The 72,089-nt window shown below is 40.9% G+C and overlaps 1 protein-coding gene and 1 pseudogene across 1 annotated transcript; both read left to right on the top strand.

Annotated features, from left to right (window-relative positions):
- Positions 1-33,408: 33,408 nt before the first annotated feature.
- Positions 33,409-34,363, top strand: LOC132228473 (putative elongation factor 1-alpha-like 3). The gene has a single exon (XM_059684947.1). It carries the CDS (start codon positions 33,475-33,477, stop codon positions 34,339-34,341), a length of 867 nt encoding a protein of 288 aa, XP_059540930.1. The 5' UTR covers positions 33,409-33,474; the 3' UTR covers positions 34,342-34,363.
- Positions 34,364-34,599: 236 nt separating this feature from the next.
- LOC132226761 (elongation factor 1-alpha 1-like) lies at positions 34,600-51,241 on the top strand (annotated as a pseudogene).
- Positions 51,242-72,089: the final 20,848 nt, after the last annotated feature.

The raw sequence follows: 72,089 nt of genomic DNA on the forward strand, positions 1-72,089 counted from the left end.
AAAATCAAACTCATAATCTCATCCATCCTGCATGTGGCTGATACAAAATGTAACTTGAACTCCCAGTTTGTCAGCATGACTACTGTTCAACTGAGTGTATTGATTGGTAAGGAATGGGTTCCTGAAAGCTGGGATGTGTACATGTGGGAAGGCATTGATAAAGCTGGGGACAATGAGCCCCTAATTTTGATGAAATCTCTTTGACAGTGGAAACAGCTTCTGCACCACCCATGGAAGTGACCTCTCAACCCCTTCTGAGGTGTGAACCCTGCATTGGCCAAGGAAACTGGAATAACCCCCCTTGAAGTAGTTGCCATGCAAGATAATGCTGGTTCTTTTCAGGACCCACCCCACCACCCATCTTTGCTTCTAGACTGAAAACTAAATTAATGTCGCCACAAGCCCCTAAAGATGAGGTACAAATGTGACCCATGAAGAGGTGCTCCACATTCCAAAAGAACCACTCAAGTGTTCTAATTTATTCAGAAAGAAATTTGGGGAACATGCATGGGTATGGCTTTTAAATATGTGGACTAATGAAAGGAACACAAAATTGAGTCAGGCCAGATTTATTGGTGGGCTCAGCGCGCAGAGATTCTGTGTTAATGTTGCAGTTCAGGGAGATGAAAAAGACTGACTGGTTGGTTGCTTGGTTGGCTAAAACAGGAATCAAAAGGTGGCCCACAGTGAGTTGAAAATTCCAGATCTGCCTTGGTTTAAAGTAGAAGAAGGGATTAAGATTAAAAGTCTTCGGGAGATTGGAATGTTAGAGTGGATTTGTCATTTGCCATCATCTGTTTCCTCACAATTGAGGAGTCCGGAGACATACCTTTACGATGAGAAATGAATTTGTGAGGAAGGGTCTCATCATCTTTGAGGAGCTCAGCAATCTCTCTTCTCTGTGATCCAGGCCTGACAGTGGGCAATGGTCACTGAACTGGGAAAGTGAAATGTAATGGCAGTAATTGCATCCCAGGGTGGCAGAGGCCAAGTGACAGCACTCCATTGCCAAAGACAAAGTGGGCATAGTTACTCTAACGGGCAGAGTAAAAGCAAAGAGCACAACAGTCTGACTCACACAGACTTATTAATAGTTGATTGTGGTGTTCTTAGAAGTGAAATAGTTAGGAAACCTAGTAAATGTTTGCTTGATCTGAATAAGCAGAAAAGTTCTAGGTCAAATGAACAAAAGTCATGACCCCTCAATCGATGACTAAAGGTGAGCCAGTTTACAGTCAGTCCTAGGACCCCTTGAATGAAGGGGAGACCAGGTTCCCTTGACAGAAGGATCCCAATACCCTACCAAAAATGTAGGCTGTTAATCTTTCTCCTAGCTTTCTTCAAAGGGACAGGTGGACTTTCACCAGAGTAACTGTGCATTAGAGAAAAGGAAGTAATAAAAATTTTTGAGGACTTCTGAACACTGGCTTTGAACTAATACTAATTCCAGAAGACCCAAAATGTAGGGTTCCGTCAGAATAGGGGCTGTGGAGGTCAGATGACCAATAGAGTTTTAGCTCAGGTCTGTTTTACAGTGAGTCCAATGGGTCTCAAAACCCATTTTGTGGTTATTACCCCGTTATTGAATGCATACTTGGAATAGACATAGTAACTGGCAGAACCCCCACATAGACACCCTGATCTGCAAAGTGAGGGTTATTATCATGGCAAAGGCCAAATGGAAGCCAATAGAACTTCCTTTACCTGGTAAAATAGTAAACTAAGGCAATATCACAGTCCTGGAAAGTTTGCTGATATTTGTGCCACCATCAAGAAATTGAAGGCTGTAGATGTGATTCCCACCACATCCCCACTCAGTTCATCTGCTTGGCCTGTGCAGAAGACAGATAGTTCTTAGGAAATTAAAGTAGATTACCATAGGTTTAACCAGGTGGTAACTACAATTACGGCTACTGTACCAATGTGGTTTCATTACGTAAGCTAATGTGCACGTCCCCTGGTGACCAGATCATAGATATAAATAATAAAAATAGCTGTTGCTGCCCTGGCCTGGTGGCTCTCATTTGGTTGTAGCATCATCCCATATCCAAAAGGTCGTGGGTTTTGATTCCCAGTCAGAGCACATGCCTACATTGTGGGTTCGATCCTCAGTGGGGGCATGTAGAGGAGATAAATAACCAATAGGTTTCTCTATCACATAAATGCTTCTCTCTTCTCCCTCTCTCCCTCTCTAAAATCAATTTTAAAAAATCCTCAGGTGAGGATTTAAAAAAATGACTGTTACTTGGTAAACACAACTTTGTACACCACGCTACAGTTTTACCTAAGCTTCAGAATGGTGTGTTATGATAAATGACTTTTTTTTTTTTTTTGCAACTGAATTAGTGAGAAGAGGAGACACTCATATTTTAGATCAAGCCTTCCACTCCAATGTTATTGGGAGTTTTTAAGTATATTTATTCCTTTGTGGTGATGATAAAATTATTTCCACCTTGTAAATATATATTGCTATATTTCTCCATCTAATGGCTTAAAGTAAAATAATCTTTGCAGAAGACTTTAAAATATAGCTCTATGTATATGAGCCTTGTATGTGTGTCATATCGGCTACAGTTACGAACACTACACTATTTACGGTGTTCTATTTTGCTGATTTTGCCCTTAGACCCAGAATAGTTCCTGACTTTGCTGTTTATGCAATGTTCTATTTAAAGAAATACTTCACTATGAGATTTTTAAAAATCATCTTTTTTTTATCACCACTTCCATAAAATGACTGATTAAAATTAGTATTTGGAATACTCCAGTATACTTCAAAATAAAAGTTTAGAGAATAATTACCAAACTCAGATTATTGGTTCCCTATTGATTATTCATAAGACATGGAAGAACAATTATAGCCAAAAGTGCTTCACTAGTCTTTCAATTTATATTTGCATACTTAAACTGTCTCCTACTTCAGAGTATGGAAATAATAATATTATATGTTCCTGCACGTAGCACTCTTGCACCCTTTATAAGCAAATACCAATAAAAAATTACAGGTATTATGAAGTGGGTATTCCCTTTCTTGACTATTACTATATTCCTGCTTGTTATATAAATATTACTTCATTGTTTAAAATTTCTTCTATTTTGTTACTTAAGCAATGCACATGATTCATTTTATACCACATTTATTTCAAACAATTCTAATATTCTGCACATCTACCAATTTTGTAATAAATGTCCTACATTTCTGTTCAACTTAGATATTTTTACAATATAGCACTTGGGAAATACAAGCAAGGAGGGTTGCCCGGCCAGCATGGCTTTAGTGGTTGAGCATAAACCTATGAGCCAGGAGGTCACGGTTCGATTCCCAGTCAAGGCATGTGCCTGGGTTGTGGGCTCAATCCCCAGTGTGGGGCATGCAGGAGGCAGCCCATCAATGATTCTCTATCATCATTGATGTTTCTATCTCTCCCTCTTGGATACCAATAATAATATATATTTTTAAAAAGCATGGAGGTTTGATCTTAAGTGGGACATATAGTATTGATTATATGTTGAAAAAATTTTCTAACTGAAAATTATTTTGTTACATTGCAATTAATTAATATATTAGTTACATTCTGGAATGGTCTAAAATATTGTTGCTTATGGCAGAGGGACATACCGTATTCCTTACTTATCCTTCTAGCTGCAAAAGTGTGGCTATATAAACATTAACATTCAAAAAGATGCATTATGTTCATTTGCAAACAAAATAAGTGTCCTTGACATCATATGTCCTTCATTGTTGTTCAACTCACTTGCTAACTTATCAGATAATTAAATGGAAACATAAGTGCTAACTTATCAGATAATTAAATGGAAACATAAGTACCAAATATTTAAACCAACTTTGTACAATAGATCCATTGAGTATATATAAAATACCAAGTTCATGAAATAAAACATAAACATGTACTTCAAAGAGATGAAGGAGAATATGTGAAACAAAAGGTGCTATCTGCCAAGTAATCTACATTTTGTAGTCAGTTGTCAAATATGATTAATTTGTGAGTTCAGGGGACAGCCAGTACACAGTAGCCTTCGTTAGATCCGGAAGTTTCCTATGCCCTTCACTAATAGCTAGAATGAAACTGCTTACATATTTGACTTCTCCTGCATTGCATATAGATTAAAAATCTCATGCACAGAGATTTAGTTATTTTTCCCCTGGGGAAAAAAAACAGTAAGACTAAGAGCAGAGGTTTGGGAACAACCATTCACATCTCCAATGATCTCAAACTAATTTTCCAAGAGAGATAATTCCGAATTGATTAAACAGTTTAAAAGAATATGCACCATGAAGCACTCTTTCTGGACAAAGAGTTCAATAAAGCAAGCTGCTTCAATGACATGGAGTACAGGTGCTAAAAGAACTAGAAAACTTTCATTGGAAGAAAACCTGAGTCACTAAAGCATAATGCATGTTCTTTATAAGAATACTAGAGGCCTGGTGCACGAATTTGTACACCGATGGGTCCCTCAGGCTGGCCTGCGCCCTCTCACAGTCTGGGAGCCATGGGGGGATGTCCGACTGACGGCTTAGTGGGCCTAAGCCGTCAGTCGGACATCCTTAGCATTGCCACGGAGGCGGGAGAGGCTCCCACCACTGCTGCTGTGCTCGCCAGCTGTGAGCCTGGCTTCTGGCTGAGCGGCGCTCCCCCTGTGGGAGCACACTGACCAGCAGAGGGCAGCTCCTGCGTTGAGTGTCTGCCCCCTGATGGTCAGCGCACAGCATAGTGACCGGTCATTCCACCATTCAGTCATTTACATATTAGCCTTTCATTATATAGGCTACGCTGCAGATGAGGCCCCTTCAAACCATAAGAAATGCAAAAAAATCACTGTTAACTCATTCTGGAATTGTCTCCACCTAAAATCAAATTGCCACCCCCTGCCCCCCCCCCCACCCCCCGCGGGAGGTGTGCTGCACCTTGGCAACCACTGTGCTTGACACTTTTCCTCTCTGAGTTTCATTTCTGCATACGCATATACCATGGGAATTGTAATCTCTTCTCCACCTACCTCACTGGGTTGTCATGCGGAGGTTCTGAGCTAATAAACCTAGAAATGTTTCATCAAGGAAGTGATGTCTAAACGGGAAGGGATTGTTATTTTTAAGCCCAGGGTACCCTCGCAGGTAGCAGGTGCTGATTAGGGGAGGAGGGCATGATTGTTTCCTGGGACTGTAGCTGTGGAAGCTTTGCAGAGGGTTCCACAGGCCTCAGAGGGGCGGGCTCTGGCCAGCAACCCTGTAGCGGTGGTCGTTCCTGGAGGCTCTGGCTAGGGGGAGGGGGGAGTGCTAGGGGGGTACTAGGGGGGTGGCAAGGCTGAAGGGGGAGTAACTGTCAAACCTCCCCACTTGACAACATTCTTTAAATTGTACATGGCCTTTTCGCAGCTGTATGTGCTCAAGACAGGGCTCCAATCTCCTGGAGCAGGGGAGGGACCAGGCCAGGGTGGGGCCAGATGGGCTAGGAGGGCGGGTTTAGCTGCACCCCCGGCAAGGTTCAGTACACTTCTGCTGCAGAGATAGCGCCACTGCTGCCGGGGAGGGGGTGTTGGGGGGGATGAGTCTGACCCTGAGGGGCCACTTAGGCCTGCCTTCACCGGGTCTGGAGTTGTAAGGAGGAGAGGCGTGCCTGGCCCCAGCAGCGGCAGGCCACAGGCCCCGGGTGCCTCAGGGGCACTGACGGGTTGTCGCAGGTGTGTTATTGTTATGGGCGCCCCTGGCAGGGGTGGCAGGGGAAGAGATTGGGAGTCGGAGATACAGGCTGCAGCTACCCCCAAGGCTGGGTCTTCTCCTGTCTGGTCAGCCTCCCCGTTGCCCCGGGGGTATGGGGGCTGCAGTAGGGTGTCCGTGCAGAGGGATTGGAAGAGCTCCCCGTGGCCGCTTCCTCTTCCTTCTTTGCAGCCCGGGCTCCTGTCAAGCACTCTCCTCAGAACCCTGGGAACTTGGCTCTGGCCGCTCTGCGCCTCCATTGCTCCCTGCAGCCCCTGCCCCACTCGGCTCTCCCGGCCGCCCTCCTGTCAGGAGGCTGCCAGGATGCCCTGCTGTCGGGCCACCAGGGAGTATGCGCTGAGCCTTAGCTAAGCCCCGGCCCTGCGCATGGGCTTAGGGCCCCCCTCTTTGCTCTTCGCTCGCCACGCCGGCCTTCGCCTGCTGCTCCAGCCTGGGGCCAGCCAGCTTCGCTCCATCACTTGGCACCTACATATGCGAATTAACCGCCATCTTTGTTGGCGGTTAACCACCATCTTTCTTGGCAGTTCATTTGCATATCGCCCTGATTAGCCCATGGGAAGCATAGCGGAGGTACGGTTAATTACCTTTTTTGTCTTTTATTAGATTAGATACTTTCTCAGTTTCATTATAGTTCAATGTGTATTCTTGGGTATTCTCTAAAATTTTATGCACAGTTCATAGTATCTGCTTTAACACTCTCCTATGATATTTGGAAATTCTCGTTCCTTATTAAAGTAATTTAAACATTATATCTGTGAAATACTGTTGGGCAGTCTATGGGTCTCCTTGTTCATATTTTAATTGGAATAGTAGAGAGATTGTATTTCTGTGCATAGAGGAAGACAGTGTTGCTAATGAGCACATGTGCTGTTTTTCTAGCTATTCCATGTACTATCTGTGTGATTTGAGACAAGTTACTTAAATATTTGAATCTCTCTTGAAAAATTTATGAATAGAACAGTGTCTAAATCATGGGTGGTTGCAGGTATAAATGTAGGGTTGTGTACAGTGGCTAACACACTTCCTAGGAGATCTAAGCTCACAATAAATGCTACTTATATTTTCCAGTGGTAACACTGTTGTTATTATTTTAGTTTCTTCATTCTATTTAGGAAAATTCCAGAGAACATTTCCTTAGATTCTCAATAGCTGTTTCTTTCTTTTCTAATAAAAGTAATGAAAGAGTTCAAGAACAAGGTCAAAAAATATGTTCTTGTTGATACAGGCATGGGCATGTTAGAAGGAATAAATACACAGACCCATCACTAATAACTCCATGATCGACACATTCTGCACATTGGGAGCATGCAGAAATGCCAGAGGGAGAGATGCCAGGCATCTTTCCAGTCTTCTCTACCAGGTATTTAGCAGTCCATCCCAATCAGCAAGTTCCCCGGTCCTCTTGGTTCCAGTTAGAGTCAAGAGACCTGGTAGGAGATCAAATACAGAAGGAAAGTGACATTGGTAGCATATTAATTCTACTATCTCTCAACTTGCAAAGTCACCTTTATGTGCCTTCATCTCTCCAGAGAGGGTCACTACTTTTTTCAAGGTGGCTGACACGATGCAAACTCATTCCCTGTGGGTTCTGGTAATTTCTCTCTTCCCATGCCTTCAGACTCTCATTGCCTCCATAACCTTTGGAGGCACAAGGTTTTTAGTGATGGGTGTGTAGGTATTTTTATCTAGATTCTGTATACATTTCCTATTGCTGCTGCAACAAACTACCATAAATTTAATGGTTTAAACAATACAAAATGTACTTTATATTTCTAGAGGTCAGAAGTCCTAAAATCCAGACATTGGCATTCCTACTGGATGTTCTTGGGGAGAGTCTATTTACTTACCTTTTCCAGCTTCTGGTGCTGCTTGCATTCGTTGGCCCATGGCCCCATATTATTTGGATATTTGCTTCTCTCATCACATCTGCTATTACTCTCTCACCTCCCTCTTTCATTTATAAAGACCCGCCTGATTACATTTAACTCGACGGAAAATCCAAAATAATTTCCCTACTTCATAATTCTTGACTTAATCATATCTACTAAGTCCCTTTTGCCATATAAGGTAACATAGTCACTGGTTCTGTGGATTAAGACAGCCATCTTGCCAAAACCGGTTTGGCTCAGTGGATAGAGCGTCGGCCTGCGGACTGAAAGGTCCCAGGTTCGATTCCGGTCAGGGGCATGTGCCTGGGTTGCGGGCACATCCCCAGTGGGAGATGTGCAGGAGGCAGCTGATGGATGTTTCTTTCTCATCGATGTTTCTAACTCTCTCTATCTCTCTCTCCCTTCCTCTCTGTAAAAAATCAATAAAATATATTTAAAAAAAAAAAAAAAAAGACAGCCATCTTGGTGGGGAACATTATTTTGTCTACCACAAGCTCCTTTGTAAATCTGTTCTCAAATTTTCTAATTTTGAGTGTGATATATCTTCTTGATGAGATCTTCAGTGATACCAGGAGACCAATTTCTCTACTATTTTCTTAGATTCCTTTTTCAGTATTATTCTATGTAAGTAGGAGACCTTGGGAGGGACCAAATAATACCAGTGCTTTTTTTTACCTGTTCTATCACAACATGATTTAAGCTAATATTATTTTATTTTTATTGTTCTATCCTCATATCACCAGTCATACTGCAAATGTCTTAAAAAATAATATTCCCAAAAATAAATGTTTGCTAAAAATAAGCCTAAAATCTGATATCCTTGGCATGATATTCCAAGCCAACTCATTTTTGCGCAACTACTCCAGTAACATATATTAGTACTTTTAATACCAAATTCTAATATTCAGAAATTTGAATATTTTTATTTTTTTGAATAATTATAAGGGTTTCCTATCTCCACAATTTGACTTACTTTTGTTAAAAAATGACATTATTATCTGGTTGCTGTTGCTCAGTGGTTGAGCTTCAACTATGAACCAGGAGATTATGGTCCGATTCCTGGTCAGGGCAAATGCCCATGTTGCAAGCTTGATTCCCAGTGTGGGGCGTGCAGGAGGCAGCCGATCAATGAGTGTCTCTCATCATTGATGTTTCTATCTCTCTCTCCCTCTTCCTTCCTCTCTGAAGTCAATAAAAATATATGTTTAAAAAAAAGACCAGCACCGATTTTTTTTTAATGATATTCTTTCTAAGATTCATTTCAATATCTTCTCAGATCAATTCAGATAAAAGTGGATCCTCCATCTTCTAACCTTCTGTAGGATTTAGGCATTGTTTGTGATATTTATCGCAATTCATAATATACTTTTTTTATTTTTATAATTATACCTATATTTCAAATTACAGAATCTTTGTATAGTGAAATTTGTTATATCCCTTACTATAGAACATAAAAAATACATATGCAGTACTTTATGGTTTTCTTTCTTTTATTTTTTTTTGCCACAGTAACTGATTAATTAAGAGTGCTAAAGTGGGGGGGGGAGGGGAAGAGTGCTAAAGTAGGGACTCTGTGCATGGAACTCCACATCATAGTGAATAAAATATTTTATTGTCTTGGATGTTTTTATATAATGAATTTTCAATATAAGCATTAAATTTGAAGTTATTTTTCTAATTCATCGCCTAAAGTTTGTCAATTGAATCTTGGTTAGTGGGCCCAGCTGATAACATAAGAATCATACATAGCCGAAACCGGTTTGGCTCAGTGGATGGAGTGTTGGCCTGCGGAATGAAAGGTCCCAGGTTCGATTCTGGTCAAGGGCATGTACCTGGGTTGCGGGCACATCCCCAGTGGGAGATGTGCAGGAGGCAGCTGATCGATGTTTCTCTCTCATCGATGTTTCTAACTCTCTATCTCTCTCCCTTCCTCTCTGTAAAAATTCAATAAAATATATATTTTTTTAAAAAAGAATCATACATAAAGTATTAAGTTCTAAATTCAAAAAGGTAAAATTCATCTTACTCCTCTGTGTGGTGACTCTTACCTTGAAAATGGAAGAAGCTTATCTGAAAATGAGTGGAATTTTTTTGAGAGAAACACAATGTGTTGCATCAGCCAGGCTGGGGTGTCTATTCTGGTTTTGCATACTACCTCAGCTATGTGGCTTAACATCTATGAGCTTTATTTATTCATATATTCCTTTATTTATTATTTACACATTGGATTTTTGAGGACTGAATTACATATAGTTTTGTTTTGAAAGCAATACATGTAATACATCTACTTCGTATTCACTAGATATATGTTTAAAAATATCTTAAAAGCATGAGATGATTATACTAAATTGCAAATCTATATTCAGGACCATATACAAAATGACAGCACCCAGGAAACATAGGCTTGAGAATTTCTGATTTAACTTAGAATGGGAGGAAATATATTTTTGAGACTTTAGATGTGTAGCTGTTGTTGTTTTGGTTTTGTGTCTAAGTGAAGGACTGAGGTCAATTTTTGCCTACGTGGAATGAACAAGGGAAATCACATAGTCATATTGGGGAGAGTTTTCCTTCCCCATTAAGTTTTCTTCCCCTGTTACTACATTAAAGTTCCCGCTTTAGCTTTAGGTCTGAACCATCTCTCCTTTATTTATCTCTTTCTTCAAGCATTGGTGGTCTAAAGGCAATCGCTTCCTGTATGTCTTCTCCCTTTCTATATGATCCTGCCTGTACTATTGCAAGTAAATGAGGTAGATGGCAAAGAAATAAGGTTTCATCAAAAATTGGATAAATGCCAGACTGGTTTGGCTCAGTGGATAGAGCGTTGGCCTGCGGACTGAAGGGTCCCGGGTTCGATTCCGGTCAAGGGCATGTACCTTGGTTGCGGGCACATCCCCAGTGGGAGGTGTGCAGGAGGCGGCTGGTTGATGTTTCTCTCTCATCGATGTTTCTGACTCTCTGTCCCTCTCCCTTCCTCTCTGTAAAAAATCAATAAAAAATATATTTAAAAAAAAAAAAGTTTACTTTAAAAAAAAAATTGGATAAATGATATAGAAATTTGATTATTTTAAAAGAGAATTGGTTTCTCATAGTAAATGATGTCAGTAGGAAACTGAAAGGACCATATTGTACCAACCCACTTTTTAAATATTAAAATATCATAGAACACAACAAATTATAATGTCTTTTATCACAATATATGGTAAATGTTTCATTTCATGCACTTTGCAATTTGACTACTGCCTGAAGTAGTCAGTCATTGACAAAATAGCACCTGTTGAAAGGAAGCTTGCCCTCTGGACCTATGCTATGATACAAACTACTGAACAAGGGAAGAATTAAAATTTGAACAGCAGTGCTCTGGCTGGGGGGAATTTTAGTATTGCTTGTGGAGGATATTTGGGGAGACAGCAATAAAAACACAACAAGTTCACTTAAGTTTATAAATTAATTTAGCACTTGCTATGACAAAACTACAGGCATAGAACTAACTAATAAAATGTGTCAATCATATCACCTTTAAATAAAGGTGCAAGAGAACAGTTATTGTAGACTTTAATGGTGCTGCAATATTTAATCTTTTCTTCCAGGCATGACCTTGTATCATAAATCCCAAGTTGTTTTTCCAGTGAACAAGCACTATTACAGCTGGAAAACTGTCATGTATTTCCAATAACTTTTTTTCCCTTTTACCTTTATGTTAAATATTTTCAAACTTTTAAGTTAATCCTATATAATAAAAGCCTAATATGCAAATCGACCAAACAGCAGAATGACTGGTCGCTGTGATACGCACTGACCACCAGGGGGCAGATGCTCAACACAGGAGCTGACCCCCGGTGGTCAGTGCACTCCCACAGGGGGAGTGCCGCTCAGCCAAAATCTGGGCTCATGGCTAGCGAGCGCAGCAGCGATGGCGGGAGACTCTCCTGCCTCTGTGGCAGCACTAAGGATGTCCTACTGCCGGACTGCGAGAGAGCACAGGCCAGGCTGAGGGACCTTCCTCCCCGAGTGCACAAATTTCATGCACCGGGCCTCTAGTATGATAATAAAACCATTAGGGTTTTATAGATAAATGGAGGTACATATGTCGAGGCAGAAAATATCAACAAAATCTTAACATTTCCACAAACTATAGAGTATGGTTTCCTCTGGATATAGTTAAGAAACAGATATCTACTTAGAAATATGAATAACTCCCCTCTCAAAAAAATCAATTAAATTCTACAGAATATTGATTTAATACTTTAACAAGACAAATAAAAATATTTGCTTTGTTTTCACTTCAATAAAAAATTAAGTTATGGCCTGATATTTTTTTAATCTAGATTAAGCTTTCATATTTCCTATAATAAATATTATAACACAAAAAAATAAGATAAATGTGCTGCCACCTGCAAATCTACCGGGGTTCTTGTTCCAGCATTAAGAAGGGTTCAGCAATCTGGAGAAGGCTGTGCATAACTTAGAGTCCAGAGACGAAATATAATTTTGAATGGCACTTGGGGGTCAGAAGAGCCTAGCTAAAAGGAGCTAAGATCTCCTCGTCTCAGGACCCCATGCTTTTTATTAACACAATTTGTCCTGAGGTGAGGCAGAGATATATACTTCAAAGGGTCAGGGTTTTGTATACAGAGTCCATTGTCAGATTAAGGAGAATAAGCCTACTGCTGTTCAGGTGTTTGGCCAGTAGGAGGCAATAACATGTAGATTAAGATGCCCTGAGATGTCTGGCAGCAAACAATCATCCCTTTTCAGGTTTGGGGAAATGCTATCAGCCATTCCCAACAGGTGACAACATATGTGACTCAGCCCTTGTTGAGTCCCCAAGTTCCATCACCCTTTTGATGAAACTCTTGCAATTATGACATGCTAGAATTAGCCTCCAGCACAAATCATTATGTTTTAAAATAGAGCCCTATCAAGATAAAAATAAATTATAATAGTTTTAATAATACCAAATAGTCATACAAACATAAACAGATACATATCCACATATAAATATATCCTACATAATAAAAGCCCAATATGCTAAGTGTCCAGTCATCTGGTTGTCCGTTCAACCAATCAAAGCATAATATGCTAATGATATGCTAAGACCGCTCAACCTCTCACTATGACATGTACTGACCACCAGAGGGCAGACAGTCAACTAGTCGCTTAGCTTGCTGCTGGGGTCCAGCAGATAGGGACTGAGCAAGACAGGCCAGACACGCCCTGGAGCCCTCCTGTGGTCCCTCCCCACCAGGGGGCAGACACGGCTAGCCGAGTGGTAAGGAGCAACAAGCAGGTGGCGGTACGGAGAGAGGGATCCTGGACTGCGAGAGGGCACAGGCCGGGCTGAGGGACACCCCCACCCCAGTGCACAAATTTCATGCACCAGGCCTCTAGTGTACATATAAAAGAAACATGTATCTTAGGAATAATCTTGGAAATGTTTGACTGCTAGAAAGAAGTAATTGCCTAATGGAATTTTTTTAAATACCACTAGGTATGTCACATCCTTTAGAAACAGTTTTATTTTCAACCCTGAATGTCTGAATTTCAGGGTTTGAAAAATAAATGCCTTTAATGCCTTTTTAAGTTAAAGGTTAGGTCCAGTTATACACCTAGTGCATGAGCTGTCTCTATCATACTGACATCAGAGATCAACCTGTTTTTCCTGATCCAGTGCATCCCAGGGCCAAATGTTCCATCTTTGTACAGCTCTGAGTGCTGGGTATTTTCCATTGAAGTATGCCTCCTTCTCTATGGTCTTTATATTAAATAGATTATCATCTGGTCACAGCTGCTGCTGAATGTCCATCCTCTTTTTAATAGACAGTAAGCTAAAGAAAAGTGTAATAAGAGCCCAGAAATCGACCCGAACAATTTTGTTCAATTAATATTTGACAAAAGAGGCAAGAACATACAATGGAGTCAAGACAGTCTCTTCAATAAATGGTGTTGGGAAAATTGGACAGATACATGCAAAAAAATGAAACTAGACCACCAATTTACACCATACACAAAAATAAACTCAAAATGGATAAAGGACTTAAATGTAAGACAGGAAACCATAAAAATACTAGAGGAATCCAAAGGCAACAAAATCTCAGACATATGCCAAAGCAATTTCTTCACCGATACACCTCCTAGGGCAGTGATGGCAAACCTATGACACGCATGTCAGAGGTGACACACGAACTCATCTTTTTGGTTGGTTTTTCTTTGTTAAACGGCATTTAAATATATAAAATAAATATCAAAAATATAAGTCTTTGTTTTACTATGGTTACAAATATCAAAAAATTTCTATATGTGACACAGCACCAGAGTTAAGTTAGGGTTTTTCAAAATGCTGACATGCAGAGCTCAAAAGGTTCGCCATCACTGTCCTAGGGCATTGGAAACTAAAGAGAAAATAAACAAATGGGACTACATCAAAATAAAAAGCTTCTGCACAGCAAAAGAAACCATCAACAAAACAACAAGGAAGCCCACTGCATGGAAGAACATATTTGCCAATGTTATCACCAATAAGGGTTTAATCTCCAACATTTATAGGGAACTCATACAACTTAACAAAAGGAAGATAAACCATCCAATCAAAAAATGGGCAAAGGAGTTAAATAGACACTTTTCGAAAGAGGACATTCAGAAAGCCAAGAGACATATGAAAACATGCTCAAAGTCACTAATCACCTCTCCAGACTCAAGAGGACCCCGGAGCAGCATGACTTCTATAAATGTGAGATGTAGGGCCCCACTAAGGTCCACCTTAGTGGCCCTCCCCCTCCTTCTTCTCCTCCAGGCCCTGAGCAACCTACATCCACTCCCACCCACTTATGTGTGGAGGTTCAAGGTCCGTGATGCCTTCCGAAACTCCAGAGCCCACCCTGCCCCCACGGATATGCTACCAGACCAGTAATCCGGTAACTGGGGGACGAGTCACTTGGAACTGTACCCAAAACCACACCGCAGCCAGTCTCACCAAGGCCAGCCCGGGTACCTTCTTTTGGTGCAACGGCACCTTAAGCAACTGCATGAACTCCTGACCCCGGGCCTTTCTTCGTGGTCACAGTAGTTCCCCAACTAACCTTGTATGGAGAGTCGGAGCTCACCTGGCTGCTTCTTTCATTCCGCCCCGGGCCCACCGGGCAGCCTTCCTCCCTGTCATGTTAGGGGTGAGTATTTCTACCTCAGTAGGCCTTGCCGGGGGGGCCCTCGGGAACAGTCTGGTCACTGCTCAGGACTTTAATGACAAGCTCCAGTTAGCCCTGGAGTCTACTACTGCCTCTTTAGCCTCCCTACAGCGACAAGTAACATCAATAGCCCAGGTAACCCTACAGAGCCAGCACGCCTCAGACCTTCTGACTGCAGAAAAAGGAGGAACCTGCATATTCCTTCAGGAAGAATGCTGCTACTACATCAACGAGTCCGGAGTAGTGGAGCAAAACGTGCAGACCCTGACTAAGCTGAGTTAAGGACTACATACAAGACACTCCCAGGACAACTCTCTTTTCGGCTGGTTCCAAAACCCCTTAGCAACCTGGGTCCTACCCATGATAGGGCTCCTGATTCTCATCGGTGTCTTTTTTCTTCTAGCCCCCTGCCTCCTCAAGTTCATCCATTCCCGGATCGAGGAGATGTCACAGGTAACTGTAAATCAGCTCCTGCTCCATCCTACACTCGGCTGCCCTCCAACCTGCCTCTGCCTGACCCTGGCCTTTAACCCCCCTCCCTCATCATCCCTGGTCAGCAGGAAGTAGTCAGAACGAACCGGCACCCCCTATCACCATAAGGCCAGGATGTTAGGTCAAAGAGGAGCTCAGGAGCAGATGCATGCCCCCACAAGGCACATGATGACTGAGATAATGGACCCTCCCTGGAATTCCTAACAGGTTGGTGTGCCAGACAGATGGCGACACAGATACTGGCTCTTCCCTGGAATCCACAACAACCCCCACACAGATACTGGCTCCTTCCTGAATACCGTGACAACCCCCACAGCGGGAACTTCCTCAGCTCATGCCCCCCACCCCTCACCAAACACCTGTATAAAAGAAGTGCCCCCCTCCCTGTTGGCACGAATCCACTGGCCCCGCCTTTGGGGCTCATGGGTCTCACCTGGGGACACAGATTAAACTTTCCCTTTCTTCCCCTATCTGACTGGCTTGATTCTTTTTGTTTTCCTGCGTCACGAACTTTACAAATATGTGTTCTGTTTCTTCTTCCAAAAGGGAGAAAGTATCTAAATCACTGGAGTTAAAGGTAAAGAATGATTGAAGAAGACTGCACTAGGCAAAAGTATTTGCATTTCATATCCAAGTGGGGAAGGGGGGTGAGGAGGGACAGGGATATGCCAACTCACAATAAAGCAAGGATGTCTGCTTCCCAGAAGAAATAATAAAGAAAATCTCCCAAAGACCCACACCTAGCAAGTTGGACAAAAATGTAGGCATTCAATATGTAGTGTCTCTAGTCATAAAATAGCCCAGTGGAAAGGGAGAAAGGGGGTAAGTGTCTGAAGCCACATCGCCAAAGTATATACTGGTTATGCTTGCTCTCTTTAGGCAGATTACTTGTGGGTTTTTTCTGTATTCTACTTCCTTTATCTGTGAGAGAATAAATTTCTATAAGAATTAAGTCGCCGAAACCGGTTTGGCTCAGTGGATAGAGCGTCGGTCTGCGGACTGAAGGGCAAAGGGTCCCAGGTTCGATTACGGTCAAGGGCATGTACCTGGGTTGCGAGCACATCCCCAGTGGGAGATGTGCAGGAGGCAGCTGATCGATGTTTCTCTCTCATTGATGTTTCTAACTCTCTATCTCTCTCCCTTCCTCTCTGTAAAAAATCAATAAAATATATTTTTTTAAAAAAATTAAAAAAAAAAAAGAATTAAGTAAACATTTGCAAAGTGTGTAGAATAGCAGCTGGCATATCATAAACACTATTTCCGTTTTTGTTAAAGTGAAGAGGAAACTGGTAAAATAAAAGTGTTGGGATTCCTTTTCAGTTTATTTTACCATTTGGGCCAAGGAATGTGGACCTGTAGACAATTGAGATCTTTGGACACACACACACAAAAAAAGTCACAATAACCCTAACCGGTTTGGCTCAGTGAATAGAGTGTCAGCCTGCAGACTGACATGGGGCATGTACCTTGGTTACGGGCATAACCCCAGTAGGAGGTGTGCAGGAGGCAGCTGATGGATGTTTCTCTCTCATCAGTGTTTCTAACTCTCTTGTCCCTCTCCCTTCCTCTCTGTAGAAAAATCAATAAAATATATATTTTTTTAAAGTCACAATAATTAGTGTGACTGAACATACTTTGTAGAATGTATTAAACAAATACAGATTCCCACACTTTACTCCTCAGATTTTCTAATTTAGAGGAATGAGAAATTCAGGAATCTGCATACTAGCAAACACTGAATAGTTTTCACCCAGGAAGTAGATCTGATGATATTTTGAGAAAACTTGCTGTGAAGTAGTGTGAACCAAGTTATACAAGTTAAAGTCCCTGTTATTATTATTGTCTCCTCTCCTTCACTACACCTGGGGTTTATTTTTCCCAGAGGAAAATGAGAATTTGAAACATTCCGGCTCCTATGGAAAACGTCTCTCCTTTCCCTCTCTTAAAGCAATCAAGTGGCTTTCAACTGGATTTTTGCCAGCTGTGTTTAGCAGAAGGGAAATCTGACTGTGAATAAAATCGAGAAATACTTAGGAGGGAGGTATCCCTCTTCCGCTCAGACTGAGCAATACAAAGGTGCCCTCTTGTAATTACAGGTGATGTGGAAAGTGGCTTTAACGCTTCACAACTGATAAAGAGCAAGAGGAAGTACAACTGGTTGTGCTGCCGCGGAGGCTGGCAGCTCCTAATCGTGAGCCACGCAGGCTGCCCAAGCCTGGCCGAACCACACACAACAGGCACTTCTTTGAAAGAGCTGCTGATTCTGAGTTTCGAAAAGTTGCTCCTATCTCTGTAGCACCTCCAGCCAATGACTTTTCGTAAAATCTCATAGCAAATACATTTGCTTCTTGAACAAAACTTCTGGAATTACTTGAAACATAGGACAAACTTGTGGCAGAAAATTATGTGAAGGGTCTTTGTTGTCCATATAGATATGATAAAACACCAGCAACATTAAATTTTAACTGCCTATAGTATTTGGACACGTATGTCCCAAAAACGTATTCGCCTTCTCCATATGCTGACTCTGGAATTCAGTGCTTTTTTTCATGATTCACTTCTCATAGATTTCTTGTTGTAAGGCCCCCGTTAAAGGGGCTCATTTTTCTCTTCTCCAAGAAACTATCATTTCCTACAATGACCAGTGTCCTAAGGACTTGGGTTGTGATCTGAGGGATTTATCATCAACACCATGTATCACATGCAAATTATCAAGTCCCTGTGTGTTTGCATATAAATCATGATTCTTCCTAAACAAGCCCTTCCTTATTCCAAAGGGACTTGAGAGAGATTTAATTCATTTCCTAGAGCTTGAGCTCTCTCTCTCTCTCTGCTCTTTCTCCTTTTATTCAGACCCTTTTGTTGATTTCACCACAAATGTATCACACCATTGCCATGAGCCACGTCCTGTTGTAGAGAATGGAACTTACATTTGCAGGTTCATATTCCAGAGTCACTTTCTTCCTAGGATAATTAGATCATCCAGTGGTGCGTTAGCTTCTTGGGACGCCAGCCCTTCTTCCCCTGTCAATTTCCTGTCCGATTAGTGGTATTATAGTGTCAAAACCAAAACTGGTTCCTGTTCATTTCTGCCTGTCAAAATCCTACCCATCCTATAATGCTATCTCAGTTGCCATATTTTTATTCTTTAACACTTGGATCACTAGCAAATTGTGCTCTTCACTGCGTTCGAACAATGCAGCAACTATTGTTATTCCATTATTGCCTGCTGGAAATATATAATCATCCATATTCTTTTGTTAACTCTTTTGTATTAAATTTTTTTCTATGTATGGAATTATTTATTATTCTATTTTTTCCCAGTTTTGTCTAGGTGCATGCATAAGCAGTAAGTACATGCTTATCGACATGGTTTCTACTTATTTTCATAAGTCCTGTTATTTTATTTGTAGTAACTTCAGTTGTGCCCTCTAAAAAAGATAGTTTTGTACTTGAAAATAATACATGCCCTAACCGGTTTGGCTCAGTGGATAGAGCATCGGCCTGCAGACTCAAGGGTCCTAGGTTCAATTCCAGTCAAGGGCATGTACCTTGGTTGAGGGCACATCCCCAGTAGGGAGTGTGCAGGAGGCAGCTGATCGATGTTTCTCTCTCATGGATGTTTCTGGCTCTCTATCCCTTTCCCTTCCTCTCTGTAAAAAATCAATAAAATATATTTTTAAAAGAAAAAGAAAATAATACATATATAAAATATGAAATAAATAACTAATAATATAGAAAGTTAATTTTAAAATACCCTTTATTATTAAGAGTAGCTATCCAATCATCCTGAACCTCCATTAACAAAATTTATTCCACTTCTGTGAATGAATGAAAACAATTTCTCAGTTTACAGTAGTATTAGCATGTGATTTCACAGTTACATACTTTCTACTGTTAACAGTGAAATGTGAATTGTGGAAGGAAAAGATTCCCAGTGTTGTTATATACTAATGACACTTGATTTCAGTCCCCATTTAGCCATGTACATGGTATGCAACCTTGGGCAAGTTACTTAACCTCTTTGTGCCTAAATGCCTTCTTGGTACAAAGAGGATAAATAAATTCTGGCTTGTGAGAATAGGTTTACTGTTAAGTATTTTAATTTATGTAAAACACTTAAACACTGCATGGTGTTCTTAGCTTGTTACCAAAGGCTTACTATATGCCAATCATTGGCCTAAATACAAACATGAATGTTCCAACAGTTCTGAAAGAGGTATTGGTTATTTAATAGAAGCTTAAATGCCCCTTCTGCTACTGGGGAGACTGTGATACTTCAGTTCTTGTCTTCTTGCAGGAACGATTTCAATCAAGAGATAAAATGCAGCAAAGCAATCAAGAATGTACTGGCTGCAGCAAAAACACACTTGGGATATAGTATTTGGACACTTATGTCACACAAAAATGTGTTCATAAAAAAGGCATAGAAGAAGCAACAGGAGGCCCTTGGCTGGGCTGCTTTGGCTCACTGGGAAGTCAGAGAAAAGGGGGCCTTGGAGACAGGGTCAGGGGGTTAGACTAGGACAAGCTGCTACTTCCCATTGCTCCCCTGGTTGCAAGTCTTCTGGGGTCCCTTAGAGGGACTAAGGCAGTGGTTCTCAACCTTCCTAATGCCGCGACCCTTTAATACAGTTCCTCATGTTGTGGTGACCCCCAATTTCATTGTTACAAATTGAACATAATTAAAGCATAGTGATTAATCACAAAAACAATATGTAATTATATATGTGTTTTCCGATGGTCTTGGGCGAACCCTGTAAAAAGGTCGTTCGATCCCCCAAAGGGATCGCGACCCATAGGTTGAGAACCGCTGGACTAAGGGAAAAGGGAATGGTGAGGTTGTGCGCCCTTGGGGGAGGGTGCACTGGGTCCTTCATCCTGAGTGTATTTATCTGTCTCTTGCAGGTGGAAATCTCAGGGGAGGTACCACGGGAGGGTCTCAATAGAATATTCATCAGCTTCCCAGGTGTGCTCTTTCAGGGTCCTGGTCTCCTGATGGTCAGCACCAGGGCAGAGGGTCATTAGTCAATACAGCTGTTCCTGAGCCTGCCACACTGTCACTTCTCTGGTTTTGCTGCTTTTCAGGGCCTGGAGCTGAAATACAACCGCAGCCTAGATGTTATCTCTAGGGAGGAAAAGGTGGGGGGGGGGGGGGAGTCCAAACCACAAGACTAGGGATATGAAAAGTCAGGGGGTCCAAACCGCACGACCAGTGATATGCTAGGGGAGGAATGGTTACCCTGGGGGCAAGGTTCTTATCTTCCCAGTTTTGCCCCTGGCTAGGCACCCAGGGCTTTCTGCTCTGATGAGTTTCTTCTGTACCTGGCCCATCATCCTTGATCCGCTCATGTCTGTCTAACTGCCTACAACAATTCTTTTTCTCACTCATTGATTCAACAAATATTTTTGAGCTGCTACTACGTGCTTGGTGGTGTCATAGGCATAAAGTTGGCAGGTGAATCTCCTGTCATTATGCAACTTACATTCTAAAGGTAGGGGGAGAGATGAATGACTGTATCAATAAGGTAGTCGCCTGATGTTGGGTAAAGAAACACTGAACACAACCAAAGGAATAAAAGGTGACCACAGGTATCCTGTAGACTGGGGAAACCACTAATTTGAAATTTTGATAATGACAAGGAGACAGTCATGAGGAGATTAGGTTTAAATTTTTCTAGGGAGCCAGAACCGGTTTGGCTCAGTGGATAGACTCGATAGAGCGTCGGCCTGCAGACTCAAGGGTCCCAGGTTCGATTCTGGTCAGGGGCATGTACCTTGGTTGCGAGCACATCCCCAGTGGGGGGCGTGCATGAGGCGGCTGATCAATGTTTCTAACTCTCTATCCCTCTCCCTTCCTCTCTGTAGAAAATCAATAAAATAAAATAAAAATTTCTAGGGAGGAGAAACAACAAATGCAAAAATCACAAAAAGGAAATAAAAACCTTGCTGTGTTTGAGAATCAGAGAGAGATCCATGGGCTGCAGTTTAGTGTGTGAGCAGCAGAAGGAGGGAGGAGGTAGGGGCCGTCCCTGTACTGCCTTCAGGCTGTAGAAAAAAGTTTGGATTTTATTTTAAGGCAATGGAATGCCGCTGAAGGGTTTTTAAAATAGAAAAACATAATCTGATTTGTGTGGTAAAATTTCACACTGCCTGCTGTGTGGAAAATGGATTATAGGAGTGGAAATGAAAAGGCAAAGACAAGCGTTAAGAAGCAGTTTCAATATCTACATATACCAGAATGGCAGGTTGGTTAGAAAGTCAGAGGATATATTTGGGGACATCGATTTACTTAGAAATTTCACTCCACAGGAAAATCTCGTCCTCAGTAATTTAATTAGTGCATGATGCTAATTAATGAATTACAACATGGTCCTACAGCACAGAATGAAAGTTTAGAAGGATGAGCAGGGTATAAAATAACATTTGATAACTGGTATTCATATATCAGACGATAGCTGTATGGCACCCTGTCAAATATCTGAGATTTGAATGGTATAATATACAGTATTTTATATGAGTTTTTGTCTCACATAGACTGACTTATTTTCACTGTTTAAATACATGAGTGGCAGCTGAAACCAATTTGAAAGCTGCCACAATCCTGGAAGAATGGAAAAGCAGAACTTTTGGAAAATAAACTGAAATGTTTTGACTACTCTCACAGTTGTTAGAAAGTTGCAGGGGAAGAAAACAGCCACATCTGATAGGAAAAATGGTTTAGTTACTGTTGTATAAATTACAAATCTCAAGTGATATGCATTAAAATCCTGATGGTTATATTTATTTGGATATAGCATTACTATGAGCAATTGTCATTATTGTGGGTGGGGAAAAATATTCATTTACCCATACGTTATCTAAGAAAAAACAGAATTGCTAGTTCTGAATGTTTTCATAGACATTTATTAAATACCAGTCTTAGGTAGGAAGTCAGACCTGAGCGGCTGCGGCGGGCCTGCCCCGGGTCCCGACACGGGTGGGACCAGCGTGGCGCTCAGACGGCCTCTCTATGGGCCGCCCAGCCGCCAGCAGGCAGGTGGGAGCCAGCCGCTCTCTCGAAAACGTGGCCTCAAGGCCCATGCGACCTTCCTAGGGCTGGACTAATTTTAATAAAATTTGCGTTTCTGTTTGACCCCGCCCCCATGGGTTTTTCCCGTATACATTATGGGTAAGGGCCTGCCCAGAAAAAAGGAAGTTTCTGTCAATCATCCCTGATGCAAATAAAAGGCTCCACCCAGAAAATCCCTCTTTTAAACCCAGGAGGTGGGGGCCGACCTCTCTTTCCCACGGGCTCTCCCTCCAAGTAGCAAGGCCAGGCCATTCCTTTTCCCCTTCCCTTCCCCCACAGGCATGTGTCCCCCAAACTCTAGGGGACCCCATGAGGCTTGCAACCAGGGGAGATGAGCAGCTGCAGCTCGCCCTGGGCTCACCCCCTGAACCTGTCCCTAAGGCTCCCCTTTCTCTGGCTTCCCACTGAGCTAAAGCTGCCCGGTCTCCCCTTTCCCCTTTCCCCTCCCCCCTTCCCCCTCTCCTCCTGCTCTTCGTTTGGAATGTATCTTCAATAAACTGCATTTTTGCTTTACTTTTATTTTCGTTGAGCTTAAAATCTTTTCTGTGTTAATGAAAAGGTTGAGATCCCAGCTGGTAACCCCAATCAGTAACACCAGCACTTGACTGTGCTCTCAAGCATTTTACAGCTGTCTGAGAGGACCAGGCATTAACAGAATTATTTGAATATAACATGGAAAGTGGTTTAAAAAAAAAAAAAAAAAGAGGGCACAAAGAGTACTCCATAGCCCAGCAATAATCAAATGTTCCAACCACCACATTCACAGTGACTTGCTAGAAGAGATGGTGACTATGGTGACTCTTAAAGAAATGAGCAAGAGTGTCCTGTAGCAGGTAAAGAAAAGTATAAGGGCTTTCCAGGCAAGGAGGCAGCATGAGTAATACAAGGGTGACCTAGAAAATATGATGAATGAAACAAAATGGCATATGATTCTATATTATGAGAGCATGGTGGGTGCTGTGAGATTTGATTCTATGGAAGTATTTAAGGAAGAACTTGTACTCAGTAACCTTAATCTATATGTGATAGAGAACCTCTGAAGAGTTATAAGCAGGTGAGGTCTCAAGGATACTTTAATATCTACCAAAAAATGAAAATGAAAAACTCAGGTGATCATTCAGCAGTTATTAATGATTAAATGATTAATTTAACCTTAATAATAGCTATATCTACACAAAACTTGGTATATTCAACAATAATGACTGAAATATGTGCTAGCAGCTAGCATATATAAAACTACATATATGTATACATATATACATACATACATTCAAATATATTTTGATTATAAATTGATTCTAAACTGCCCCAAATTCTTTACATATTGCATTTATGTCACCATATAACATTGTAGTTGATGGTCTTTTTTTTTTACTATTTATAGCTGCCAAAGCTGTTTCTTAACTATTTATAAACTATAGCTAAGTGTTACTAGCTACAAAATTCTAGAGATAGGACTTCTGCTCTAAGTCCACTCTTTCTCAATCTAGCATTTGAAGCTCTATGCCTTATTAATTTATCAGACATTTAATAGCCGATACTTAGTGTATTAGTTTGCTAGGGTTTCTGTAACAAAGTACCATAAACTGGCTGGGTTTGTCAATGAAAAATTGCATCAGACAGAGTTAAATAGGCAAGTAAGTCTTTATTCATGACGATTACAGTAAGGATGAGATTCAACTCAATTGTGTTGAAACAAAGGCTGGAGAATTTTTCAGCACTAGGGTGCGCTAGAGGGGAAAAAATGGAGGTAAAAACAGGGTCGGTGGGTCAGTGTGAGGACATCACCGTTTGCCAGTTGATGCCTACTGAATGAGGTCAGGCTCCTATTCTCCTACAGACTGGGGATATGGGATCCTGCCTTTCTTGATGCTTGCATTTCAAAGGGAGGACTGCCAGGTCCTGGCTTATGAAACAGGCATGAGAAGACTTACATCTCAAAGGCAGAGAAAGAATTTATAATTGCAAGTTTTCTGAAGTAAATGTGTTAAGATAAGGAAGCTCAGGGGCCTAGAGTCAGGAAGGAACTTCTTTAAAATGTAGTCAAGCTGAGGGTAATACCAAGGCCCTCTTGGTCAGCTTAAATAACAGAAATTACTGTCTCACGGTCCTAGAGGCTAGAAGTCTGAGTTCAAGGTGTCAGTGGGTTGGTTCCTTCTGGGGCTGTGGAGGAGATACTCCAGGCCTCTCTCTTGCCTTCTTGTTTGCTGTGGGTCTTTGGCATTCCTTGGCTTCCATTGCCTCACCCTGATCTCTGCCTTTGTCTTCACATTGTGTTTCTTGTGTGCCTGTCTGTGTTCAAATATCCCCTCTAATAAGGACACTGGTCTTATTGAGTCAGGGAGCTACCTACTCCAGTGTGACTTCATCTTAACTAATGACATCAGCAACAATCCCATTTTCAAATAATGTCACATTCTCAGGTACTGGGGGTTAGGACTTCAATATATGAAATGAATCAACCCATAACACTTAATGTTTATGAGTTAAAGGGCACACTTAATAACTCAAATGGCTCCTGACATATTGAGAATTAACACTTAAATGGATTTCCACTGCAATGTAAGACTACTTCCACTGCAGTGTAGCATTTATTATAACTAATGTTTATATACATATAAACATTAGTTTATATATATATATTTAATGTTTATATATATATTTAATCTGATTAATAAGCTCTTTGTTTATTTTAGAGAAAATGCTTACCAATAAATATTTAATATTAACCACTACAGTAAAATTTTCCTCATTATAGCTAAAAATACAGTAATTAGTTTTCTCCTGCCATATATTTAATATTTGCATTTTGACTATATTAATATAAGGTACCTTAAAACTTTCATGACTGGATTGTTATAGGAATTTGGCATGTGCAATTAAATTTCAATTAATGAATATGAGGTTCATTTCCAATTAAAAATGTAAAGTCAAAGAAAAAATGTAATTTTCCAAGATATATAGTTTTTGTAGCTTAATCTAATTAATATGGATTGGTAAAGTGATGCCTAAGTTAATTCACTGTAAATAATTGTATCTCCGTATAAATATTTTTATCTTGCTATTTTAAGTTCACACAGGTTTTTATAAACAGAAGGTATGAGTTGTTCTCTTATATTTAACTACAATGTAAAAAGCTGTTACTTAAACCTGTTTTATCTTTCTCTTCTCTGTCTCTAAGGGACACTCAAGTTCGACAGGTGATCAGAGAGGAACGAGGAGATGATGGGGCAATGGAAGGTGGAACAGGAGGGTGTTGATCGATTATGTCAACAACAAAAGCGATCTTGAAGCTAAGAATAGAACAAAGCAGTTAAAGACAGCCCACACAACATGGTAGGTGAAAACTGTTTTTATAGGCGGTTAAACTGAGTGAAAAGAAAGGAAGTTTTTTAATAAAGAAAATAGCTTTCTCAAGTTTCTTAGAAACAAGAAGGAAAAGTAAAATATCATTTTTGGAAGCAATTTGTGATATAATGGTACCTGAATAGTCTTTAAAATTGTGCTATGTGAAATAAGCCAGAGAAAGACAAGAACCGTATGATTTCACTCATATGTGGAATTCATGAGTAAACTGAACTACCAAGCAAAAAAGAGACAGACTCAGAGAGCAGGTGGACAGCTCTGGTGAGGGGAGATAGGGCTGGGGGAGGGGGAAAGAGGTTGGGGAAAAAAGAGAGAAAAAAACTCATGACATGGACAACAGTGTGGTGACTGAGGGGTCGGGGGTGAAGGTGGAAGAGGGCATAGAGGGGATAACTGGTGATAGAAAAAACAAAATAAAATAAAAACTAATAATAAAAAAAACACTAGAAGTAGTATCCTAATGAAGACTAAAAACACAGACTATAGTTTTAGAAATTATTTTTCAACTCTGCATTTTCTTTAACCTTGAAAATATATTACATTAAAGAAAATAATAAATAAATAAGAAAGCAATAGTAATGTAAACGTTTTTAGATTTTGTTTTGTTTTTGCACGGGATAATATACTTATACCTAAAGTTTCCTATAATTTAATTTAAAATGACTGACATAAGACAGAGTCTTGGCTGAAAAACAGTTGCTCTTGAAAGAAAAAGGAGTTTTAATCCTGGATTACTGCAAATCCTGAGTAGAAAGTGAATGGAGTAATCTTTTAGGAGGAAATATTGTGGCCAAAAAGCAAGCCAGGGAATTTTGTTCACCTTTTTTTTTTTTATTGGGGTGACGTTGGTTAATAAAAGTATATAGGTTTCAGGAGTACAATTCTAACACATCATCTGTATATTGTACTGTGTATTCACCACCCCAAGTCAAGTCTCCTTCCTTCACCATTTATCCCCCTTTACCTTTCCTAACTCCCCCCATTCCCCTTTCCCTCTGGTAATCACCATACTTAGGTCTATGAGGTTTTTTGTTTTTTGTTTTTGCTTAATCCCTTTACCTATTCGCCCAGTCCTTTACCCTCACCCCTCCAGCAGCTGTCAGTCTATTCTCTCAGTATCTATGAGTTTGTTTCTATTGTTCACTCTTGCATTGAAGTTTAAAGTATTTGTTTCAAGGTTTCTAACTAAAGTCCTTTGCTAAAAAGAAATAAAAATGCAGGCTGATTCCTGGCTATGACCTAACATTAACTTTCCTTATGGTGTGTCTTTTTTTATCAATATAGTCTAAACAAAGTATAGCATTATCCTAACTGTAACTATCTGATAATGCTTATAGTATACTACTTTTTGTATTTAATGAGCTACATGGATTTTTTTTATTCCACATTAGATCCTGTGCTTTGTCACTAAAGTCTTTTGATTTTTCTAAATTTTGTAAAATATTTTAGAAAAATAATTAAACTGTTGTTCTATCATTCATCATGAGCAGTGGTTCTCAACCTTCTGGCCCTTTAAATACAGTTCCTCATGTTGTGACCCAACCATAAAATTATTTTTGTTGCTACTTCATAACTGTAATGTTGCTACTGTTATGAATCGTAATGTAAATATCTGATATGCAGGATGGTCTTAGGGGACCCCTGTGAAAGGGTCGTTCGACCGCCAAAGGGGTCGCGACCCACAGGTTAAGAACCGCTGCACATGGGTTTTGTGGATGAAGGTTTTGCTTCACTTTGAAATTTTATTATATATATATCCCAGCCATAAAAAATAAGAAATCCTGCCAGAACTGGTTTGGCTCAGTGGATACAGCATCGGCCTGCAGACTCAAGGATCCCAGGTTCGAATCCGGTCAAGGGCTTGTACCTTGGTTGCGGGCACATCCCCAGTGGGGGGCGTGCAGGAGGCAGCTGATCAATGTTTCTCTCTCATCAATGTTTCTAACTCTCTATTCCTCTCCCTTCCTCTCTGTAGAAAATCAATAGAACATATTTTAAAAAAAAATAAGAAGAAATCCTGCCATTTCCATGTATGGGCATTGAGGGTATTATGCTAAGTTAACTAAGTCAGAGAAATACAAATACTATAGGATCTCACTTATATGTGGAATCTAAAACACAAAAAGAAACAAAAACTCATAAAAAAGATACCAGATTTATGATCACCAGAGATGGGTGTGTGTATGGGGGTGAGGGGGTTGAAGGAAGATAGTCATAAGATAAATAAGTACAGTACTAGGGATGTAATATACAACATGACTGTAGTTAACACTGCTATATGTTATATATCAAAGTTAAGAGAGTTATCATCACAGAATAAATCCTCCCCCCCTTTTTTGTATTTCTATGAAATGATGGATTTTAACTAAATATTTTTTTAAATATAAGTAGATATTTCCTTTATTACATATAGATCGTATATATTATGTGTATTATATACTTTAATGCAGATCTGGTTCACCCACAAAAGCAATTTCAAATATCGTCACAAAACAAACTCTTTAATTCACCCTGAGAAACCTGAGATTTAGTGAGGTCAAAATGACTTGTTTGTCCAAATCCCCTTGGTTGGTGGTTGGTGACAGAAGCAGAATAGAACTACTCCTGCCCTTTTCTCCTTAAGCTGTACAGTATAAACAGGCACAATGGGGCAAATAACTACCACGCTTGATGATTCCCTTACAAACTTTAACAGTTGAGATATTTTTGAGAGAGAAGAACACAGGATTTCTTAATGCAGAACTGAATTCAGATTCAAAATCTTAAAAAATTGCTGTAACTTGGCACATCACAATAAAACAAAACTCATGAACTATAACTAAATACTTTTAACAAGCAAGTTGCATAGTTTTGAAAACTTCACCAATGTGCCACTCATAAATTATATACCCACAGCTTTTATCCCCAGACATCACTTGTTGAGACAGCATATGGAGACATGGGACCTTTACTTAGAGTCACACTTCTCATTGGGAATTTTGATTTTCCATGACATAAAAGAACTACAACCTTGCCCTACCAGTGGTTCTCAACCTTCCTAATGCCGCGACCCTTTAATACAGCTCCTCATGTTGTGGTGACCCCCAACCATAAAATTATTTTCATTGCTACTTCATAACTGTAATTTTGCTACTGTTATGAATCGTAATGTAAATATCTGTTATGCAGGATGTATTTTCAGGGGTCGCGACCCACAGGTTGAGAACCACTGCTAGACAGTTTTGTTCATTGGATAGACTAGAGCATCCGGCCACAGACACAAGGGTCTTGGGTTTGATTCCAGTCAAGGGCACATACCTCAGTTCTGAGATCAAGAATGTGGGTGTTTTGAGTCCAAGTTCTTATCTTGCGAAAATGATTCATGGAACCAAAGTTTACTGGGAGAAGCCAGTCCTGGAAAAGGAGCAGCTGGGGTCCCAGGAGCAGGCCAGTGTCCCGAGCTTCCTTTCCACGTTACAGTCGGGAGGAGTTCAGCATCCAAGCTAATTGAAGTCCATTAGCCCCAGCGTGGAGGCCCACATGGCCTTACGCCACGGTGGTCGCCGGGATGTGCTCCCCCCACAGGACCACCGGCATCCAAGGGAGCTGAGCCAGGGGAAGGGGAAGGGGGCGCGCACTTTTTTGTATATATGCTTGCCTCACTGCCTTGTGATTGGTGATGCACGCCGTCTGTCTTAGCAATATCCATACATTTTAAAGATCACGCCTCTGCCGCTCACCCTTCCTTCCCACCCCAGTTGGGTTTCCTTAGTAACGCCGCCCAGCTGGGTTCCTGGTTTCACCTCCTCCTCCCAAGGTCCCGCCCCTATTTACCTAACTTTTTTCTGTCTTAGCTTCCTGCTCATCCGAGCCCTGGTCTGGGGGTCGGGCACCCAATCGATGTGTCTCTCTCACTTTGATGGGGTTTTTTGTGTTTTTTTGCTGGCTCTCGCTGTCTCTGTCTCTCTCTCCCTCTCCCTTAAACTCTTTTTTTAAAAAAAATAAATGGAGACCGCCCTAGCCGGTTTGGCTCAGTGGATGGAGCGCGGGCCTGCAGATCGGAGGGTCCCAGGTTCGATTCTGGTCAAGGGCATGTACCTTGGTTGCGGGCACATCCTCAGTAGGGGGTGTGCAGGAGGCAGCTGATCCATGTTTCTCTCTCATGGATGTTTCTAACTCTCTCTCCCTTTCCCTTCCTCTCTGTAAAAAAAATAAAAAATAAAAAATAAATGGAGACATATCCTCAGGTGAGGATTAATAATAACACAACAACAAAAACTGATGATTTTTGTTATGTAAATAAAATTAAATTATGTAGTTGAGTATTTCTTTAACCTATGAAATATATTACTACTAAAAGCAAAACAAAGAAAACTTCATATCTGTACTGCTAGAGTTTGAGGTGTCAGATAGATTAAACTGAATGTGTTTCCTTTTTGGTTATTTACAACAAAATACATCAAGTCTCAGGACTTTGTCTTGAGAATTGAGTCAGTTCCCCCTCAAATCTTAAAAAAAGCTACAACCTTATTGAATTAGAATGAGCCTGCAGGGAATTTGTTGACTAGATTAAATGAGAAAGTTAGTATATCAACTAGGCAACTTGTTCTTATTCCACTAATAAGAAGGGTAAGACAATTTCACGGAGTATTTTTCTTTTATGAATATGTTGTAGTTTGACCTTAATCACATCTCTTGCTTTATCATCTTGTAATTGTTTACAACATTATGTGATTGAATCAGATAACAATCCATTGAGATGCCTTGTTAAGGATAGGAATCTCTGATGTGTATTTTTATGATTGAGCTGGTCGTAGGCCTTGCTACCGTGTAAATATTGATGTCTACATATAGGAACACATCATCCTAGCATGATAGTCAAATACACCTTTTGGTTTCCTGATTCTCTTCCTTCGCTCCAGTTATTCTTTCTGCTTTGATAGGACAGTTATCCTTCTCAATCACACTTCACTAGATGAACTATTTAGCACATTAATATTTCCCTAAGGAGCATATCATTTGTTAAATAAACAGATGAAAAATAAAATTGTTTTCTTTCTCTCGTATATCATAAGTCAGTAAGAACTGATGCTGTAACTGATGGAACTATATATTTTTGTTCAAAATTGCTATTATATGATGGGAGGTAGATACTCTTCATTTTTAACTACGTTCATTTTTACTTTCCACTATTTAGTACACATATAGAGAGAGGTATCTTCTGTCGATTCAGACTCAAGTCCTCTCTGGTTTTATCATTTCTTTCTTTTTTTTTTTAAATATATTTTATTGATTTTTTACAGTGAGGAAGGGAGAGAGATAGAGTTAGAAACATCAATCAGCTGCCTCCTGCACATCCCCTACTGGGGATGTGCCCGCAACCCAGGTATATGCCCTTGACCGGAATCGAACCTGGGACCTTTCAGTCCACAGGCCGACGCTCTATCCACTGAGCCAAACCGGTTTTGGCTGGTTTTATCATTTCATTTAAGTCTTCTAATTATTAAATTGAATGTATTTAAAAATATACTTTGAGTGTTTATATGTGCATATGAGAGAAAGCAGGTATATGTTCTCCAAAAAGCATTAAGTTATATGCTATAGTACAGAGCTAAATTCACTCAAATTTGTTATAGGTCAACACAACATTCTCATGTGAAAGGAATAGCTAGCTTCAGTAACAACTAAATTAACCTTTTTCTCCTTACAAAGACTATCTATATCTATATGTGTAAGTATACTTATAGATATAGTTATGTAAATAAAATTAAATTATGTAATTGAGTATTTTTTTTTAAATATATTTTATTGATTTTTTACAGAGAGGAAGAGAGAGAGATAGAGAGTCAGAAACATCGATGAGAGAGAAACATCGATCAGCCGCCTCCTGCACATCTCCTACTGGGGATGTGCCCGCAACCCAGGTACATGCCCTTGACCGGAATCGAACCTGGGACCTTTCAGTCAGCAGGCCAACACTCTATCCACTGAGCCAAACCGGTTTCGGCTGAGTATTTCTTTAACCTATGAAATATATTACTACTAAAAGCAAAACAAAGAACTTCATATCTGTACTGCTAGAGTTTGAGGTGTCAGATAGATTATAACTAATGTGTTTCCTTTTTAGTTATTTACAACAAAATAAACAAGGAAATATTAAAAATGGATTCACTGAATGTAAATTTAATAGTAAAGGTTTTCTCTTTATGGATCTGCTACCACTAATCATATCATCAATGATATGGTGTAGCATGAGTTCAGTGTCTAGATTTCATTACCTACAACACTATTTCATATTGATATGCTACATTGTCTATGCCTGAGGCACTTTTTATTTTCATAACACTTTTACTTAAGCCATTCTGTTTTTAAAAACAGATATTACCTCTGGATTTTACAGTACAATGTAATTTCTTTTACTTTTGCATATTCTTTAGGAAATTCAATTAGCAGTTTGCTGTTTATATTATCATAGTGTTATAAAAATCCTTATTAAATGTGAATATATTAACTTTTTCAAGACAAAAAATATGTAGTCTTACATTGGATATAATAGAATGTATTTCCCCAGAAGGCTTGATATAAAAACTTTTATTTTTGCCACATTTTAGCTGTTTTGTTTTTGTTTTTTTAAATATATTTTATTGATTTTTTACAAAGAGGAAGGGAGAGAGATAGTTAGAAACATCGATGAGAGAAAAACATTGATCAGCTGCCTCCTGCACATCTCCCACTGGGGATGTGCCCTTGACCGGAATCGAACCTGGGACCCTTCAGTTCCCAGGCAGCTGATCAATGTTTCTCTCTCATCAATGTTTTCTAACTCTCTATCCCTCTCCCTCTCCTCTATGCAAAAAATCAATAAAATATATATTTTTTAATATATAAAATAACTAAATGCTATACATAAAAATTGTATCATTACTAATACATAGATAAATGTGAGTTAAAACAATATGGTGCCTCAAAGCAATCGGTTCGTAAAACTTTCTATGTTGGATAATGCACACTTTGGTGATGGTATTAGAGGAATGGTACTATTATCCACTGCTGGTAAGCATGGGAACTGGTACATATATTAAGGGAAATAATCTGGTATTATTCAGTTGAACCAAAATGTGTTTTTTATAAGGCTCCAATTCCATCACTTGATTTATACTACAAACATATTTTTCACAAGTTCCATAATGAATAAGTTTCATAAAGAGCCGAAACCGGTTTGGCTCAGTGGATAGAGCGTCGGCCTGCGGGCTGAAGGGTCCCGGGTTCGATTCCGGTCAAGGGCATATACCTGGGTTGCGGGCACATCCCCAGTGGGGGATGTGCAGGAGGCGGCTGATCGATGTTTCTCTCTCATCGATGTTTCTGACTCTCTATCTCTCTCCCTTCCTCTCTGTAAAAAACCAATAAAATATATTTAAAAAAAAAAAAAAGAAAAGTTTCATAAAGAACAAAAATTTTGGCCCTAACCAGTTTTGCTCAGTGGATAGAGCGTCAGCCTGCGGACTGAAAGGTCCCAGGTTTGATTCCAGTCAAGGGCATGTACCTTGGTTGCAGGCACATCTCCAGTAGGGGGTGTGCAGGAGGCAGCTGATCGATGTTTCTAACTCTATCCCTCTCCCTTCCTCTCTCTGTAAAAAATCATTAAAATATATTAAAAAAAAAAAAAAAAAAGAACAAAAATTTTGCTTTTACGCAATGGGTTTGCCGCCAGAACACAGGTGTCGTGAAAACCACCAGTAACTCAAACCCAAGATGGGAAAGGAAAAGACTCACATCAACATCGTCATCATTGGACACGTAGACTCCGGCAAGTCCACCACTACTGGCCATCTGATCTATAAATGTGGGGGCATGGACAAAAGAACCATCGAGAAATTTGAGAAGGAGGCTGCTGAGATGGGGAAGGGCTCCTTCAAGGATGACTGGGTCTTGGATAAACTGAAAGCTGAACGGGAGCGCAGTATCACCATTGACATCTCCCTGTGGAAATTCGAGACCAGCAAATATTACGTGACCATCATTAATGCCCCAGGACATAGAGACTTCATCAAAAACAAGATTACAGGCACATCTCAGGCCGACTGTGCTGTCCTGATTGTTGCTGCTGGTGTTGGTGAATTTGAAGCAGGCATCTCCAAGAATGGACAGACTCATGAGCATGCCCTTCTGGCCTACATGCTGGGTATGAAACAGCTGATGGTTGGCGTTAACAAAATGGATTCCACTGAGCCACCCTATAGCCAGAAAAGATACGAGGAAATTGTTAAAGAAGTCAGCACCTACATTAAGAAAATCGGCTACAACCCTGACACAGTAGCATTTGTGCCAATTTCTGGTTGGAATGGTGACAACACGCTGGAGCCAAGTGCTAACATGCCTTGGTTCAAGGGATGGAAGGTCACCCGTAAAGATGGCAATGCCGGTGGAACCACGCTGCTTGAAGCTCTGGATTGCAATCTGCCACCAACTTGTCCAACTGACAAGGCCTGCGTCTGCCCCTCCAGGATGTCTACAGAATTGGTGGTATTGGGACTGTCCCTGTGGGCCGAGTGGAGACTGGTGTTCTCAAGCCCGGCATGGTGGTCAGCTTTGCTCCAGTCAATGTTACAACTGAAGTAAAGTCTGCTGAAATGCACCATGAAGCTTTTTTTTTTTTTTTAAATATATTTTATTGATTTTTTACAGAGAGGAAGGGAGAGGGATAGAGAGTTAGAAACATCGATGAGAGAGAAACATCGATCAGCTGCCTCCTGCACATCTCCCACTGGGGATATGCCCGCAACCCAGGTACATGCCCTTGACCGGAATCGAACCTGGGACCTTTCAGTCCACAGGCCGACGCTCTATCCACTGAGCCAAACCGGTTTCGGCCACCATGAAGCTTTGAGTGAAGCTCTTCCTGGGGACAATGGGCTTCAACGTCAAGAAAGTGTCTGTCAAAGATGGTGGCCATGGCAATGTGGCTGGTGACAGCAAAAATGATCCACCAATGGAAGCAGCTGTCTTCACAGCTCAGGTGATTATCCTGAACCACCCAGGCCAGATCAGTGCTGGAGATGCCCCTATGCTGGATTGTCACACAGCTCACATTACTTGCAAATTTGCTGAGCTGAGGAGAAGATTGATCGTCGTTCTGGGGAAAAGCTGGAAGATGGCCCCAAGTTTTTGAAATCTGGTGATGCTGCCATCGTTGATATGATTCCTGGCAAGCCCATGTGTGTTGAGAGCTCCTCTGACTACCCTCCTCTGGGCCGTTTTGCTGTTCATGACATAAGACAGACAGTTGCTGTGGGTGTCATCAAAGCAGTGGACAAGAAGGCAGATGGAGCTGGCAAAGTCACCAAGTCTGCCCCGACCTGTTTGGCTCAGTGGATAAAGCGTCCAGGTTCGATTCCAGTCAAGGGCATGTACCTTGGTTGCGGGCACATCCCCAGTGGGAGTTGTGCAGGAGGCAGTTGGTTGATGTTTCTCTCATCGATGTTTCTAGCTCTCTATTTCTCTCCCTTCCTCTCTGTAAAAAAATCAATAAATATATATATATTTTTAAAAAGTCACCAAGTCTTACCAGAAAACTCAGAAGGCTAAATGAATATTATTTCCAACACCTGCCACCCCAGTCTTAATCAGTGGTGGAAGAACGGTCTCAGAACTGTTTGTCTCAATGGCCATTTGAGTTTAATAATAAAAGACTGGTTAATGATTACAATGTATCGTAAAACCTTCAGAAGGGAAGGAGAATGTTTTGTGGACCATTTGGTTCTTTTGTGTGTGTGGCAGTTTTTTGGTTATTAGTTTTTAAAATCAGTACTTTTTAATGGAAACAACATGACCAAAAATCTATCACAGAATTTCGAGACCCATTAAAATAACAAAGTTTAAAGAGAAGAAAAAAAAAAAAAAGAAAAAAATTTTTATAATAATGTTTGTGGTGGAATATATTTGTTGTAATCTAAATGTCCGTTATTGCCCTGGCCAGCTTGGCTCAGTGGATAGAGCGTTGGCCTGTGGACTGAAGGGTCCCAGGTTCGATTCCTGCCAAGGGCACATGCCTGGGTTGCGGGCTTGATCCCCAGTAGGGGGTGTGCAGAAGGCAGCCTATCAATGATTCTCTCTCATCATTGATGTTTCTATCTCTCTCTCTCCGTTTCTCTCTGAAATTAATAAAGAAATATATTTTTAAAAAAATAAAATAAAAAATAACTGTCCGTTACTAGTAAAATGGATGCATAGCTAAATGTTCTAAAGAAAGGAAAAAAGAAGAGTATGCATTGTGAAAAAGTAGAAAATAGATGGTAGTTTATAACATGATATTATTATGAAAATTAAAAACAGACACATCAAATAATATTATATTCTGGGTGGGAAAAAGTAGGTTTACAGTGTTAGAAACATCCAAACCTGTAAGAATTTTTATGAGTTTATTTGGACCAACTGACAACAATTGCCGGGAAGCAAAATCTCATTGGGCTGAGAACATGCTCTGAGGTATTGCAGGTTTGACCTTTTTCTATATATTACAGTCAAAGGAGGAAGTCCAAAGGGGTTGCATGAAATCCACTGATGATAGATTAGGAAGGTAGGAGGAAGCAAAGGGGGAAATCTCTTGGATTGGATAAAAAGTAGAATGAATAGACATTCATTTCTTTTACGTAAGTAAGTCTAGGATAGTTAACATTTAACTTTAAAACAATAGCAATGAAGGTCTCTGTGGTCTCTTCCTCTGTGCCCTGAGGGGGTCTGGAAAAAGAAAATTACCCTGATATCCCAAAGGTATGTTATCATAGATGCAAAAAGACAACAAACAGGTTCAGTCAAGGTAAAGATTGACCTTTGTCAGGGAAGATACTGTCCTAGGACATAACTATTCACCATGACTCTCTTATCTTTAGTTTTCATTTCAGACCATCCTATGTGGCTATCTTAGTTCCCTGAGATTGTAAGGACCACCATGCAAGCCTCCCCTGAGCACGTCAGATTTAGTCTGTGGCCCCATTTTCATCCACAACAGCTGTAATACGAATAAATAATATAAAAATTAATAAATAATAATACAAGAATACACTCTGTGTTTCACATACTCAAAACTATAAACCTACTTTTGCACATCCCATATTTAAGGCCACTTTTATTTTATATTTTAATGAGCACATTAAAAATATAGAATGAACTGAGGAAATCTGAAGAAAAGATTATTTTTTTTTATTTATTATTTTTATCAAATTTTTAATTAGAGTTGACATACGTTATTAGTTACAGGTGTACACCCCATGATTAGAACTTACTAAATGATCATCCCAATAAATCACCACCAATCTGACACCATAAATAATTATTAGAATATTATTGACTATATTCCCTATCCTGTACTTTACATCTCTATGACTATTCTTTAACAACCAATTTTTCTTCTTAATCCCTTCACTTTTTTCACCCATTTCCTCAACTCCCCCCTCATCTGGCAACTGTCCAAATGTTCCCTGTATCTATGAGCCTGTTTCTGTTCTGCTTGTCTGTTTATTTTGTTTTTTAGATTCAATTATTGATAGATATGTATTTATTGCCATCTTATTGTTCATATTTTTTAACTTTTCTTTTTCTTCTTCTGAAAGAAGACCCTTTAGAATTTCATATAATACTGGTTTGGTGGTGATGAACTCCATTAGCTTTTTCTTGTTTAGGAAACTCTTTTTCTGTCCTTGGATTCTCAATGATAACATTGCTGGGTAGAGTAATCTTGGCTATGGGCCTTGCTTTTCATCACTTTGAATATTTCTTGCCACTGCTTCTGGCCTGCAACAGGATTTTCTCCTGTTGAGAAATCAGCTGACAGTCTTATGGGAGCTCCCTTGTAGGTAAGATTGCTTTTAAGATTCTCTCTGTCTTTAACCTTTTGCATTTTAATTATGATGTATCTTGGTGTGGGCCTTTTTGGGTTCATCTGCCTTGGGTCTCTGAGCTTCCTGGATTTGTATGTCTATCACCTTCCCAAAGTTAGGGAAGTTTTCTGTCATTATTTTTTCAAATAGGTTTTTCATTTCTTGGTCTCTTTCTTTTCATCCCAGCACTCCCATAATGTGAATGTTGGTATGCTTGAAGTTGTCCCAAAGACTACTTAACACTATCTTCATTTTTGTGGATTCTTTATTCGCTGTTCTGATTATGTGTTTTTGCTTCCTTTTATTCCAAATTGCTGATTTGATTCGCAGCTTCATCCACTCTACTGTTGAAACCCTTATAAATTATTCTTCGTTTCATTTAGTGTAACCTTTATTTCTGACTGGTCCTTTTTTATGCCATTGAGTTTCTCACTTAGGATAATTAAGTATCCTTATAGCCAGTGTTTTGAATTCTGCAACTCTACATCTAGTAGATTGCTTATCTCCATTTTTTTTTCACTGTCTGCAGGGTACGGCCCCACAATGACCTTTTTTTAAAACATATTTTTATTGATTTCAGAGAGGTAGGGAGAGAGAGATAGAAACATCAATGATGAAAGACAATCATTGATCGACTGCCTCCTGCACACCCCCTATTGGGAATGGAGCCTACAACCCAGGCATGTGCCCTTGACTGGAATTGAACCTGGGTCCCTACAGTTCACAGGCTGATGCTCTATCCACTGAGCCAAGCCAGCTAGGGTGCTTATCTCCATTTTGTTTGGTTCTTTTTTCTGGGATTTTGTTATCTTCTTTCATTTGAAACATGTTTCTTTGTCTGCTCATTTTAGCAGCCTCCCTGTGTTTCTTTCTAGATAGAATTGCTATGTCTCCCAGGCTTGGTATAGTGGCCTTATGTAGTAGGTGTCCTGTAGGGTTCAGTGGCACAGTCTCCCCAGTCACCAAAGCTGGGCACTTGAGGTGTACCCCCTGGGTAGGCTGTGTACACCCTCCTCTTATAGTTGAACTTGATTGTTGTTGGCACATCCATGGGAGAGATTCTCCCCACCCCCCTACCCCCCCATCCCCCCACCCCAGGCTATGACCACTTACCTTGACCACCATGGAGGATCAGTTGTGCAGGGGCCCACTTCATGGATCAGGGCTTACTTCAACAGGGCTCTAGTGCCCACCGACCTACTCCTTGAGTGTGCTGCACATGGAGGTGGTTGGGTCATGGTACTTTGCCGTGAACTGAAGCTGTCCACTGGATACGGTGGCTCGGGGGCCTCCCAGGAAGTGCAGGCCAAGGTCAACCACCACTTGTATTCTGCCTAAGGCCATTTCACATGAGCTACAAAGCAATATATAGATGCTGCTACTTTTGCTGAGCTTAGAGGTGCCCCAGCAAAGCCAAGCTGTGAACTAGGGCTGGCTGCTGCTAGTGCCAGGCCTGGGGCCACTTAGTGAGAGGTACAGGGTTCCTGAGGCCAGATGCTGCTTGTTTGAGAAGGTTTAGGAAAATCTGAAGCATGAGCCAGACAGACCATATGGAAAAGTGACTGGAAGCAGCTTGAGTGGGCCCATAAGTTGTGGGAATCAACAGGGCTGGGCAAACAGTGTGAGTCAGGTTGAGGGAGTCTCAGAAATGCTGCCTACCTGCCCTCTCTGTGGGGGGAGGGCTCATCAAAGGAGCAGTGGCCTCTGCCAGCGCTCTGTCTGGAAGAAAGTTGTCTCTCCCCCACAACCTCCTCCCCCTCCCGGACTCCCCGCTCCAAGCTATTGCCCTAATGCTGGACAATTCAGTTCCTCCCCTCATGTCTCTGGTGCCTTTCAAGCTGCTGCCCCCCAGTTGGAGCTCATAGAGTGCAGTCCAAGTTAGTCCATGCATGGTCCCTGCCTCAAATCTAGCTGACTTCCGTCTCCCTCAACCTTAATCACTGCTATTCTCTTCCTGGCACTGGAACCCTGGGCTGTGGCGCCTGGTGTTGGGTTAGGACCCCTCACTCCTCAGGGAGGACCTCCGCAGCCAAGATATCCCTCTTGATTTGCATCCTCCCATTCCACATCTCTGCCTCTTCTACCAGTCTCTCAATATAGCTTTTTTTTCAAGTCCCTCCTTGCAAGACTTCCATTCAGCTTGATAAGAGTGGTTCTGAATGATGGCTGTTCTGTAGTTTAGTTGTAGCTTTGACGTGGTTGTGGGGGGAGGTGAGTACCATGTTTACTTATACCGCCATCTTTTTTTTTTTTTTAATATATTTTATTGATTTTTTACAGAGAGAAAGGGAGAGAGAGATAGAGAGTTAGAAACATCGACCAGCTGCCTCCTGCACACCTCCCACTGGGGATGTGCCCGCAACCAAGGTACATGCCCTTGACCAGAATCGAACCTGGGACCTTTCAGTCCACAGGCCGACGCTCTATCTACTGAGCCAAACCAGTAATGGCATATACCGCCATCTTGACAGAAGTGAGAAGTGTTACACTGAAATGAAAATTGTTGCAAACACATCAGGTAACAATAATCTATTATGTGAGGAATCTGTTTTGTGTTTGTTTTTCTTTTTCTTTGTGGATCTAAAATAAAGATGGAATGAAAAATCAGAATTATTACTATAAGAACTGTGAGTGAAAATATTGAAAATGCTTATTACACATAACAATGTATAGAATTTACCCAAAGGAAAAATGAAAATGAGTTGAGTTTGAGAAATCTGCACAGAATGCAGAGGACCAATAAAAAATACAAATGTGCAATAAAATAATGAAGGTTATAAGAAAAGGACAGTCAATAGAAATCAAACATATGGGTAGCTGACATCCTCAGCTTAGAGAGCAAAAAAAGTGGCACGGAAAACCATTCAAAATTATAAGGAATGGAGGTTGAATCTGTAGAGTCACATGTATCATCATGTTTCAGGAAAATTTAATAAAGTCAAATCAAATCAAAATATATTGTGGTAATATACGAAATCTCAGAGATGAAGAAAAAATAGTATGGATATCAGGGCAGGAAAAGAAAGCTACCTGGGAAGAATAAAATTCAAAATATCCTCACAGCTCTTTACAGACATTTTCAATATCACACAATAAAAAATCATTCTGGAAAACATTTCCAAGGGAATAAGGCAAGCCACCAAAAGACTATTTAATGTAATTAAAAACTTATACCTTTTATTAAAAGGTCACAACAAACACAGAAATGTAAATCACACAAATAAAGATATCACTAGGGTTCGCAAATTACGGAACTAAGTATAATTATTATAATTCAATAAGAGTACTTACGTGTTGCAGATCATTACAGTACATGTATCAACAATAAATTTGCAATGTAAAAGTTAAATTTACAAAAGAATTGATACTATTTTAAAATTATTTTGTGTTCTCACTTCTTAAGCTCCTTGAATGTTTTGTTGTTAAACTCTACCAAGAGTTTAATTTGAACTGTGGGTAAGTCAAGTTATGCTTACTAGGTTCTGCTGTGAATTCTGCCAGTTTGGTTATAAGAAGCACATTTCTGATAAATTTATTTGATATCATAATGTAGTTGGGAAGTATTCTAGAGGAGTCAAACTACTTATTGAGCATACATCAAAAGTGATATCAAATTTTTAAAAATATATTTTATTGATTTTTTTACAGAAAGGAAGGGAGAGGGATAGAGAGTTAGAAACATTGATGAGAGAGAACCATCGATCAGCTGCCTCCTGCACACCCCCTACTGGGGATGTGCCCACAACCAAGGTACATGCCCTTGACTGGAATCGAATCTGGGACCCTTCAGTCTGCAGGCTGACGCTCTATCCACTGAGCCAAACCAGTTAGGGCAAAAGTGATATCAAATTTTTGTTCATCAGTGTGGAGCTTCATAACTTGAGAGATCAAGTATGTTTACCAACTTTCCTTTTATTCATTCACCATTTATTATTATTATTATTTTAAATACTAGAGGCCTGGTGCATGACATTCATGCACTTGGGTCGGGGGGGGGGGGCGTTCCCCTCAGTCCAGCCTGCACCCTCTTGCAGTCCAGGACCCGAGGGGTCCTTAGTGCTGCCATGGAGGCAGGAGAGGCGCTAGCCAGCTGTGAGGCAAGCTTCTGGCTGAGCAGTGCTCCCCCTGTGGCAACACACTGACCACCAGGGGGCAGCTCCTACATTGAGCATCTTCTCCCTGATGGTCAGTGTGCATTATAGCCACCAGTGGTTCTGCATATTAGCCTTTTATTATACAGTATATTTTTATTGATTTCAGAGAGAGAGAGAGAGATAGAAACATCAATGATGAGAGAGAATCATTGATCGGCTGCCTCCTGCATGCTCCCTACTGGGGATCGAGCCCACAATCAGGCATGTGCCCTTGACCGGAATTGAACCTGGGATCCTTCATTCCACAGGCCGATGCTCTATCCAAACCAACTAGGGCTCACTATTACTTTTTGTTTTATTTTTAAATTACAGTTGACTTTCAATATTATATTAGTTTCAGGTGTACAGTGTAAGTGGTTAGACAATTATATAATTTTCAAAGTGATACCCCAATAATTCTTGTACCCACCTGGCACCATACATAGTTATTACAATATTATTGATTATATTTCCTATGCTGTACTTTGCATACACGTGACTATTTTGTGACTACCAATTTGTACTTCTTAATCTCTTTACTTTTTCACCCCGTCCCCTAACCCTCCTCCTATCAGTCAAACCTCAATCCCTTCTCATATCTATAAACCTGCTTTTGTTTTATTTTGTTCATTAGATTCTACATATAAAATCATATACCATTTGTCTTTCTCTAGCTGACTTATTTCACTTAGCATAATATCCTCTAGATCCAGCTATGCTGTCACACCTCTTGTCCTTTCAATAAATGTGCTTAGATCATTATTTTGTTCAGAAGAGTCCTAGACGAGGCTATTTAGTTAAATTTATTAAACAATGTTGGTATATCAGGAACATAGGGATATAAAGAGGGAGATAAATATGGAAAAAGTTATGTCAGCTAAAGAGATTGATTTCAATATTTTTAAATGAAGATTTTGTTTGGGTTTTATGTTAACCACATTGCTATCTTTCTTTATAAGACACTTCATTTGGAAATAATCTCAAATTAATAGGAGAGTTGAAAAATAAATTTAAAAAAAGATATCCCATAAATTCTGTTACCAAAATTTATTTATTGATAAAATGTTATTATCTGCCCTAACCGGTTTGGCTCAGTGGATAGAGTGTCAGCCTGCGGACTCAAGGGTCCCAGGTTCGATTCCGGTCAAGGGCATGTACCTTGGTTGCGGGCACATACCCAGTAGGGGGTGTGCAGGAGGCAGCTGATTGATGTTTCTCTTTCATCGATGTTTCTAACTTTCTATCCCTCTCCCTTCCTCTCTGTAAAAAATCAATAAAATATATTTTTAAAAAAATAATAAATAAATAAATAAAAATAAAATTAAAAAAAATTTTATTATCTGATGATTATTTGAGCAACTTTCCAACATTTGTCAATATGTGATAGCACAGTGTTTTATTTATCCCAATATGATTTTTTAAAATATATTTTATTGATTTTTTACAGAGAGGAAGGGAGAGGAATAGAGAGTTAGAAACATCAATGAGCCCTAACTGGTTTGGCTCAGTGGATAGAGCATCAGCCTGCGGACTCAAGGGTCCCAGGTTCGATTCCGGTCAAGGACATGTACCTGGGATGCGGGCACATCCCCAGTAGGGAGTGTGCAGGAGGCAGCTGATCGATGTTTCTCTCATCGATCTTTCTAACTATCCCTCTCCCTTCCTCTCTGTAAAATAATCAATAAAATATATTAAAAAAAAAAAAAAAAAGAAACATCAATGAGAGAGAAACATCCATCAGCTGCCTCCTGCACACCCCCACTGGGGATGTGCCTGCAACCAAGGTACATGCCCTTGACCGGAATCGAACCTGGGACCTTTTAGTCCACAGGCTGATGCTCTATCCACTGAGCCAAACCGGTTAGGCCCAATATGATTTATTGAACTAAAAATATAAAATGATTTCTCAGTACCAGACTGCTAAAATATACTTTATCTGGTTTTGATTTGTGTTTAAAGTGAATAAGTTACTAGTAGTGTTTTCTCATATGTATGTCAAGTACATATAAGATTAAATTAAAACAGAAGGGTAATATTCCTGGTTTGTGAGGCAGAACCACTTAACTATTCCCAGGAAGATAGTGATCTGTGGAACTGGGATAGTCTATGTTATGTGAATGATATTAAATCATGACAACAAAGAATTCAAGTCATGTAAAAGTTTAGCTTTAGAGAGTGATCTAAGCGAAAGGTGGATCAGGGAACTTGAGGGCCTCTTTCTGTCACAGAGGCCTCAAATTAGCAACAACATAATGACTAGATTACCTTTGCAAGAACTCTAGTAGCCAGTTGAGAAGCTGCATTACCCAGACCAATGGAAAACCAAAAAGGATTCCATCAAAAGGGGTAGGAAACTTTTGTGTATTTTACTGTGCCCCTCCCGCTATCTGACTATGTGGTAAAACCAGAAGGAAACTTCCCACACTGGGTATCCTTTCTTAGAACTGGGGGCGGGGGGGGGGGGGGGGGAAGAAGAAAAAAAAAGAGTGGCCCATGAGTCCAATGTCCTGGCTAGTCCTGGGGCTTCCTGAAGAGCTGTTGTCTGCCTCCCAGACTGCCAGCACTGGCATGACTAGAGGCATTGTTTGAAGTCCCCGTAAACAACTCCATGATTGTAGTGTTAGGACTGCAGTTCCACAGGCAGACAGCAGGTGGAGCAAGACATAATGAACTGATGAGAAGCATTGACAAATTGTTTAGGTAATTTGAGCCAACTAAAAAAGCACATGCATAAGCTCAGAGAAGATACTAGACCGAAAAGATTTGACAGGTCCTAGACCTGTACCTGGGCTGATCAGTGGAGGTCTTTCCCTGCACTAAGAACAGACTGTCAAACTACAGTGGGAAGGCAGGGGAGGGTTGGGGGAGGGAGCGGGTAAGAGATCAAACGAAGGACTTGTATGCATGCATATAAACACAACCAATAGACGCAAGACACTGAGGGTGGGGAGGTGAGAGCAAGTGCGGGGGGCGGGGGGCGGGGGAAAGGCGGGGAATAGGGGAAGATGGGAGGGGGAGAGCAATGGGGGGAAAAAAAGGAGACATATGTACTACTATTTGTAATACCTTAAACAATAAAATAAAATAATAATTTTAAAAAGATAATGCATAAATACCTGAAAGGTAGTGTTTTTTTCCAATGCTGAAGTCTCAACAAAAACAAAACAAAGCATAAAAAAAAGAGCCCTAACCGGTTTGGCTCAGCGAATAGAGCATCCACCCGCGGGCTGAAGGGTTCCGGGTACAATTCTGGTCAAGGGCATGTACCTTGGTTGCGGGCTCGACCCCAGTAGGGGGCGTGCAGGAGGCAGCCAGTTGACGATACTCTCTCATCAAAGTTTTCTAAGTCTATCCCTCTCCCTTCCTCTCTGTAAAATGTATGAAGAAAGAAAGAAAGAAAGAAAGAAAGAAAGAAAGAAAGAAAGAAAGAAAGAAAGAAAGAAAGAAAGGAAGGAAGGAAGGAAGGAAGGAAGGAAGGAAGGAAGGAAGGAAGGAAGGAAGGAAGGAAAAGACAGAAAGAGAAAGAAAGATGACCAAATCAAAGGAAAATGAAAATCCAGAAACCAACCCTACGAAAATGCAAATCTATGGCCTACCTTACAAATAACTTAAAAGAACTATCATAATGATGCTTGATGAGCTAAAAGAGAACCTAGATAAACAAACAAAATCAGGAAAATGATGCATAAACAAAATGAAAATAATCTACAAAGATACAGAAGCCACTGATAGGGGGGGGGGGGGGCCTTATAATCTAATAGAGCACCTGAATTAATCTGAAAAGTAATCATATTATTTTAAATCTTAGAACAAAGATACATATGTGAAAAGGGGGTTAAGTTTTTTTTTTTTTTTTAAGTTTCCTTTTCAAAGCCTGTGCAAAGCGATTGAGGTGGTTACTCAGCTGTGAATCCAGTAAGCAGAACCTATAAACATGCATACAGCAGTCCGACCCACCAGCAGTCAAAACATCATCTCATCATCATCATCTCATTGCCTAATGATTAATTACAATAGCTGATTTCTACGGACGCCCAGGCCTACACATAGCTGCATTCCTCACCCCAGCCCCTTCCCTATATAATCCTGTCCCCTGCACCTAGCTGGGAGGCAGGTTTGATGCTTGTAAGCGACCTGTCTTCTTGATTGGCTAGCCTTCTCAATAAATACCTAAGGTGATTCAACCCTGCCTTCGTTATTGGACACAGGACAGGCAGCCCAAGCCTAACCGGAGGTTTCCGGTAACACTACAAGAAAAGTAACTGCAAGAAATTCTGCAGCTGAAGAACAGTGATAGCTCCTCCCTTCCCCCAACTGGTGGGCGGAGCATGACGGACCTGCAGCCCGGAAATACCTGAGTGACTAACCAGGTACCTTATATGGACTATACATCGGACCACCAATTCATACCTGCCAAATACCCTAAGCCCTTGTCCTATATGGACAATGCAGTAAGCCACCAATCAGTGTGCGCCGAGTACACTAAGCCCCCCACCCCTTCACATTCTGCCCCTAAAAGGCGTGCCCACCCCTGCACTGCTGCTGTCCTCCCCTTGCGAGACAGCCCGGCAGGTCCTTCTCCTTCAATAAAGCCTGTAGTCCTGGTTTTCAGCCTCTGTCTGATCTTTCACATAGTAACTAGAAAAATGCAGTAGATGGTTTTTAATAGCAAATTTGCTCAGTCAGATGAAAGAATAAATCAATGGATTGAATCAGTGAATCAAAATCAAATCAGTAAATTTGAAAATAGTTTTTTCCAAATTAGTCAGAGGAACAAAAGAAAAAAGATGAAGAAAAGTGAAGAGAACCAAAGGAATTTCTGGCACATTATAAAGTTGACCAATATATGCTTTATTGTAATCCCACAAGAAGAAAGAGGCAGAGAGTTTATTTAAAGAAATAATGGCTGAAAACTTCCCAAATCTGAGGAAAGAAATGGGAATACAAATCAAGAAGCTCAATAAATCCCAACTAGAATAAATCCAAAGAGACTCACATTAAAATAGATTATAACCAAAGTATAGAAAGACAAAAGAGACAGCCTCATAAGCAACAAGAGAAATGTGACTTGTCATCTACAAAGGAGCTTGCACATGATTGGCAGCAGATTTCTCAGCCAAAATCTTCCAGGGCAGAGTGGAGGGGGATGGTATATTCAGAGTGCCGAAAGGAAAATCTATCTATCAAGAATACTGTATCTTGCAAAAGTGTCCTTAAAACACTAAGGAGAAATTAACACTTTACGAAAAGAACAAAAGATGATGGTGTTCATTATCACTAGGCCTGCTCTGTAACAAACATAAGAGGGAGTCCTTCAAGGTGAGAGCAAAAGATGTTAGACAGCAACATGAAAATGCACTAAAAATTCAGGTTATCTGGTCAAAGTAAACGTATGGGCAAATACAGTAACCTAAATTAATGTAAATTTGGTGCAAAAAATTGACTTAGTTATTGTACAAAAGTTAAATGAGTTAAATGACTAAAACAAAAAATAACCTCTGTTGATGTAAGATATATAGATATAATTTATGACATCAATAACAAAGTGGGAGCTTGAGCTCTATAGGAGTATAAGACTCCAGTTTATCTGTTATCAGTTTAAAATAGAATCTAAATAGATTTTTAAGTAGGAAACTTTATTTTTATGGAACTGCAGCAGTAACCACAAAGAGTGTATCTATGGAACATACATAAAAGGAAATGAGAAAGCAGTTACAGCAGTCACTACCTGCACACCCACATACACACACAAAGGAAGTCAGTAACAGCGGAAACAAAGAACAAAAACCACAGTGCATACAAAAGACAGAGAATAAAATGGAAATAGTAAGCCCTTCTATACCAGTCATTACTTTAAATGTAAATGAATTAAACTTCCCAATCAAAACACACAGTTTAGCTGAATGGATCAATAAAACAGGGTCTATCTCTATTGCTGTCAAGAAACTCACTTAAAATCTAAGGGTATATATAAGCTGGAAGTGCAAGGATAGAAGACAACCTCCCATGCAACTGGTAACCCAGTGAGAGCAGAGGCGGCTATACTAGTACCAGACAATAGACTTTCCGGTAAAAAACGGTTACCAGAGGTAAGAAAGGGATTTTATACAGATCAATTGACCAGGAAAGGATAACAATCACAAATATTTCCACCCCAAACATCAAAGCTCCTAAACACATGAGGTCAATTTCGACAGAACTGAGGCATTAACACAGAAAGCAATAAATAATAGGAGGGGATTTCAACAATGGATGTACCAAACAGGCCGGATATAAGGAAGGATATGAGGACTTGAACAATAATACTGTAAGAAAAAGTAGCAAATACTTAGACTTATCCAAATTAGTACTGAAACCAAAATGTGGGGTTTGAGTCCGAGTTCGTCGTCTCCCCAAACCGAAGAACGGATTCTCGGACAAAAACGGTTAGTGGAAGCAAAGTTCATTGAGCGAAGCCGGTCCTGGGAGAGGCGCAGCCGGGGCTCCGCCAGCAGCCAGTGTCCAGAGCTTCCTGTCCACGTTGCAGTCGGTGTAGCTCAGCATCCGGGCGAATTAAAGTGTGTGTCCCTGCTGGAGGCCCACACGGTCATAGGCCACCTGGGCGCGGGGAGCTTCCCAGCCACAGGAGCCAGGGACCTAACCCGTAGGCGGGGAGCCGAGAGAGGAGCGCGCGCTTTTTCCTATACACGCTTGCTAGTTTCTGGTTGGTTCTTTCAAAGAATTCTGTCTCAGTCAACATCCTTGGGATTGGCTACAGGCCTCACAGCCTTGTGATTGGTTACCTGCAAGCGGCCTGTCTTAGCAACATTCATACATTTTCAAGTTCAAATCTCCCAGGCGGGCCCTATTTCCCCCCCAGTTGGGAAACTCCGCCTTTGGGTTTCTCTGTTCGCCTCCCACCCCACCCACCTCTCCATGGTCCCGCCTCTATCTACCTAGCTTCCTTCTGCCTTCTCGGTAAGTCAAAGGGTGGAGAATAAATCCAACAGAAGTCCAGGAATCTTCTAGCTCAGTGAAATATCTAGGGGTCCACTGGAGTGAAGCATATGGAGCTATTCCTTCTAAGGAGAAGGGATACAACCAAGAAAGAGGCACAATGCCTAGTGATCCTTTATGGCTTTAAGAGATGTGGGTGAAAAGGGGCCACATGCTAACCTGACTAGCTCAGGGAGGGCCTGCATGGTGGCCTTGCAAACTCAGAGACCTAAAGTAACTACCAACGATGGTCTGAAATTAAAACGTTTTTTCTTTTTTAACTAAAAGCAGTTTATGGTGAGTAGTCATCTCCTAAGGCAGTGTTTTTCACTAACAGAGGTTAATCTTTACCTTCAGTAAGTGCTTGTCTTTTAGCATCTAGGATATCATGCCTAATTCACATGCCTTTGCAAAAACAAAGTAATTTCCCTTTTTGGGGGGAGCCTCAAAGTAAGGGTGCCACTCCATGGAGACCATAAGTCCCCTTATTGTGTTCATTGTTGACTGTTAACTATCCTGCACCCATCGAAATAAAAGAAGTGTGTGTCTGTCATTTTACTCTTTCTCCAGCCCCAGAAGCCTGCCCCCTCCCCTTATAACTTCTCCCTTTGCTTTCTGGAATCTCAAGGGGTTAAGATAATGCTCCTAAGAATGACAGTTTTGCACTTTGTTTTATAGGTTACAATCAAAAGAGGAGCGGTAAGTGGATTATGTGAAATCCATTGGTGATAGATTAGGGAGGCAGGAAAAGCAAAGTGCGATAAGGGAGAGGAACACTAGGATTGGATAAGAAGTAAAAGGAGCCCTAGCTGGTTTGGCTCAGTGGATAGAGTGTCTGCGATAAACTGAGGGGTCCTGGGTTCAATTCCAGTCAAAGGCAAATGCCCGGGTTGCAGGCCTGATCCCCGGTGGAGGCAGCCGATCAGTGATTCTCTCTCATTATTGATGTTTCTATCTCTCTCTCCCTCTCTCTTCCTCCCTGAAATCAATAAAAAAATATATTTTTTAGAAAGTAAAATGATAGACACATACTTCCTTTACTTAGGTAGGTGCAGGATAGTTAACAGTCAACAATTAATAACTTTCAGGAGATTTGTGATCTTCCTGGAGTGGTGCCTGTGCTTTGAGGGCTCCGGAAAAAGGAAAAATTATTTTGGCATTCCAATATGTTATCATAGATGCAAAAAGACAATAGGCTCAGTTAAGGTAAAGATTGAACTCTGATAGGTGAACATACTGGCCTAAGACATGATGACCCACCATAAACTGCTTTTTAATTTTAAAAGTTTGCATTTCAGACCATCGTTTGTGGTTACTTTAGGTCTCTGAGTTTGCAAGGCTGTCACACAGGCCTTCCCTGAACTAGTCAGGATAACATGTGGTCCCGTTTTCATCCATATGTCACATGCTACAACATTGAGAAACCTTGACAACATTATGCTAAGCAAAATAAGCCAGAAACAAAATGACAAATACTGCGTGATTCCTCTAAAATGAGGTATCTAAAGTCAGAACATAGAAAATAGAAAAGATGAAATACTGCCATTTGCAACATGGATAGACCTTGAGAGTATTGTGCTAAGTGAAATAAGTCAATCAGAAAAAGCTGAAAACCATATGATTACACTCATATATGGGATATAAAACTGAAACTCTTGGACACAAACAATAGTGTGTGGGTTGAAGGGGCCCTAATATATGGTGATGGAAGATGATTTGACTTTGGGTGGTGAGCACACAGTGCAATATATAGATCTTGTATCATAGAAATGTACACTTGAAACTTATATGATCCTATTAACCAATGCCACCCCAATAAATTTAATAAAAAAACAAAAAGAAAGTAGAATAGTGGTTACCAGGGTCTGTGGAAGAGGAAAGGAGTTGTTGCTTCATGTTTCATCTTTTCTTTTTTTTTTTTTTTTTTAAATATATTTTATTGATTTTTTTACAGAGAGGAAGGGAGAGAGATAGAGAGTTAGAAACATCGATGAGAGAGAATCATCGATCAGCTGCCTCCTGCACACTCCCCACTGGGGATGTGCCTGCAACCAAGGTACATGCCCTTGACCGGAATCGAACCTGGGACCTTTCAGTCCGCAGGCCGACGCTCTATCCACTGAGCCAAACCGGTTTCGGCTGTTTCATCTTTTCAAGATGAAAAAGTTCTGGAGGTATGATTTCACAATGAAAATAATATTAACACCACTGAACTGTGCACTAAAAAAATTGGTAAACTTTATGATGTGTTTTTAGTACAATAAAATAAACTTTTTTAAAGTTTGGCTTTAGAAGATAAAGAAGATGCTAATTCCCATTGATTATTTTACACAAGATGATTTTCAAGTTCTTACTATGAAACCTTCCCTTTATTCATGCCATTGATATATTAAATATAAAACAAGAAAAATTAAGAGAAAATTATTTTTTTGAAATGATAGAAGTGTAACCAAGATCAAGGTGATTAGTATAACTAATGTTGCACCTTTTCTGGATTCCAGATGTGAGAGCAGTGAAAAGCTACCTGGAATTTAGCTTTGCAGTGTAAGAGAGTTTAAAGTATCCTATATGAAGAAGTGGTTGTACCCAACTGGTGTGGCTCAGTGATTGAGGGGTGACCTATGAACCAGGAGGTCATGGTTTGATTCCCGGTCAGGGCACATGCCTGGGTTCTGGGCTCAGTCGTCTGTAGGGGGTGTGCAGGAGGCAGCTGACCAATGATTCTCTCTCATCACTGATGTTTCTATCTTCCTCTCCCTCTTCCTCACTGAAATCAATAAAAACAGATGTATTTTTTTTTAAATGAAGAAGTGGTTGCAACTATATTCATATCTCTCTTTTTTTGGGTGAACAAATGGACATGGCTGTGTCCCAATAACACTAATTCTTTTCTTTTTCAAATTTTCTTTTTCAATTACAGTTTATAGTCAGTATTATTTTGTATTAGTTTCAGGTGTACAGCATAGTGTGTATATGTTCACTTCTTAAGTCAGGGCCTGGGATGTAGTGTTCCCAGCTGAAAAATTAGCTGAAAATATGTAAGCCTTCTAGCTCCATCAGGACATGTGAAATATATTTTCTATAATTCCTTTTCCTGTAGATTCTATGTTGTGTTAGAAAATAACTACATGCAATTTTGAAAGCAAAAGTAAAGCAGAAGCCATTAGTTGCGAGATGCCATGACAATCAGATATATAGCTTCACCAGGTGTCATTACTTCATCAAATGGAACACCTTTAAAAGATGAATTGTCTTTGCCGAACTGTCCCCAAGCTCCCACTTCACAGTTCCACATGGTGGAACAGATGCAGGCTGCTTTTCAAATTTCCCAATAAGTTTTAGTTTGTCCACTGGGATCCCGTGTGTCAGGTTGAAGAGTTAGTGACTGATTCTTCCATCCTCTTAGTCCTCTGCTAAATCTTCACTCACTCATATTCTTCCATATTCCATTACATTAATCCCTAATTTATTTTGTTAAAACCCATCATGCCTGTAATACTTACAGTGGCTTAAGTTTCCTGACCAAATCTAGTCTGATAAAATGTGTTCTTTTATTGTGGCTTTTTCCCCCAAAATAAATGTACAGTTTTTCAAATATATACTTTTGTAACCGGAACCTAGGTTCAACTGCCTGCCACCACAAAAACCAAATTGGTGAGACAGATGCTGGTGAAAAAGGAAAGAGGTTTATTTCAGTGCTGGCATCTCGGGAAGATGGGAGACTTTTGTCCAAAGCCCATCTCAGCATCTCAGTGCAGGCAGGGGCTTTTATAGGGAGGGAGGAGGAAAGCAGAACAAAGCGTTAAGGGGGAGGGGCTGTGGGCAGTCAGGCAGTGTCCTTGCTGGTCCCAATGTGGATCTTTAACATCAGCATCCTGGAACTGGTCAGTGCCAGCCAGATTCTTACAGGTGGGTGATCTGTGTCAAACAAAGTCGTGGTCAAGGCTGTTTCTTGTACAAGCAGGAACTGGGACTGCTGATGCCTACAAGGTGCTTATAAAGAAACTGTCAGTATGTGCATTCCTTTTATCAGCTTGTTAGTACATTTTACTCTAATTCCACTTCATGGTTAGTCAGAGTAGTATAACGTTTTTATTCCCTATTACAATTATAGTAATTCAATTACACATATATAATTGACTTAAATATATAAAGCAAACCTTACAATTAGAAAAAAATATAAGAGAATATATTTTAGAATTTAAAGCAGGTAATATACTTCAAAACTGACACAGAAGCCATCAACTAGGTATGTACCCTGACTAGGAATCAACCCCCACCTTTTGTGTATGGGATGACACTCCAACCAACTGAGACACACCAAACTGGGCAAAATACTTGTAGTTTTACATGAGAAAACTATGCTATAAAATTATATTTCAGAGGCATCACCTCATACCTATCAGAATGGCTACCATCAACAAATGACAAGTGCTGGCAAGGATATGGAGAAAAGGGACCCCTAGTACACTGCTGGTGGGAATGCAGACTGGTACAACAACTACAGAAAACAGTATGGTATTTTCTCAAAAAATTAAACATGGAACTGCCATTGACCCAGTGATCCCACTTCTAGGAATGTATCCTAAGAAACCTGAAGCACCAATCAGAAAAAAATGTATGCACCCCTATGTTCATAGCATCACAATTTACAATAGCTAAGATCTGGAAACAGCCCAAAGGCCCATTGGTAGATAAGTGGATAAAAAAGCTGTGGTACATTTACACCATGGAGTACTATGCAGCAGTAAAAAAGAAGGATCTTTCAACTTTTGAGACAGCATGAGGGGAGCTAAAGAGTATTATGCTAAGCAAAATAAGTCAGGCAGAGAAAGACAAGTATCACATGATCTCACTTATATGTGGAATCTAATGAACAAAATAAACTGATGAACAAAATAGATCCAGAGACATGGAGACATGGAACAGACTGTTAAATCTCAGAGGAAAGGTGGGGGAGGGTGGGTGGGTGGGAAGAGATCAAAGAACTTGTATGCATACATGCATAAACCATGGACACAGACAATAGGGTGGTGAAGGCCTGGGGCAGGGGAATGGGAGCAGGCTAAAAGAGGTCAGTGGGGGGGAAAAGGGGACATATGTAATACAGTGGGGCCTTGACTTACAAGTTTAATTTGTTCCGTGACCGAGTTCGTAACTCAAATTACTCGTATGTCAAATCAAAAAGTGAACGAGTGAGACACGTGATGTTGTGGCGTTCACTGTGACCTTCACTGCGCCAACTAGCGGTAGGGTATCTGAAGCTGGCTCATAACCCAATTTTTAGCTCGCAACTCAAAGCAAAAAATCGGCCAAGAGACGGCTCGTGTCTCAAAAAACTCGTTAGTCGGGACACTCATAAGTCAAGGCCACACTGTACTTCCAACAATAAAGATTTTTTTAAATTATATTTCAATATCTATTGTCATATGCCATGCTTATAAGATTTACAAAGGGTTTTATGTGTGTGCGTATGTGTGTAAGACTAGAATCTATCATAAATGTCTAGAGGTACAGATTTAGGAAAATAAAAAGATATTTATGTTTTAGAAAAACTTGTTTTTAATTAGAAATTCCCAGCCCTGGCCAGTGTGGCTCAGTTGGTTGAAGCATCATTCCATACACCAAAAGGCTGCAGGTTTAGTTCTTGGTCAGGACACATGATTGTGATTTCAATACCCGGTTGGGGTGTGTATGGGAGGAAACCAATCAATGTTTCTCTCTCACATAGATGTTTCTCTCTTCCTCTCCCATCCTCTCTCTTTAAAATCAATAAAAACATATCATCAGGTGAGGATTAAAAAAAATATTTCCAGATTGGCAGTTGGGAAGGGAGTATATATCATTGAAAATAGATTCTGAGATTGTGAAAGGTTAACTAGTTAAAGAAAAAAAATTTAGTGCCCTGGCCAATATAGCTTCATTGGTTGGAATGTTGTCGCATGCACTGAAGGGTTGTGGGTTCAGTTCTAGTCAGGGCACATAACCAAGCTGTTGGTTATAACCTCAGTTGAGGTGCATACCTAATGTTGTTTCTTCTCACATCCTTTCACATCAATGTTTTTGCTCTCTCTCTCTCTCTTAAAAAAAATGTTTTTTTAAGTAGTATTATAAAAATTGCATAACTGTGTGCTAATCTGTGGATTATTGGTGTAGTCTGAATCATAATGAGAAATTGCAGAGTCAAGAATAAAAGAGAGCCCTAGCTGGTTTGCTCAGTGGAGAGAGCATTGGCCTGTGGACTAAAGGATCCAAGGTTCAATTCTAGTCAGGGGCACATGCCTGGGTTTTGCGCTCAGTCACCAGTAGGGGGCGTACAGGAAGCAGCCGATCAATGATTCTTTCTCATCATTGATGTTTCTATCTCTCTCTCCTTCTCTGAAATCAATAAAAGTAAAAAAAAAAAAAAAAAAGAAAAAGAAATTTTTTAAAAGGAAAAGAGCTGCTAGACCTGAGATCTTATATTCATAAAGCAAAGTTGTTATTTACATTACGATAAAACAATCACTTATATAAAAGCAGCTTCAGGATTATTTTAAAAATAAAAACCTATATTAAACTAGATACTGAAGAGTCAACATGAATTGATATCATACTACTAGAGGGCTGATACATGAATTCATGTACCAGTGGGGTCCCTCAGCCTGGCCTGTGGGATTAAGCCGAAACCGGCTCTCCGATATCCCATGAGGGGTCCCAAATTGTGAGGGTGCAGGCCAGGCAGAGGAACTCCATCGGTGCATGATCGGGGCCAGAGAGAGACACAGGAGATTGGCTAGCCGGGGAGGGACCTTGGGAGGGCTCCAGGGCGTGTCTAGCCCATCTTGCTCAGTCCTGATCAGCCGGATCCCAGCAGCAAGCTAACCTACCAGTCAGAGCGGCTGCCCCCCTGGTGGTCAATGCACATCATAGCGAGTGGTTGAGTGGCCTTAGCATATCACTCACATATTACGCTTTGATTGGTTGAATGGACGACCAGATGACCGGACACTTAGCATATTAGGCTTTTATTATATAGGATTCCCAAACTTTAAAAGACATATTTACTTGTGAGCACAACTCAAATATTCTCTAGCAGATTCCAAGCTTAATTCAACCTATAAAAATTCAGCTGGCTGAAAAACTAGACAGGTTTGTTGAGGTAGTGTCCAGATTCCTAGGAGACTGGAGATTTGTTATAGTAGAAGCACTGCTAGGTCATGCCCAGTGAACTGCTGCCTGCCAGGAAGACAGAGGATTCCCTCCAGGAGCTGTGGGCTCCAGAATCTCAGTGAAGGATTTTCACCCAAGTTTAGGTCTGAGTTGAAATAAAAAGGGAAGATATTTGGTAGAAAATGTAGAATCCATTATGTTACCTATTGAGGTTACTGGCTGGGACCTGGTTTTTTGATTCACGCAGAAAAGATTTGAAGGTCAATGAAAATGAAAGTGAAGCAAAAAGGGATTCATTGAAGACACATTTCAAATGGGGAGCAGGCCAGTCAAGAGACAACATGGCTCCCAACTCCAGGGTTTAAAAGAGGGATTTTCGCTCTGACTGGTTTGGCTCAGTCGATAGAGCATCAGCCTGTGGACTGAAAGGTTCCAGGTTCAATTCTGGTCAAGGGCATGTACCTTGGTTTCAGGCACATTCCCAGTAGGAGGTGTACAGGAGGCAGCTGATCTATGTTTTTCTCTCATCAGTATTTCTTCTAATTCTCTATACCTCTCCCTTCCTCTCTGTAAAAAAAAAAAAAAAAAAAAAAAATCAATAAAATATATTTAAAAAATATAAAATAAAATAAATAAAAGTGGGATTTTTCTGGGTGAAGCCTTTCATTTGCATTCAGGGATGATTGACAGAAACTATCTTTCTTCTGGGCATTCCCTACCCAGAATGTATACAGAAAAACCCATGAGGGACTGGTCAAAACCAAAATGAAAATTTTATTATAATTAGCCCAGGGCCCTAGTAAGATCTCATTGTATTGAGGTCATGTCGATTTCCTCTGAGCTTGTGCCCAGAACTGGCTGGCTCCAAACTTGCCTTCTGCGAGGCTGCCCATAGAGAGGTGGTTTGAAGTCGATGTTGATCTGACCCCTGTTCAGGCCCCCAGGGCAGGCCCCACCCCAGCCGCTCAGGTCTAACTTCCTACCTAACAATTACACATGTTGAAATGTAATATTGAAATGTCAGAGAGCTGCGAGCCCGGAAGGGCCACTTAAGGTCAAGGTATCCACACTGAAGATAAAGAATTCAGGAAAATGAAGCCAGGGTCTGAAATCAGATTGGTCAGAAAAGAGAACATGTAAATCTTACAGAGTAAGAGATCTATGAAAGAATATGGATGCAATAATCAAAATTACTGCTAGATGTCTGTCTCATCTATTAAAAGCTATTTCTTCAGAGCAAAAGGGCAATGAAAACAAAGTGGTTCCAGACATTTTCTCCTTTTAGAATTCAGACCTGAGTTTTGGAAGCCAGAAATTATTTAGGAGATGAATAACTATTAAGTTATTAACAACCAAATGTCCAGCCTGTTTCTTATTAGTCTTGGTTCAAATAGAATTTTCTTTATTGTCTTACTAACTTAGATGATCTGAATTAAATCATTACCTATGGTAAATTGTTCATAGATATTGCTTATCTTTGAAATACTAAGTAAGTACTACTCCACTTGCTTCTACTTGATGCTGACTAGTTAATACAAGCATATTTTAATGGACTGTCATTCTCTAGTACAAGATGCCATTGACTGCAAGGGACTATTTTATGGGATGCTAATAGAAAACATTACACATACAATTTTGGAAAAAATTCTAGCCACATTGCATGTTTATTTTACACTTACAGGAAGAACTCATTCACACTTATTTAGACCTAGATATTATGAATCATTCTTACGTATACATAAGGAAGTAAAATATATATTATGTAAATGGATTAAGGTATGTCTAAAATTTCTTTTCACTCAGAGTCAGCAGCGTTCACATTTTTCAATGAAATATCATCTTCAGGGACATCAAGAGAGTGGGTCTGCGATGTTTCTTAAAATGACACCTCGCTATTGTGTTGGGGATTTTATTCCCAGCTGTTAGCACCTATCCTGAAAGTGCCATTCTCGTGCACATGCATGACAACACATTCCACCTGCTGCCTGTCTGCAGTGTTTTTAAGATGAGCCTAGTTTCCAACCTACTTAACTGGCAAATTGGAGGAAAATGAACTAGAAATTCCTAGCTCAGTGGTTTTCTCTCTTAGTTACCTGTTGCAGATCACACCGATTCCTCTCCTCCTGTGAAAGTTCTGTAAGGACAGGGACTCCACAGTGGGAGTCCACAGGGTATGATGAAGTCCACTTGCCTATGGATATATGCCATCTTCTGAAATGGATCTTCACATAAGATTTTATTGTCTAATGGGTTTAAAATATGATCGGGAGAATATTTTCCTTTAACACAGATGAGAATAAATAAAATGTAAGTACCACTTCGAATGTTTTACAAGGCCATTGCCTGCAGGTTGCAGTTTTGAAAAGAGGATAATGTTCTATGCAAAGTGGACAGATTATCAGATGGCAAATATAAAACCCTGAAATTGCCAAAACCAGTTTGGCTCAGTGGATAGAGCGTCGGCCTGCGGACTGAAGGGTCCCAGGTTCGATTCTGGTCAAGGGCATGTACCTTGGTTGCGGGCACATCCTCAGTAGGGAGGTGTGCAGGAGGCAGCTGATCGATGTTTCTCTCTCATCGATGTTTCTAACTCTCTATCTCTCTCCCTTCCTGTCTGTAAAAAATCAATAAAATATATTAAAAAACAAACAAGCCAAAACCAGTTTGGCTCAGTGGATAGAGCGTCGGCCTGCGGACTGAAAGGTCCCAGGTTCGATTCCGGTCAAGGGCATGTACCTGGGTTGCGGGCACATCCCCAGTGGGAGATGTGCAGGAGGCGGCTGATCGATGTTTCTCTCTCATCGATGTTTCTAACTCTCTCTCTCCCTTCCTCTCTCTCCCTTCCTCTCTGTAAAAAAATCAATAAAATATATTAAAAAAAAAAAAGATTTAAAAAAAATAAAAAATAAAATAAAAAACAAACAAACCCTGAAATGGGTGTTTTTAAAATTTGTGGTAACAATAGGTGATTTGAATGGAAATTCATTTCAGGTGGTCAAACTTTTGATTCAGAGTCCCTAGTTCAATTCTTCAAACATAAGATCTTTAATTGGCATTTATTGTTAGACATTTGCGAATAAAATGTAAAGCAAAATAGGCTTGAGAACAGTCCCCTTTCTAAGAGAAAACACACACAATTAAGCAATAGACATAAAATGCAGTATATTCTAATAGTAATAGGTTGCTATGGGACCATATACTGTTATAGCAATATTGCTCTGTCTCCAAATGCACAAATAAAAGAAGTGTCACTTTATTTGCTAAAATTAATTTAAGTTTTTCTATAAGCTTTCAATGCCTCCAGGCCCTTCAGAAATGTTCCGTCATTAATTCTAGGGGTATTTGGTGTGGGTTTATACTCTGGTACAATCATTCTGTCAAAGAACATTTCTTGAGTATCTATAATGAGCTTTCTTACAGTTACTGCACTTTCTATTGCCCTAAGACATTTCAGAGAGGAAGGGAGAGGGAGAGAAACATCAATGATGAGAATCATTGATTGGCTGTCTGGTGCATGTGCACCCCCACCAGGGAACCGCGACAACGCTCAACCACTGAACCACAGCGGCTGGGCACATAAACCATTTTGAGTGTTAGTCTTACTTGGGCAATGGCAAAACCAAAATCCCGGTTCTGAAAGCTAAAACTCCTCTCATGATTCTCTCTTCCTGGTGAGATTTTTAATATAATTATTTGCAGGGTCCATTCCCTTCCTTCTACTCTAATATACTTTCTTCTTCTTTTTTTTTTTCTTTCTGAAAATTCCTTCTTCCTCAATGGTTTTACAATTTTGAAGACAAAAGCCAGAAGTCCTGCTGACTTTATTCCTGCTGGCAGGCAACTCCCCTGAGGCAGAAAGGTGTTAGACCTGCTTTTCAAGAAATCATGGAGAAAGAGAAGAGAGAAATGGGGTTAGGCAGGAGGAAAAAAAGCTCCCAAATTATATCTAAAAAATATTATCTGGCCTCATGAGTTTAGGGAAGGCCAGGAAAGATTTAAGTAGAAGGGACTAAATTGTTTGAGACAGAGGGGGGGAAAAAAATGTTTGTTTGAGAATCCACAAGCTAGAGAAGACATGTTATCCTTGTAGCTGAGAGAATTTCAAAATAACCAAAGTTTAGAATCTGAGAGGAGGTAAGAATTAGGGATGGAGAAAAATAAAGACAGGCAAGATAAATAGGCTATTATTTCTATAAGACCATATTAAGCAATTTCATTTTTAGGGTCAGTGGGATGTTTTGAAAATTTTTAAATCAAGGAAAAGACAAGGTTGATTTGCATTTTATTTATTTATTTATTTATTTTAAAGGTATTTTTATTGATTTCAGAGAGGAAGGGAGAGGGAGAGAGAGAGAGATAGAAACGTCCTGCATGCCCCTGAATCAACCATGAACTTCTGGTTCAGAGGTCGATGCTCAGCCACTGAGCAAAGCTGGCCGGGCTGATTTGCATTTTAGAAGTCTCACTCTGGTTTCAAGTCAGAAGAGAAATCCTCATACCTCTCACTTCTAAATGCTTCTTTTCTCCTATAGTTTTCACTGGACTATCGTTCCACCTGCTATTTACTATATACTATATATTGCAATTCAACCATAAAAATTAAATATCTCAGCATAGTATTTGGGGATAGTAACTTGTTCTTTTCCTGTCCTCAGTAATTCCTAGTTCATTCTTGTTCCAGATTTTTCATATCAAAGTCCATGACTAATAAATTCTGATCCCAGTTTATTCCATTCTAGAGAAAAGATATTCTATTCTTCATGATGAGAATTTCAAGCATGAAAACAAATATTTTAAATAAAATTTGATAGATCCTCCCTTCCCCCAACTGGTGGGCGGGGTATGACGTAACCTGCAGCCCGGAAATACCTGAGTGACTAACCAGGTACCTTATATGGACTATACATTGGACCACCAATCCACACCTGCCAAATACCCTAAGCCCTTGTCCTATGTGGACAGTGCAGTAAGCCACCAATCAGTGTGCGCCGAGTACACTAAGCCCCCCACCCCTTCACATTCTGCCCCTAAAAGGCGTGCCCACCCCTGCACTGCTGCTGTCCTCCCCTTGCGAGACAGCCCGGCAGGTCCTTCTCCTTCAATAAAGCCTGTAGTCCTGGTTTTCAGCCTCTGTCTGATCTTTCACATAGTAACTAGAAAAATGCAGTAGATGGTTTTTAATAGCAAATTTGCTCAGTCAGATGAAAGAATAAATCAATGGATTGAATCAGTGAATCAAAATCAAATCAGTAAATTTGAAAATAGTTTTTTCCAAATTAGTCAGAGGAACAAAAGAAAAAAGATGAAGAAAAGTGAAGAGAACCAAAGGAATTTCTGGCACATTATAAAGTTGACCAATATATGCTTTATTGTAATCCCACAAGAAGAAAGAGGCAGAGAGTTTATTTAAAGAAATAATGGCTGAAAACTTCCCAAATCTGAGGAAAGAAATGGGAATACAAATCAAGAAGCTCAATAAATCCCAACTAGAATAAATCCAAAGAGACTCACATTAAAATAGATTATAACCAAAGTATAGAAAGACAAAAGAGACAGCCTCATAAGCAACAAGAGAAATGTGACTTGTCATCTACAAAGGAGCTTGCACATGATTGGCAGCAGATTTCTCAGCCAAAATCTTCCAGGGCAGAGTGGAGGGGGATGGTATATTCAGAGTGCCGAAAGGAAAATCTATCTATCAAGAATACTGTATCTTGCAAAAGTGTCCTTAAAACACTAAGGAGAAATTAACACTTTACGAAAAGAACAAAAGATGATGGTGTTCATTATCACTAGGCCTGCTCTGTAACAAACATAAGAGGGAGTCCTTCAAGGTGAGAGCAAAAGATGTTAGACAGCAACATGAAAATGCACTAAAAATTCAGGTTATCTGGTCAAAGTAAACGTATGGGCAAATACAGTAACCTAAATTAATGTAAATTTGGTGCAAAAAATTGACTTAGTTATTGTACAAAAGTTAAATGAGTTAAATGTAAATGCTGTCTTCCCCTTGTGAGGCAGCCCGGCAGGTGCTTCTCCTCTAATAAAGCCTGTAGTCCTGGTTTTAGGTTTCCGTCTGATCTTTCAAAATAGTGATAAGATCCTTATGTTAGCCGAAACCGGTTTGGCTCAGTGGATAGAGCGTCGGCCTGCGGACTGAAAGGTCCCAGGTTCGATTCCGGTCAAGGGCATGTACCTGGCTTGCGGGGACATACCCGGTGGGGGATGTGCAGGAGGCGGCTGATCGATGTTTCTCTCTCATCGATGTTTCTGACTATCTCTCTCCCTTCCTCTCTGTAAAAAATCAATAAAATATATTAAAAAAAAAAAAAAAGATCCTTACGTTTTATTTTAAAAAACAACTAAACATTCAATAAATATTTGTTAATGAATAAAAAATAAACAATTTTAAGAATGCTTTCTCTTTTTTTAAAAAAAGTATCTTTATTGTTGAAAGTATTACAGATGCCCTTTCTTTTTTTTCCCCCCCATTGACCCGCTCCACCCTGCACCCATCCCTCCCCAGAATGCATTCTTTTATAAGGATTACCAAATTAATTCTAAAAAGGGACATCTTAAAGTATTTTTTATTTTTTTTATTTCTTAAAGTATTACAAATAGTATTACACATGTCTCCTTTTTTCTCCCCCGAGACATTCCCCCGGCTTCCCCCACCCCCCAGTGTCTTGTGTCCATTCGTTATTCTCATATGCATGCATATAAGTCTTTCCCTTGATCTCCTTCTCCCCCCAACCCTCCCCAGGGTTCCCACTGTAGTTTGACATTCTGCTCAATGCCGCTCTGCCTCTGTATCCATTTTTGTTCATCAGTCTATAATGTCTCTTATTATCCATAAATGAGTGAGTTCATGTGGTATTTCTCTCAGCTTCCCAGGGGCCGTCTCAGTCTCACAGGGGCCATCTCAGCCTCACAGGTTAAAGTATTTTTTTAAATATTTTTATTGATTTCAGAGAGGAAGGGAGAGAGAGAGATAGATAGAAGCATCAATGATGAGAGAGAAACATTGATCAGCTGCCTCTTGCATGCTCCCTTACTGGGGATTGAGCCCACAACCCGGGGATGTGCTCTTGACTGGAATTGAACCAGGGACCCTTCAGTCCTTAGGCTGACACTCTATCCACTGAGCCAAACCAGCCAGGAATTAAAGTATTTTTTAATTGTAATAGCCCTCACTATAAGGCAACACATCTATGCTTTTGTATCAAACTTAATTCAAGTTTATCTGCTTTTTTCCAACTCAGCTGAGTATAATTGTTAGTAACCACTCAACAAATACTCCTGGGCATTAATATGTAAATGAAGGCTGGTATTAACAATCACTTCAAAAGAGCTTTTTAGGCATCTGTATATTTCTTATTAATCTTACTTTTCTAGGGATGAAGCAGATGGTTCAGGTATTTTAAGTTCTTTTTTTTTTTTTCTTTTTTTTTTTTAATTAAATCTTTATTGTTCAGATTATTACATTTGTTCCTTTTTTTTTCCCCCCCATAACTCCCCTCCTCCCAGTTCCCGCCCCACCCTCCGCCCTCACTCCCCACCCACTGTCCTCATCCATAGGTGCACTATTTTTGTCCAGTCTCTTCCCGCATCTCCCACACCCCTTTCCCCCCCAAGAATAGTCAGTCCATTCCCTTTCTATGTCCCTGATTCTATTATAATCAACAGTTCATTCTGTTCATCAGATTATTTATTCACTTGATTCTTAGATTCACTTGTTGATAGATGCATATTTGTTGTTCATAATTTGTATCTTTACCTTTTTCTTCCTCTTCCTCTTCTTAAAGGATACCTTTCAGCATTTCATATAATCCTGGTTTGGTGGTGATGAACTCCTTTAGCTTTTCCTTATCTGTGAAGCTCTTTATCTGACCTTCAATTCTGAATGATAGCTTTGCTGGATAAAGTAATCTTGGTTGTAGGTTCTTGGTATTCATCACTTTGAATATTTCTTGCCACTCCCTTCTGGCCTGCAAAGTTTCTGTTGAGAAATCAGCTGACAGTCGTATGGGTATTCCCTTGTAGGTAACTGAGTTTCTTTCTCTTGCTGTTTTTAAGATTCTCTCTTTATCTTTTGCTCTTGGCATTTTAATTATGATGTGTCTTGGTGTGGTCCTCTTTGGATTCCTTTTGTTTGGGGTTCTCCGCGCTTCTTGGACCTGTAAGTCCATTTCTTTCACCAGGTGGGGGAAGTTTTCTGTCATTATTTCTTCAAATAGGTTTTCAATATCTTGCTCTCTCTCATCTTCTGGCACCCCTATAATTCTGATGTTGGTACGCTTGAAGCTGTCCCAGAGGCTCCTTACACTATCCTCGCATTTTTGGATTCTTTTTTCATTTTGCTTTTCCGGTTGGATGTTTTTTGCTTCCTCGCATTTCAAATCATTGACTTGATTCTTGCGCTCCTCTGGTCTGCTGTCGGGCGTCTGTATAATATTCGTTATTTCAGTCCGTGTGTGCTTAATTTCTAGTTGGTTCCCCAATATAAGATCGAGGGTCTTATTAGTTTTCGTGTAGATCTCATTAAGTTTATCGGCAGCTTCTAAACAGTTCTTGAGAGACCTTAAAAGTGTGGTTCTGAACTCTATTTCTTCCATTGACAATTTTGTCCTGTTTCTTTGTCTCCGCATTTTGTTATGCTTCCTTGGTGCACCCCCTAGTGGTCTTTGTTCGCAGTCTTATAGATAAATCTTGATTGTTGTAGCTAATTCCAGGGAGGGTTTGACCTTCAGGCCAAGTGGCTATGAGAATCAGCTGTGTCAGCAGTGAGAGAACTTCTGTCCTCTAGGGAGGTGCTAATCTAGCCTTTGCCTGAGGCTATCCGGCAAATGCCTCTGTGCAGGGCGTGGGCAGGGCGGGTCGCACAGGATCAACAGGGTGGGCCGGAGAGAGCAGTTATGGCGGCTCTCAGTCCTGTCCCCAGGGGCTCTGCCTCTCTGAGTCCCAGCACCCGCTGCAAAGCTGGGAGAGAAAGCTGCACTCGCTCTGACTGAAGCCAGACAGTCCCGCTTCTCCCGTTTGAGTCTGGGTCCCTAAAGACTCGCCCGGATCTGGTGCTCAGAGTCTGCAACTCCCTCCCGATTGAAAACAACGACCGCGCCCTCCGCCGCCAGCCCGCTCCGCGCACTCCGCACCTCAGAATTTGACTTCAGCACTGCGCCTCCTCTGAGTGTCCGTATGCGTTTCTCTTTCCTCCTAGTTGTAGGACTTCCACTCAGCCAGCGTTCCTGTGGTTCTGGGTGATGTCCCTTCCGTTTTTTGGTTTCACTTTTGAAGTAGTTGTTCAAAGCAGCAAACTCCGGCGTTAACCTATGCCGCCATCTTGGTTCTCCTAAGTTCTTGCAAAGCCTAAAGGCCTTATGTTATTGGCTCCCTGTACTCAAGTCCCTGATCTCATGTACCCTCACTCAGCACCACCTCACCCTCCACACTTACAGAACCTCCCGCATATTCCAGGAAATGCCCCCACACTCCTGGCTCAGGGCCTTTGAACTTGCTCTCTCTGCTTGTAGGCAACACTTACCTTCCAGTGTCCACACAGCTTGCTCCCTAACTTTCTTCAAGTTTTCATTCAAAAGCTCCTATCTCCTTGAGGCATTTTCTAACCACTCAAAATAAAGTCACAACAACCTCTACTGCACTACTGCAATCCTTATACCCTTTTCATGATTTTCTAAGTATTTATTGTTAGGTCGGAGAGAGCCCAGGATCAGATACGTGCAGACGTGTGATGAGATAATGGACCCTCACTGGAATTTCAAACAGATCAGCGTGCCAGACACAGATACCGGCTTCTCCCTGGAGTCCACACGACCCCCACACAGACTCCTTCCTGAATACCCTGCTGACCCCTGTGGCGAGACTTCCTCAGCTCATGCCCCGCCCCTCACCAAACACCTGTATAAAAAAGAACACCCCCCCCCCCTCCCTGTTGGCGCGAATCCACTGGCCCTGTCTTTGGGGTTTGTGGGTCGCCCAGGGACGCAGATTAAAACCTTTTCCTTTTCTCCTCTTTAACCGTTTGGTTCTCTTTGTTCTCTATGCCACTTCCTGAGCCATCTAACACTTATCACTTTCAATATGTCCTTTTTTATTTTTATTTTTGCTCTTCCTCTTTAAAATGTAAATTTTCATGAGATTAAAACAAGCATAGAGCTGTTCACGATTGTACCTTCAGGGCTTAGAGAAGTGATTTGGAAATTATGTGGTGAAGGATTATTTGTTGAATGAATGAACCTCTATATACATCAAGAATTTCTTGTACTTAATATCTATCAAGACCAAATTTTATGTTTAACTTGTCATGAAAATATATAATTTATGTACAATTATGTATCCTATATATGACTTGCTCTCATAATTTAAGAGTAAGAGATAATTCATGAGGGATTCTGAATTAATGCCTATCTTTTATCTTATACATACATGGGTAAAAGTGAAAGGCACGTAACAAGTAATAATTTAGTCCCCTCGGTGTACTCACACACATCACACACATGTGCATGTGTTTTATCTTGAATAGCAACCATTGATTAATGTTTTTGTGACAGGCACTTTTCACTGTCAGCAGAGAGTTGTTATCACAACCCGCAGTCAGGGGGAGAGGGCTGTCCCCAACTTGGATTCTTGTCTTCTCCTATAATTTATGAGACCTTGATTGTGTTGTGATAATGTGAATTTACAAAAACATTAAAGGAAGAGAATGTGTTAAAAAAATTAAAGCATGCACATTTATTAAACAAGGCAAGCAAATCTATACATCTGGTTTATGAAGCACAGACGGGCTCTCAGCTAACCTTGAAGAGCGAATGGGGTGGGGTTATATACCCTCCTGCCTATGGGTGCGGTTTTTTTTTTTAATTCCTCTGCTAGATATCCTGGTACAAATTAACTCCAAAGGTTTCCCCCGTTTTTTGTTGTGGTTCTTCCACAATTTATGAGCGGGATCTGGCAATTAAATCCCAACTGCTGGCTTTTGGTTAAACAGTGGGATGAGATAAAACTACACTCTTCTTGCCCCCTCCTCCCTGCTGTTTTAACAACTTCAGAATGATTTGTAGATTCCTTCTCCCTTCCCCGCCCTCTCCTGCATTCTTTTGTGAGGAGAGGTTTTAACCCTTTGTTCTCAAGATAAGGTCCTGCTAGAAGGGGCCAGCAAAGCTTTTAGGCTTTTTTTTCACTTTCCTGCCTCAGTTTCCCTAGTCCACCTGTCCCAGAATTTACCTAAGCTTTTTATTGTCCCATAACATTATAATGTTAAAATAAAAGATTAAATTATCTTTAAAATATGGAACAGTAAAATAAATATTTTATTTTTATTATTCAGTATATTATTAAACCGCATAAAGAGACAAACGTGCACACACACACTGACACACAAGGATTTAACTTCATCCCACAAATTTTAATAGGTTGTATTTTCATTTTCACTCAGTTTAGATGTGTTTTAAAGTATCCTTTGAGAGTTCCTCTTTGATCTAATGGTTGTTTAGAAGTATTTAGGTAAGTTTCCAGATATGTTTTTTATTAATTTCTAGCTTAATTTTGTTCTGTGTCAAACATAGAACATACCTTGGATTGTTTTATTTTACATTTGTTGAGTGGTTTGGAATGGGCTAGAGCAGTGGTCGGCAAACTGCGGCTTGTGAGCCACATGTGGCTCTTTGGCCCCTTGAGTGTGACTCTTCCACACAATACCACATGCGGGCATGCACACACAGTGCGATTGCAACTTCGTAGCCCATATGCAGAAGTCGGTATTTTGTGGAAGAGCCACATTCAAGGGGCCAAAGAGCCACATGTGGCTCACGAGTCGCAGTTTGCCGACCACTGGGCTAGAATATGATCTTTCTTGGTGAATGTTCCTTTGTTTTATGTTCATTTTAGAAGAAAGTATATTATACTGTTTAAGGGAAGAATGTATTTTAATATTTAATTAGGACTAGTTATTTGATGGTGTTTCTCAGTTTCCCTATATAACTCCTGATTTCTATTTTGTTATTAATAACTGAAAGAATAATGCTGGAGTCTTTACCTGTGGATTTGTCTATTTTGCCTTTCATTTATAACAGCTTTTGGCTTCAAGAATGTTTAAAATCTATTTACATATGCGTACACAATTAGAACTTACATGTCTTATTAGATATAGAATCCATTTTGTCATTATATGATGTCCTTCTGTATTACTGATAGTATTTCTTGTTATTAATTCATATTATTTGAAGATTAATACTGGTATTTCAATTTTTTATGTGTTTTCATGGCATGTTTTTTTTCTATCTTTTAACTTTAATTTTAAATAGAATAGTTGGTTCTTTTATCAAACATGATAATCTCAGTGTAAGGTTCACGGCAAAAGAGACAAGGTCAGAGAGCCAGGCAAGTCAGAAAGGAGGAACTTTAATCTGCACGCCCAGGCAAGTTCACGGGGTCCAAGGGCGGGGCCAGTGAGGTCGAGCCAAAAGGGAGTGGAGGCACTTTTTTATACAGCTGTTCAGTGAGGGCAGGGGAGCATGAGCTGTGGGAGTTTTCGCCGCAGGCAGGTCTGTTACGGGTTCCAAGAAGGGACCAGTATCTGCGTCACCATCTGCCTTGTGGTTGCATGCATCGGCTCCTGGACTTCCCTCCGACCTAACATCCCAGCCTTTTGGTGATAGGGGGTGCCGAAATTGTCTTGGCTACTTCCTGCTGACCAGGGGCAAAAAGGGAGCGGGGGTTCTAAAGGCCAGGGTCAGGCAGAGGCAAGTCGGAGGGCAGGGGTGGAGCAGGAGCTGATTTACAGTCACCCGTGACAACTCTGCGATCTGGGAGCTGTCCCGGGAGTGCCTCGCACGTAGTTCGTAGTTCCTCACTCAGTTTAGTCAGGGTCTGCACGTTTTGCTCCACTACTCCGGACTCGTTGATGTAGTGCTGTTGGAGACCTGGACTTGGGCCTCCTGGACCAAGACATATTCCCGGGAGATGTAGATGGTCCCTGACGGGGTCGAGCTCCAACCACTCCTGTATAGTTTTCCCATAACGCCTGTAACCCATCGCTGGTCCCAGGGATCTCGGACCCTGATGTTAAAGGTCCCATCCTTCCAGAAAAAGGGGCCAAACCTGACCTCATTATAGGCATCATGGGTGACACAGTCTGACCAGCGGCAACCCCCATAGGTGTTGACATCTTGATTACACCTGTCTGGGTTCTGCTGGTCGTAAGCAAAACAGGCATAGGGTCGGCCACCATTGGACACTGACCAGAGGTCGACAGCCATCAGGATCTCTGCCTGGCATTCGACCAGAGGGCAGTCCTGAGATCCTACCTGCCGGGTGACTTGTGTGCTGCCCTGGTAGTAGGTTTCACGGACCTTGAACCTCCACACATAAGCGGGTGGGGGTGGGTGTTGGTTGCTCAGGGCCGGGAGGAGAAAGAGGAAGGGGAGGATGACTAAGGCGGACCTTAGTGGGGCCCAACACCTCACATTTATAGAAGCCATGCTGCTCCGGGGTCCTCTTGAGTCTGGAGAGGTGGTGCCACGAAGGATCGCCAAGCAGTTTGGCCGCGGTGGGGGTTGTAAGGATTACAGTGTGAGGTCCCGTCCACCTAGGCTCCAAGGCTTTTGGATGTAGATTCTTGAGGAGGACCGAGTCACCTGGGTGAAGGGCTGGTCCTCGGGAGCCCTGGTTGGTCGGTTCTGGCTTAGGCAGAAACCTGTTCGCGTTTTCTCGGAGCAATTGCCTGGGTAAGGATAGATATGGAAGATAAGTACCTAGGGGAGGAGGATCAGTAGAGAGATGGTGGTTGAGCAAGAAGGGTCTCCCATATAGAGTTCAAAAGGGCTTAAGAAGGTGGGGCTCCTTGGTATAGCCCGGATTCGGGTCAGGGCCATGGGCAGGAGGGCCGGCCAGGACCTGCGAATTTCTAGAGAGTTTAGTTAGATGGTTCTTAAAGAGGCCATTAATTCGCCGAAACCGGTTTGGCTCAGTGGATAGAGCATTGGCCTGCGGACTGAAAGGTCCTGGGTTCGATTCTGGTCAAGGGCATGTACCTGGGTTGCGGGCACATCCCCAGTAGGAGGTGTGCAGGAGGCGGCTGATCGATGTTTCTCTCCCATCGATGTTTCTAACTCTCTATCTCTCTCTCCCTTCGTCTCTGTAAAAAATCAATAGAATATATTTAAAAAAAAAAAAAAAAAGAGGCCATTAATTCTCTCAATTTTACCCAATGATTGTGGTCGGTAGGGTATGTGTAGCTTCCAGGAGATGCCAAGAGAAGTGCTAACCTGCTGAACGACCCTTGATATAAAAACTGGGCTGTTGTCTGATTGTATGGAAGTGGGGAGGCCAAATCTTGGGATTATGTGTGTTATTAAGGTCTCAGCCACCACTTCAGCAGTTTCCTTGCAGGTGGGAAAGGCCTCTACCCATCCTGTCAGGGTGTCTACCATGGTAAGTAGATACTTGGTCTTCTTGTGGGGGAGGCAGATGGATGAAGTCTACCTGCCAGTCCTGCCCTGGGAGGTGTCCCTTCATTTGATGGGTAGGAAAGTTGGGGCACATTCCTCCCTGGGGTGAGACAGCCGCACACATGGGACAGGAGCAGGCACTCGTGATCGCCTCTTGCAGTGTGGGCGAGGTGAAGAGGGGTTCTAGGAACCCCTGAAGTGCCAGTGGTCCAATGTGTAACAACCTGTGGATCTGTTGGGCAATGGCCCCTGCCTGGGGCAGAGGGAGGGTGATTTTTTTATTTATAAAGATCCATCGCGCCCTGGCCGGTTTGGCTCAGTGGATAGAGCGTCGGCCTGCGGACTGAAGGGTCCCGGGTTCGATTCCGGTCAAGGGCAGGTACCTTGTTTGTGGGCACATCCCCAGTGGGAGCTGTGCAGGAGGCGGCTGATCGATATTTCTTTCTCTCTCATCGATGTTTCTAGCTCTCTGTCCCTCTCCCTTCCTCTCTGTAAAAAATCAATAAAATATATTTAAAAAAAAAAAAAAAAGATCCATCGCTCAGGACTGGGAGAGCCTCCCTGCTGCAGGAGTTTATTTTTCTCTTCTTCTGTATATTGAGGGGTAATGGAGGGAAGGGAAAGGAACAGGACCAGGGCTGGGGACCCTTCACCCTGAGTTAAGCCTCTGGCTACTGCATCCAAATGTAAGGTTCCCGGCCCAGGAGACAAGGTCAGAGAGCCAGGCAAATCAAAAAGGAGGAACTTTAATCTGCACTCCCGGGTGAGGTTCATGGATCCAAGGGCGGGGCCAGTGAAGTCGCGCTAAAAGGGAGTGGAGGAACTTTTTATTTTTTTAAATATATATTATTGATTTTTTACAGAGAGGAAGGGAGAGGGATAGAGAGTTAGAAACATTGATGAGAGAGAAACATCGATCAGCTGCCTCCTGCACACCCCCTACTGGGGATGTGCCCGCAACCAAGGTACATGCCCTTGACCGGAATCGAACCTGGGACCTCGAGTCCACAGGATGATGCTCTATCCACTGAGCCAAACCGGTTAGGGCTGGAGGCAGTTTTTTTATACAGCTTTTCAGTGAGGGCAGGGGAGCATGCGCTGTGGGAGTTTCCACCGTGGGCAGGTCTGTTACGGGCTCCAGGAAGGAACCAGTGTCTGCATCACCGTCTGCCTTGCGGTTGCATGCATCGGCTCCTGGACTTCCCTTTGACCTAACACTCAGTATTTTACATGAAATCTTGGACTCGTTTACCTTTTTACATTTTATTGTCATAAGAACACTTCACAAGATCTACCCACTCAACAAAATTTTAAGTGTACAATACATTGTTCACTATACCAACAATGTTATAATAGTATCTCTAGATCAGCGGTTCTCAATCTGTGGGTCGCGACCCCTTTGGCGGTCGAACGACCCTTTCACAGGGGTCGCCTAAGACCATCCTGCATATCAGATATTTACATTACGATTCATAACAGTAGCAACATTACAGTTATGAAGTAACAACGAAAATAATTTTATGGTTGGGTCACAACATGAGGAACTGTATTTAAAGGGCCAGAAGGTTGAGAACCACTGCTCTAGATACTCAAATACTCTAATATCTCTAGATACTCTAATCTAGATATTCTAATCTTGCTTAACTGAAACTTTATGTTTAGTTACACATTATTTCTTCCTCTCCCCAGCCCCTGGCAACTACCATTCCACTATTTGATTCTATGAATTTGAGCTCTGGTGGAGCTTTTTTGCTACCTCAGATGAC

This window comes from Myotis daubentonii, chromosome 2, assembly GCF_963259705.1.
Source record: "Myotis daubentonii chromosome 2, mMyoDau2.1, whole genome shotgun sequence".
Taxonomy (NCBI): Eukaryota; Metazoa; Chordata; class Mammalia; order Chiroptera; family Vespertilionidae; genus Myotis; species Myotis daubentonii.

What these genes read in the sequence shown, in the direction of transcription:
- LOC132228473 (XM_059684947.1), top strand. Translation starts at nt 33,475, where the DNA reads ATGGGAAAGGAAAAGACTCACATCAACATCGTCATCATTGGACACGTA.